The sequence below is a fragment of the Melanerpes formicivorus genome, unplaced genomic scaffold, assembly GCF_026170545.1.
Source record: "Melanerpes formicivorus ecotype bairdi unplaced genomic scaffold, bMelFor1.0.p_v2 SCAF_4, whole genome shotgun sequence".
In the NCBI taxonomy this organism is placed as follows: Eukaryota; Metazoa; Chordata; class Aves; order Piciformes; family Picidae; genus Melanerpes; species Melanerpes formicivorus.
Genome location: NW_027142356.1, coordinates 12,402,518 through 12,474,606, shown reverse-complemented (window position 1 = coordinate 12,474,606; position 72,089 = coordinate 12,402,518). Strand labels below are relative to the sequence as shown.

The 72,089-nt window shown below is 41.2% G+C and overlaps 2 protein-coding genes and 2 long non-coding RNA genes across 5 annotated transcripts; 2 read left to right on the top strand and 2 right to left on the bottom strand.

The window, feature by feature from the left end:
- Nucleotides 1-30,034: 30,034 nt before the first annotated feature.
- Nucleotides 30,035-34,821, bottom strand: LOC137440657 (uncharacterized). The gene is made up of 3 exons (XR_010987215.1): nt 34,749-34,821; nt 31,676-31,734; nt 30,035-30,111 (listed from the first exon to the last, which is right to left on the bottom strand). It is a non-coding gene; the product is annotated as an uncharacterized lncRNA (long non-coding RNA).
- Nucleotides 34,822-36,696: 1,875 nt separating this feature from the next.
- On the top strand, nt 36,697-41,870 carry CDKN2AIP (CDKN2A interacting protein). Its single transcript, XM_068137001.1, has 3 exons — nt 36,697-37,030; nt 37,124-37,254; nt 38,070-41,870. The coding sequence occupies exons 1-3, from the start codon at nt 36,807-36,809 to the stop codon at nt 39,830-39,832; spliced, it is 2,118 nt and encodes a 705-aa protein (XP_067993102.1). The 5' UTR covers nt 36,697-36,806; the 3' UTR covers nt 39,833-41,870.
- Nucleotides 41,871-48,381: 6,511 nt separating this feature from the next.
- On the bottom strand, nt 48,382-54,148 carry LOC137440654 (uncharacterized). Of its 2 annotated transcripts, XR_010987209.1 has the most exons (4): nt 53,727-54,148; nt 51,510-53,081; nt 48,650-49,182; nt 48,382-48,561 (listed from the first exon to the last, which is right to left on the bottom strand). It is a non-coding gene; the product is annotated as an uncharacterized lncRNA (long non-coding RNA). The 2 variants fall into 2 exon arrangements; XR_010987210.1 differs by having other exon boundaries at nt 48,386-49,182; nt 52,464-53,081.
- Nucleotides 53,607-58,886, top strand: ING2 (inhibitor of growth family member 2). Its single transcript, XM_068137022.1, has 2 exons — nt 53,607-54,058; nt 57,597-58,886. The coding sequence occupies exons 1-2, from the start codon at nt 53,869-53,871 to the stop codon at nt 58,265-58,267; spliced, it is 861 nt and encodes a 286-aa protein (XP_067993123.1). The 5' UTR covers nt 53,607-53,868; the 3' UTR covers nt 58,268-58,886.
- The last annotated feature ends 13,203 nt before the right edge of the window (nt 58,887-72,089 follow it).

The window sequence follows — 72,089 nt, the reverse complement described above, 5'->3', positions numbered from 1 at the left end:
TATCAAGAGACTATTATGTATGGAAAAAAAAAAAAATGTACTTCTGTGGATGAAAGAGCATGCTAACAATTTCACTTCTGTAAGAGTAGTCAAAACCTTGCAGTGTCTTGTAGGATTAATGGCAGTTGGACAAGACCTAGAAGGGAAAGGAACTGAAAGAGTTAAGCAAAGCAAGGCAAAACTGCCTATTTCTTCATTAGGGACTTATTGAAAAGATTGAAATGAGAGTGGGTAGATTTGCCATCATACTGGAAGAACAAAGAATGCTTTAAGTCTCAGTATCTCAACCTATGCAGAACCTTTTCCATCACCATCTCAATCTAGACTTCAAAGTGAGGGTTGACTGGATACAAAATTAGCCTTATTATTCAGGAAACTATTTTTGATGTACTGTCAATACACGAGAGTATGACAACTCATGTCACTTGAGCAGTGATTGGAATGTGAGTTCCTTGAATGATGGAAGCCTAAGAAATTAATCTCTGGGCTGTGAAATGTGTAGACTTCTTTAGCATTATCTATCCCTTATCATGAGATTTTGGTTTAATAGAGTGTTACACATATATTTCTATAATGCTCTTCATTTAACACCTGCAAACAATTACTGCAATAAGCGCTCTCTCATTCCTGAAGATGTATTTCTTACTGCCAGTAAACTTAGGAGAAATTATTTGTAGTACCCAGTTGATCCTATATGGGGAATTGTTATTGCATGACAATAGGGATTACAAAAATCATATGGACTTGTTAGCCATAAATTAGAAGACTGCACTTACCTTTTATCATCAGCCTAGCCAGAGTGTGAAATGAGCCATAAGGATTTCTGAAGGAAGTGTGGGGTGCCTGTGGTGTTTTGTTCAGCTGCCATAATTGAGTTTTGTGGGAAGGGAAAAAAAGAAGCTGAAAACATTTGAGCTATGAAATGCCTGCTAAGAAAGACCTTTTCTTTCTGCAACTCTTCTCGCTAGTGTTGCAGATCCTTCTGGCTAACAAAACAAAACACAATGCCACACAAAACCAAACCACAAGAACAAAACAATAACAAAGGGGAGGGGCAGGAAGCTTTCCTTCTTTCCCAGGATTTAACCTCGGTTTAAATATCCCCTCACAACTGAAATACGAGCAACTTCATACCTGAAAGAGTTCATGACACCCTGTCATCAACAAATTAGATAATTAACATATAATGTTAAAACTTACACACACCCTTTACTGTTGTCCTCCATTATATACATGTCCATCCCTTCTCTCTACTCCCTTTCACCTTCACTACTTCACATCAAAAAGCCTAAAAGGCTCTATGTATTCACATTCCTTAAGGGGGGACAATGGGGAGGTCGTGAAGCAGAGATAGCTGCTCATGAGAAAGGGATGAGTGCAGGGAAGGAAGAAGGAAGAGCAGTTTCCTCCCTTCACTTTCCCCTGGCCCTCCCATCAATTGTGGCCACCCAGCAGCATCCTCAGATACCAAATATTGCCTGCAGAGGTGAAAAGGATGATGCACAGAACCCACTAACACATCTAGTGCATGTTGCATTGCTAAATGTGGTATAACTGAGACAAGTGAGACTGCAGGAGTTCCGATTAATTCTGAATCGAGATAATGCCTGCCCATGTTCAGTATCAACCCAGACAGAGAAATGCAAAAGGCTTCCAATGCCATGTCTCTGCAATAGTTATTTCTAACTAATAGATGATGACTGCAGAAGATATTTAGTACTTTTCCAATATGCAAAGTATCACACAGTTTCTAAACACACTTGCAGAGAGTTGAAGGCTACCTCCCTGCAATGGATTCAAAGACTTAAACAGAGAATGCTTTAATGTAAACAAAAGACAGCAAACAGGCTTAGGTTCTAACTGCAAGAAACAATTGTGAAGATGATTACAACTGTTATTTCCAAATATAGAGATCTCCTATGTTCACTTGAGCAGACATCTGCTTTGGTCATTCACAAGAGCATACCTTCTCTTTTACATAGTACTCAGCAAGTGATTCTAGGAAAGTGACTATTCTGCAACACACTCAAGCCTTTGTATTGTTATTTTTTACAAAATCCCACACAGACTAAAGGCAGCTACTGCATGAGTTAAAGGAATGTATGAACACAATGCAGATGTGTGTACTTGTAAAGCAACATTCACTATTGCAAGAATGACAGCACCAGGCCAAAAGTTTATTTAGCAGGAAAAGAAGACAACATAAGGACAGATTGATACTATCTCCATCCTACAGCGTAGAGATCTCTGAGCCTGAACTTTACATCATCATGTTTAATAGCCTTCCCCTGTGCCTTTGCCCCTAAAGCACATACTTGATGCATCCAAAGCACCTTACAACAATACATTCCAATTTTGCATCATTTTATCCACTGTAATTATAAATGCACTGCTACATCATTCTATCCATCAGTCCCTGCTTCTTCTGTGATGTTCACTATTCATCCTAATTCACTCTCTCAAAACTTTAATACTGGTTTATTATCCTTATGCATAGGTCTTGTCCCTCTAAGAGATCCTAGCTTATTATATATACAATTATCTCTGAACAGATAAAAGAGTGGTGACCTCTCTTGAGATGATCCTACCTTCCAGCTGTCAGAGTTCAATACAGCGTGCAAATTGTCATTCCATAAGAGAATTAATGTGGGAAAATAAACCTCTCTTCTTTCACTCCAGTACCATCATGACTGGTGAACAGAAACATAGCTATGACATCCACTTTAGGATGAAACAACCAAAAACTTTCCTAAAATTGGAAATATTGCAAACAGCACCATTTTGTTGGCACTTTAGTGTGTTGGTATCTACATTTTGCTGCCTGGGGAAAACAAGAACTGTAGTAGCCCAAGAAATAAAGAGGAAAACAATGAATGCTTTCCATAGTAACCTGCTTGAAATGTAGTATCTTCCACTGTAAAATATGATCTAAAAGTGGGTGGATTTGGTTCAGAGATTTTTGGGGTTTTGTGTTGTTTTAAATAGGAAGGATACACTCCCAAATGGATGTACAAATGAGTTTCCTGTAATATCCTGCCAGATGCACAGATGGCATGAGATTAGGAAAGTGCTCCTGGCACCAACTACATGATGATTTTCACAAAGTATAGGTTGGAAATAATTCATCTGTATTCATTTGAAAACCCTTTATGCTACATCACATTGTCATGCTTTCTCCTGACCTAATTATGACTTCTCTGCAGGACAACAATCACAGAATTTGCTGCTATTGTCCTAAAGGGAAAAATAGGGCCCTACAGAGTGTAAGTGAATTCTCTGTCTAACCTGCGCGTCTGGTTACATGAACTACAACCCACAGGAACATCATTGACAGGAGTGTGCAGAAATAATTTTCATGTATGGAATTTCCCCACAAAGGTGAAACAGAATTATGTGTAGTTTCCACAGAAATTGAAAGATGCATTAGAAGTAATTTTTGTCCATCTTTTTCTTGCAAGACACAATAAAGCAAAGCTAGAGACCAATAGACAGTTACTTAGCTTCTCTTTAAAAGTCTCTGTTGAGAGAACAAACACAGCATTCCTAAGCAACCTGTTCTAACAAAGCCCTGGAATACAGATCATATTTTCTTAAGTCCATGTTGTTGTTCTCCCCTTTTTTCCTCTATTTTTTAAGCAGTAGCACCTAGTGGCTTATAAGAAGAATAGAACAAGGCAAGCAGGCAGTACTATTTCATCAACATCTGCAGCTTTCACCTAAATGCAGGTCAGGGGCTTCCCAAGTGAGAGATGGTATCTTTGTATTCAATAGACCTACACTGCTCTTTCAATTTTTTGTCCAAGTGCTTACTGAAATCATATTCAGGCACAAAACCCCTTCTCATTTCAGGCTAAGCTTATAGAAAATTCTTGCCAGTGAAACAGTGTGAAGGTCAGTCCCTTCCCCTCTTTTAAAATCAGCACCTCAATAAGGTTTCCTGCTTGTACAGCTTATTCCCTTTTGAGGGAGTGAAATATATTAGACAACAGGACATAAGATAAGGCTTTTCTAGTTCAAATATCCTAGCAAGTCTATTCTAGCCTTCAGGAAAATAGCCAGATGACAGAAATATACATTTAATAGTCTCCATAGAAATTAAACATTTAAATACTGAAAAGAATGTGTATCTATGAAAGGAAAAGAAAGAGAGAGGTGCCAAGCTGTTCCAAATGTCAATTTCTGTGAATCGAAGCTTATGCTTTACTTCCAGAAACTGAATGCAGTTCCCAATAGCCTCATCCCATTTATCCTTCAAGCATAATGCTTGTACTAGAAACTATTTATTGAGATTCTGGAATAACTGAACAATGCTTTATGCCTTCTCTTTCTTTCATTATGTGTAAACTAAACACTAATCCCCTCAAGGAAACAAACAAACAAATAAACAAACAAACAAAAAAACCACCCACACAAAGCAACAAAAATCTTTACTGGTTCTGTGGAAGTGACAAGAACCTCAAAGGCAGCATAAAATTACTCTACCTCAGTAATCAAAATCAAAGTCAGTTTTAATGCATTGAAATAAGCGGACAAATGCCCCACAGGCATTAACAAGTACAGCTTACTTGAGTGGCAGTGAGAAGACCTGAGCTAGGGATTGCTCACAAACAATCACAGTCCAGTTTCATAACATAGTCTGGATTTAGTGGCTCCCTAGCCCAAGCAAAGCTATGTATAAGATGCAGAACAAGGAAGATAAGCAAGAGCTGGAAGTCAGGCTCTAGACTTCTTCTCAGCTCTGATAATTGACTTACTTTTAAGAAGCAATTTATCAACATTTTCTGTAAGTACTTTTTAAAAAATTCAACTATTAAATGGGACTCAGAGAAAAAAAATACCAAAACCCCAAAACACTGCACATCTAAGACAGACAGAAAGATCAAAACAGATGCTATGTAAGATATTTGTACAAGAAACAACCTAAATTTGCATATTTATAAGGCAAATAATTTCACTTTCCAAAGAAAAACAGGCTATATTGAATGAACATTTTTGTGCACAGCACATTTAGGAGTAAGTTTAGCAGTGCCCGTATTCTGAAGAGGAAAGTGGTCCTAAGGGTTGACACATCTTATGACTACAGGAGAATTGATAGCAGAGGAGAATTCTTTGATGTTTTATTTAAAAGTTTTGCTCAATAATTCAGTAAAGAGATCCATTATAAATCAGGACAGAGTAAGAGCATGCCATAAGTACAATCCAGTAACGAATAAAAGACATAACCAACACAAGGATAGCAAGTGTCTGTAATTTAGGAAGCATATAATTCACTGTTTAACCCTACCAAATTAAGTAACCTGGGTTATAAACCCCAGTCTTAGACCTAAACAGTGACCCTGCTGTAGCTTGCTTATCCTGTAAGAGTGAAGAGATGAAAATTACCCAGCAGCTCCAATGTTTTTACTAACAGACATGCAAGGGTGCCGCTTTGTGATCACCTATTGACACCAAGTTTTTTTCAGGATTCCAAGTGAGGCAAACATAAAAAGGAAAAGTAAACTGTATATATTTTCTTGCTTCTATCTTCCCTCTCATCCCTGAACAAGTACCATAAGACCAGTTAGATACAGCAATGTTTATTAATTAATCAAAACTCTGTTGCACACACAAATCCCAGAAACAGAATGCAACAGGAATCATCCCCAAAAGACGATTTTACTTTGATGGAAAGATACACTGCCTTAGTGCTCCCCAGGGTGAAGAAGAACATCATAGGATCAATAAGGTTGGAAAAGACTTCAAGGATCATCAAGTCCAAGCTGTCACCACAGACCTCATGACTACTAAACCATGGCACCAAGTGCCATGTCCAATCCCCTCTTGAACACCTCCAGGGATGGTGACTCAACCACCTCCCCTGGGCATCCCATCCAACAGCTAACAACTCTCTCTGTGAAGAACTTTCTCCTCACCTCGAGCCTAAACTTCCCCTGGTACAGCTTGAGATTGTGTCCGTGTCCTCTTGTTCTGGTGCTGGTTGCCTGGGAGAAGAGACCAACCCCCTCCTGGCTACAGTCTCCCTTCAGGTAGTTGTAGACAGCAATGTGGTCTCCCTTGAGCCTCCTCTTCTCCAGGCTAAACAATCCCAGCTCCCTCAGCCTCTCCTCATAGGGCTTGTGCTCAAGGCCTCTCACCAGCCTCCTTGCCCTTCTCTGGACACGGTCAAGAATCTCAATGTCCTTCTTAAATTGAGGGGCCCAGAACTGGACACAGTACTTAAGGTGTGGCCTAACCAGTGCTGAGTACAGGGGCACAATGACTTCCCTGCTCCTGCTGGCCACACTATTTCTGATGCAGGCCAGGATGCCATTGGCCTTCTTGGCCACCTGGGCACACTGCTGGCTCATATTCAGCTGGCTGTCAACCAGCACCCCCAGGTCCCTTTCTGCCTGGCCGCTCTCCAGCCACTCTGACCCCAGCCTGTAGCACTGCATGGGGTTGTTGTGGCCAAAGAGCAGCACTCGGCACTTGGACTTGCTGAATGCCATCTTGTTGGACTCCACCCATCTGTCCAGCCTGCCAAGGTCCCTCTGCAGAGCCCTTCAACCCTCTAACAGATCAACACCTGCTCCCAATTTGGTGTCATCTGCAAATTTGCTGATGACTGACTCAATCCCCTCATCCAGATAATCAATAACGTGGCACAAACATGTGGCACAACAGGATTGTATTTCTGGAATTTCTAGCAGACATAATTTTATGGACACCTTGATTCCCCTTCAATCTGCCTACATCTAGTCTCACATACAGAAGATTAAAAATACTAGTTTCTTGCATTTCCACATGTCTTGCCATTCCACATTTTCTAGTGGGAACTACAAAATTATTTTACATAAACTCACAAGGAACCTGCCAGCAGTAAGGAAGCCAAACCAAATTAGGAAATACATTTCCACAGAGTCTTCCATCAAAACACAGCAAATATGGAAATTTCCAACAACTCAGCATGTTGCTACATTGCCATTTGCTCATAAATTCCAATAATACATAGCTCTGAGATCCCATTAGCATCCTAGAGAGTAAATAACAAATGAGCTATAAATCTCAAGCCCTATAATCACACTCAGGGCTACCGATCCCAAATCTTTGAATTCAAATATTATTATTATTTTTTAGTTGCATTAGCTATTTTTATTTTAAAATTTCACAGAGTCATAGAATGCCAGGTTGGAAAGGACCCAACATGTCAAAACAAGCAATTCTTAATTGAATGACACCGTTAATTTCAGGTGTAAGTCTGTCATCTATCACCTCTCTCTAAACAAGACATCTAGGTAGAAAAACAATAATTGGGTTTTTTTTTAATCTTGAATTCAGGATTATTATAGCAGGAACATTATAACTAGCTATAGTAGGCTAAGCACTTTGTGCTTCCTTCCTTCCCAGGAAGGAATGTTTCTACCTCTTGGTATTCTTGCATCATCTTCTCACCTTGCTAATACCTATTGTATTCCAAATAATCCTGAATGTTCCTTGAGAATACATCATTTGTCCCAGAGGCTCCCCTGTATGTATTAATTAAAATAATAATATTAGCCACCTTTCTTCCTGACCCAGTTATCACTGAGGCAGCCATGGTCAGTATCAGCACAATCCAGAACTTATCAGGACATGATGGTGACAATATTTGCAAGGAAACAAGATCTTGCTTTAATCAGCCTTCTGCTTTTTTATATTCCTAATCTGAAGGCAAATGCCACTAGGTTGATAAGCTTTCAAGTAAAGAATAACTGCCTTCATATTATTATTCTAACAGGATTGGCCATGGAAGGGAAATCAATTACAAGAAATCCTCATCTCCAGAAGGTTACTTTAGAACAAGCTCTGAGAATTATATACGCCTTCCTTACACTACGATGTCAAGCATAACTGGAAAGCCAGGAGAAATATGAAACAGAAGTCTGAAGAACTAAATACAAGTGAAGCAGAACTAAACCATCTCCCCTTAAGCCTATATTCTATTTCTTTTTCTCAGTTTTGGAAGGTTGCAGCAGAACTCTGTTCCTATGCAGACATCCCACAAGTATTCAAATGTAAAACTTAGCAGATTGTATGACAAGTCTTCAGCCTGAGGCATGGGCTCACATATATGGCAATGGAAATTAGAACTTGCTATACTTGCCGTTATTTAAACTTTTAAAAGTCAGATCTGACAGTCATCAAGATTATGTTATGAGCTCAACACTAAAAAGGTGGGTGTTGCAAAGGCTGCTGGCAGTAATTTCAAGATTATTTAATCTGGAGAATAGGAGGGTTATGCTTATGCTGCTACTGTCTTTAGGTACCAGCTGTGACTTGTCAATTTACCTCTTTTTAAGTAAGGACTTTTATTTTAAACAAATCATAAGAAGTTATTCATATGTACAATGTGTTGGGTTTTGGGAGGGGGGTTTCTTTGTTGTTTTTTTCCTTGCTATGTATACTAATATCCTTTAATAACAGTACAATTATTAAACAAGCAAAATGTAAAAGCGTATTTCTGCAAAGCCATGATCAAATAATAGTAAAGTGACAAAGAACAGTTCCAGACAGTTTTCCCACAAGTAAGTTTCCTCTCCACTTAAATATGAAACGTTTAGGAGGTATTTCCAGACACAGTTTATTTGTATTCATAAATCAAACTAACTGGTTACATACCTTAAAGAAAGTTACAATAGACTATAGACTAACATTATAGTTACCTCATGTTACGACCTGAGCCGAGAGTGTTTTCAAAGATCAAGTTCCCAGTTAAATGCAGGTTGAGTTCCTCAGTGTCTAAAAGACTAACTGCTAAACGTCCTTATTACACAGCTTAGAACATTTCAACACCTGCAATAATGCACTACGAGCTGATTGTTGCTGCTCTAAGGTATGAAAGGGCAGATGGTTCCTGTCAGTCTATTCCGTTTATTTCATTCTTACAGCTGTTGAGGAAGCCAATTAAAATTTTAGGTAGACTTCTCAAAACTTCAGTTGGTTTCTGTATGCATAGCTATTTATGCTAAAAGTTTTCATTTAAACAAATGCCTTAGAGCAGTCAGCACAGGCAAGAAGCAATTGAGAGTCATTCACCATTTGTTTTTCCTTTCATTACAGGACTACTCCGTGATCCCAGGCACAAAAGGAGCAGCGCTGCGAGACAGGCTATGACAGCATACAAAACGTTAGTGCCTGGTCCTGAAGGACTTTTAGTCAAAAAAAGATTAAAACCTTCCCTAACAGTTTCCCTGCAGGCCTGATGAAAAAGCCACATTTAATACCGCTGCAAAAGTTCACTGAGGCTCCAGACGGTGTGCAATAAAACTAGATTCTGTGCCACAGAACAACACTTGCCTCAACTTACTTTTCTGTTCCTAAGTTGCTCCCCATTCTCACCAGGAGCACAGGCCATGATCAGATGGGCAGCCTGAAGCTAGTTAAAGAAAACATTCATTCTCCTTAGGTCTCTGACAGCTTTTAAACAAACACTTGTTTAAAACCACTTCCAATTTTGGAACATTAGAATTGGTCTTGGTAAAAAAAGATCTGTAAGGCACAGAGGGCTGCTGGCAGTGAGAAATTAGGTGAATTGATGAAATTTACTACCTATCCATCTGAGGGAAGCTACCTAATTTCTTCAGACCATAGCATATAAATGCAAAGGTGTTCTATTCCAACAAAAGATTTCACCACATCTGAAAAGATTATAGAATTGTCCCCTTCCCTACCAGCAAATAAAAGCAGCACCCTGGTAGTATAGGCAGAGTAGATTCAGGCCTAGAATGCCAACTTACGGAGCCCTGCAATTTCATTCAAATCTATGCTTCCATTTTTCGATCACCCAACACAGCAGTGCATGCCTGAATGTGCAGAAAGCCTCATTCAATTGCTCTGGCAAACACAAACAGCTCCTTGACCATGCATGGGTTGTAACTATATAAGGTTATAAGAACATGTATGCCTCCCAAAATGGAGCTGTACATACACAAAAGGCCCAGCCAAAGTGGTTGCTCTACAGTCCGTTCATTATGCTAATACACAGCAAAGCCTGCTTGCTGTTGCTCCCACCACCACTCTGCAGGGATGTTGGGCAACACAGAGGGGCTTCACTGTTCTGTGTTAAGGCTCTTACAACTTTGAAGATGCCCAGCAAAATTCTAGGTGCAGGTGTCACTAGTACATATTTAGCAAGCAAATAAATCCTGTAAAAAGATGTCTGTGCCCAGACAGCAGTATTGATAATCAGGAGGAATAAGTGTGTTTCACCTTTCTATTTGTAATATATGAACTTGCTGTAAACACCAGCTTTGCTGTAGTTTAGACAGCAAAATGCAAATCAATGGAACGCTTATGGGAACATAAAGAGACTATGCTCTTAATGATCTTCCTAATACTGCCTTCCAGTATACCAGTAGGAATTATGGAGAGATGAATTGTGAGATATTTCCAGTGCCATTTAGAGCCTTAAGACACACAAAATAGACGATAAGTATGCATACAGAGGATTTTAGTGACTTTTAAAATAACTCCTTAATCTTAGAAATGTTTCTAATACAATTGTTTCCAGCATGTAATTTAAATTGAAAGTTAGTGCTTAACAAGAAGAGGTGTAATGAACCATTTTTAGTAGGATTTCTTATTAGAATACCTCAGTTTTGCCAATTAGCAGAAGCTAACATTTTAACTCTATACACTGCCACAGTAGAAGATAAAAGCTCTGAATGGTTAGAAGAGAAATTGCACTGTTTCTTTTTTTCAGACTTGTTTTTGATAGAAACCAAACACAATTTTTAATATATGCCACTTAAAAGCACTGAAGGTGAAGAAAGAGGGAAAACTCTTCATAAGTTAGTAGGGGAAAAGCAGCTGAGAACTTTTATATGGTGAGACTATGGAAAAAGGGAGATCATTTTGGTTTTGCAAAAGAGACAATCAGTTCTCTAAATCAATTGTTTCCCCTTTAAGCAAAATAACTTATGAATAGAAACAGAACAATACAGTAAAGCTCCATCAGATAATGTTCAAGTTCAAAATGGTAGCCGTCAAGATTTCCTAAATTTAGAGCTGTCTTGTACAAGAGTTTTGAGACAAGATTCAGCTCTTACACCACACTGGTATGAAGCAAGATATGCTCCACATCTCCAGGAATAAATTCCGTGGTTACAAAAAGGCCTGATATAATCCAGAGATTTTCACATAACACATTACAGATCCAACTTAAGAGATAAAACCTTGCATCATTTGTGTCTCTTCTTGACAGACACAATGAATACCGAAGCTATAGCATCCACTGCCACGCTGTACTGTGCCTAGACGTGGCTACATCTTTTTTGAGGGAGAGAAGTTTAATTTATGGGGAAAATCATCAGAGGTACCAACCTCTTTTCAAGAAAACATTTCCCTTTGTTTGATCTAATCTCTATCTGCAAACCACAACTTTCCACACATACAAGTCCTGGTAGACTGCACAAACTGAAGCCACAGTCAGGATTTAAGGTCAAGAACCACCAAAACACACAACCAACCAACCAAACAAGCTAAAAAAGAGAAACACACAGCAAAGCCTTACTGTGGCACTTCTCCTCAAAGAGCATAACCTTCTCAGCTCTTGCATCCCTTGCTAAACACCCCCTGCAGAGCAAGCAGGTGTGCCCCTCCCACAGAACAGCTCTCTGCAGAGCTGCCATTTAATCCCACCTTTTCTTCACTCAAAGCATAGACCATAAGCCTAAATTTCTGCTCTTACCTGGGTTCCTCCAGCTCCCTCTTTTCTTTCTCAGTTCACATGGACTTTTTGGTCTTCCTGTAACCAAGCACTATCACTACAGCAAGCTTTTCTCCTCATGTAAGTCTTTCCTGCCCACCTCCTTTGTTATAGCCACACTCCTATTAGTTCTGGGTTATACCTCAACACTGGGTCAATTCCACAACAACTACCTATTCCCACAATGAAGAGGCCAGGCTTCAACTCCTGTTGTGCACAAAAGACATTCAGAAGCTTTTGAGTTGCTTCTTACTCAGAATAACACCAGAAGCAGATTGGGTTTTGCCATTAAAAAATTTGCAGCAGTTTCTGATTTTTTTAATTTGATTTTTTTTCTTTGAGATGGGCCCACATGCTTAAAAATCCTACAGGAATAAAATGAGATAGACCTGCTCACTCCAGAAGAGTAAACAGCTTTGGTTGTTCATATGAGATCAAAGAGACTCTATTCAAACTGATTTTGACCTCTGTCCCTTATATTTCAAATGAGTGTCCCAGTCACTGGGGTACTCTTACATGTGTCCTCACTTTTGACTTAGGAATGCTGTTTACACTGGAGAAGTTTTTGGTGAATGAGTATGTTCTTATAGAAGCTGCTCTGTTACTAAACTAGCACTTTCTATAAAACAAAACCACTTCCCTTCTCCACAACCCATGGAGACTTTTGTATTTAATGCAGCAAAACTGAACACAGAGTACTTTAGCCACCACACTTCATCAGAACCCCTCTCATCTTCCCTTTTCTTTGGGAGTGCCCTCACCAGCAAGTGACACATTCACTCTTCCTGATCCAGAGCATATTTAATTAATCCATGCAAAACTTCACTAAATGGAATTCAGTAAACAGAATATTAGCACACTTCATAACCTGGCGATTGGGGCATTGCCTTTTGAATTCCTGCAAGCAGTGAATGAAATGGACTTTGTGTACCTACTGTCTGCATGAATGGTCTAATCATTAAGCCCTTGGACAAACAACACAAGGATATAGGGCACTCTTGCCTTTTTACTAGCTTAAGATAATAAATAAAACTTTTCTATCTCAACTTCATTTTAAAAACAAACAAAAAATACTCACAGGATGTCAGTCCACCAAGAGCAAAACAATTTCTCTACCTTTTCTCTATCTGACCCTTCAGGACAAGGTGTAGGAATGGGCCAGTTACTTAGGATCACCTGGATACCCAAACCCACCAAACACTCATCACTTTCAGAAATACTCATCTTTAGACAAACCACTTTTCTTTCTGGACTCGTATTCAGTTTATGCCATTCAGTATGAATCATGCACCTACAGGATGTTTTACGAAGTATTACAGCTGTTCTCCCAGGCCTGTAGTGTCCCTTTCTTCATATCTTTGCTCCTAAAAAGCCCCACCTGTTCCTGAGATAGCTTTATGTTGTGCAGAGCCTGGGCTAATTGAGGCCAGAACAGCTGGGTTCATTTCCATAAATGAAGGAGATACCTCATCTGTGAACTTCAGTGGATGAGAGAGGCCCAGAGCTCTCCAGTAGCACTGTCTGAGACATCCCTGGGCATGACATGTGCTATGTGGGAACTTTATTATCAGAGAAGCAAGCATGTGTGGATTACAGTCCCTTCAATGTAAAATTGCAGCAAAGAGTAAAGTTTAACCTCACATACATAAATACCACTCAAATCCATTTATGGATCTAACACTCAGGCCTTTAAAAAAAAAATCTCAGCAGGTATTTTTCTCTCTTTGCTACTTCTCTCTTTCCCATCTAACCTGGGAATTAAAAGAGGCAACCAGTTTACAACAAGGTTACAAACCCCAGTTTAGAAATAAAAAAGACAGAAGGGTAATTTTACCCCATTCAAATGAACCTCAAGTTCCTTGTGCACTATCCTTCAAGCACGCTTGACCATGAAGCAACATGACACTGAAAGGCTCAGAGGCAAACCCGTTCTGTGATAATCGGTTTATGCACATTCACAGAGCGTGCCATTCATTGTATGCCCAACACAAACCCCTTTTCTGTGCTAAAGGCAGAAGGATTCTGGAAGTTTACTGGTCATGAATGAGAAGTCTTGCTCTACATCATATTATAAGCCAGAATATGTATCACAAAGCCATGGCAATGCATTGCAGCACAGGATAAAATAAAAAATAATCAATATACTTCTTGAAAACAATGCAGACTATAAATTTATAGGATAGTTCCTTCCTAGATCACGAAAATATAGTTCCAAATCTGTGCAGCAGGCTCCTTGACTAACGTTTGGCTCTCAATAAAGAGATTACTGTAGGATTAAGCCTTACCTTGGGAGGTAGAGAAGAAACAAATCTCTAATTATCTCAGCTTTTGTACTCTGGCCATGATTTGTTTTTCTCTGGGGAAAAATAAGCTTTGCACTGTCTAAAGTTTAATGTGTGTATTCTTTCAGCTAGCTTTAATATATTTTAAAGTATTAATAAGGTAACTTGTAACTTTTATTTTCTAGTTGTTACATATACTTTTTAATAGGAATATTTTTTGTAATTGTTCTTGTAGTGTATACACATGTTCATCCCCCAAACCCCTCTTTTAAGTATTTTACTCTATAACCTGAAATCCCCTTTTATGTATGACCTAAACCACTTGAAACACTACAGGATAAGGAATTCTGGATTTGCAATCAAACCATTTATTTTTTTGTTAGTATTTAACTAAACTAATGACAAATATTTGCAAAGCAAACTCTCTTTGTCAATGACTACACACCATCAAGAACAGAAATAACCTTCCTCATTTAGAGAGGAATGCCATCCAAGGGGCAAAATTTACCATTTTATTCTTCCTCCTAGAGGCAGAGTTGAAACTGGGGAAAAAATAACAGGGAAAAAACCCCACACAAGTCTTGATCTAGACAAATAAAATCATAGCTGTGCTAAGTGAAGAGGACAGTAATCTGAAAGACCTGCTTTCTAATAGTGTGAGAGAAAACATAACTCAGTATGTGACTCTGAGGGAGAGAATGAGAATTTAATGGCAGACAGGAACTGTAGTTTAAAACAACTTTAGAAAAGCACATGAGAGAGTGATTTTGGTGAATTTGTTAAAGAAGAAAGAGATTAATACAGAGAAAAGATGTCTAGAAATAAGGAGACTGATTATACATCACAGGGAGGTATAGGGAGAGATAAGGGAAAAGCATGAGCACAATGTGGGATAGAAACACAGATTGCTGCATGAAAGAGAAAACCAGCATAAGTATTGGTGTTGTACATGCAGAAGAAATGAAAATCACTAGGGAAGTCCATTAAGCTGTACTAAAGAAACATGAGGTAGAAAAGGAAAACCAACCAAACCCAAAACCCCAAAACATGACAAATGAAGAAAATCCTATGTTATCAGTCATTTTCTCCTTTGTACTGAACCTCATCTAAATTGCATACACTTTTGCTTGGTTTAGAGAAAGTTGGGAAAGCTCTACAAAATGGCTTTTTTCCCTGTAAAATGAAATGTCTAAATCACAATTTTGCTGAAATATTTCTACTCTGTTAGAAAAAGTAGCACAAAATGTGTTCTTCTGAGTTAAACCAAATGGATGTTAAGTTTGCCTAACCAATCAAAAACTCTCATTTGGGTTTAAATGATAACTAAACTTTTCCTGTCTGAATTGTTGCAGGGTTTCTGGGGAGTTATTGTTCAACTACCACATTCTATTCAACAGATTAACTTTCCCAAAGAGGATTTCAGTTTCCCATCTGCCAAAACTGTTACATTATACACTGCTTACAGGAAAACCAGTATGTCAAGGGAGATGTTGCCTAAACAGACACCTAGAGATTAAAACAGGAATAAGGCACAGAACTGTTTCTTTCACAGAGCCCTCCCTTACTGCTTGTAATCATTTGCTTCCAGTCCACAGCCTTATTATGGGTTTCTATTTCCTACTTTCACCTCCTCTCATACCCAGATATTTTTTTCTATGCTCCATGCTCTTACCTCTCCTACCACCTTTCTTTCCATGTTATGCCTGCCTTCTCTCTGCCTTCATCCTTATTTACTAGACACTGTTTGCTACAAAGACTATATATGTCTGCTCTGAAGAGTAACATGCTCTCTTTTTGGTATTTTGGGCACATCAGCCTGTTAAGGAATCTTTATTCTTGCATGGCTGTCACTCAGACCCTTTTCATGAACCTTGAAAACAAGCCTCTTAATCAATGCTAGTTAAGGAGTTGATGGAGGATGAGAGTGTGTGCTGGCACAAAGAATACAGATTTATATGTTTCTTAGTTTCTTTGTGTATTGGTGGAGTTTTTGTGTGTGTTTGGGTTTTGGGAGGGGTGGGTTGTTTGTTTTTAAAGTCAGTACCAACAAAGAATTTCAAAGGCAAAAAAGAACATTTTCCAATTATGTGGTGTGATGTACATGTCTAGGGGTGTTACATGTATGTGCCCATGACATGCATGTTGACAATATGAAATGTTTTCAGCTCCTGCTAATTTTTACTCTATCCCTAGGACTTCATATAGAAGAAAACAGAATTTAAAAAAAAATCTATTACAAAAAAATATAGCAAGATAGCTGCATTTAAGACATACAAAAGAAATCTAGTCTTGGATCACAGTTCAACTGTAACTAGATTCCTTCTGGCTTTTATTTTGCAACCTAAATAAGCCTACAAGCAAAATCAGCTACAATGTATGGCAAATTTGTAAGACATTTCAGCCTTTCCTTGTGGACTCAACTGACCACACCAATTAGTCACACAGAAGAAAAGCTTTTCCAAGCTTCCCTCCAAAGAACTTTTGTGTCTGAATTATTGAGAGATCTGAAGGATGAACCAGTCAAATGCTCTCCATATCCTGGGTAAATCAGCTTCGTGTTGGAATGGAGCTGTCTTCCACCCCCACATAAGAATTTCAAAGGTGTAAGTTACTCAGTGTACTTGTATTTTTCAACAGAAATAACAGATGTTCTCAAGTTTCTCCAAGCTGTGACTCCAACTGTTGTGCTGAAAAAAGTCACGACCCAGTTCCTACAAACATATTAAACTCAATTCTATTTCACTTTACATTTTATTAGCCAGTTACTCTGTCTATTTATACCATTAAACTCGATGCTTTCAACAACAAAGGGACTCATCACACACTAATCGAAACCAATGTCAGCACTCCAACTGGGTGCCAGAGTCCTTTACAAACATTGGCAAGCATGCTCAGTGAACTCATGTTTTAAAAAGTTCAATATTTGCATAATCTCTGATGTCTGGTGGTGTTCAGAATAACAAAATAATAGGCACAGTAACCAAAGCAGTTTGTCAGGGTTCTGTCCCTTTTCAGTTACACCCCAAAACTATAAGGTAAAACCTGCCTTCTCTCTTTTTCATTAAAGAAGTATTATTAAAAGCCTGCTTGAAAAAAGGATATATGAATCAGTGATGCAATCATGGTATTAAAGCTCATGAACTGCTAATTTAGTGAAGGGCAGGACTGTATCAAGTTCACAGTAGGCAAGTGTACCTTTAAAAAACACACAGCTATCATTTGCACGCCCTCTTTAGCCTACCCCCAGCCCCTACCTGTGAGCCTGACAAGAAGTAGCACACGATGTGCAGTTTCTGAATTAGGCATATACCAACTGGTTATCTAGCATACCTTAGGGGAAAGGTTACAACTGAGCTCCTTCCAAAACCTTTTCACCATGCGAGCCCTCATGTGAGTTTCTGTGGTGGGTTGACGTTTCCCCCCAGCATTAACTAAAACCACCACAGTTTCTCTTTACCCAGCTGTCAATATTCACTAAACTTGCATTATTCCAACTGGTTTTGATATTGCATATTTTTAAAACACTTTTTCCCCCCCAAACGTGGCAGAAATGGGTCGATAGATTAAAAAATTGTTATGAACAGGTGATAGACAAAGAGGATGAAACCAGGTAAAATACCACTATTGCACAAAATTAAGGCAGTTCACGCTGAATACATTAAAATTGCTGGACTGACAGACCCTAGAAAGTAATTACCCTGGTGAAATCATTAACTAGTACTGTGTTAACTCTATGCAACTCTGCAAACAAAGATTGTCTTCTAGTTTGTCGGTGACCTAGGAGAACAGCATCTCTCTTTTCAAGATTTGTGGGCTGAAATACTTAAAGAGTTTATTATCCAAGTCAGGCAAGTCTATTACAGTAAAGCCTTCACTTAAAATTTCTGTTGAATACACCAGCTGCTTGTTACAGTGATACTCATGATACCAAGAAACTTTCTTAAGCACCATACAGGTTGCACAGTGATACTTCAGGAGTTATCAGGTCTAAAATACACTAAAATGTGTATTTAATTTTGTCTCTCTCATAGCAAATTACACAATTCTTAGGTTAATGAAGTCAGAAGAATGCCCATCTTCTCACAGCATTGTCTCAATCAAAAGGAGGGAGCCTTCCTTACTTGCACACAGAGAGGTTTTGTCTGTGTATGGTTAATTCATATAGTGTGTATGTTATTTGAACCACTCAAGACAAAAGCCCTTTTTACTGTCTACCTGCTAGAATCAATACTTAACATCCAGATGATTAATAGTGTTTGTAGCTTGAGAGGCAAGTCCTGGGAATACTAAAGAGTCAAATATCTAGCTGTGTTTGTTTTGTGTATAATCCATCTTTTAAAAGTATAAATATTCTGAAACTTCATGGTCTGTCACCTTAATTAGCCAAACCACTAGACAATTAAAGAGACATCAGTACTTTTTGTTCCTGAGCATTAGAAGAAAAACAGTTTTGCCTTTCATTGCCTGCAAGGAAAAATTACTAAGAAATCTACTGAGAATTGTGCTGAGAACTGTACTGAAATTAAAGAGATTAAACTTCTTATATCTTAATATCAGTGAATGGCATCAGGGACTGACTGCCATCCCACAGGGACTGAAGGCCTCTACTCCCAATTGGAACATGTGTTCACTCTACTGGGGCCCCAGTCTTACTGAGGGCTTTGGGAATAGTTTTTGTCCTTTCACTACTTAATTCACAGATTCTCTAGCAATTAGTCTAACAGCACCCAAATTTGCTACCCAAATGATAGCTGGGTATTTTTAAAGGTGTATTCATCCACTGTGAACTGGACTGAGTCATGCCCTGCACTGAGCTAATTTTAAACTGTTCATGAGCTTTATTCCATGGTTGCATCACTGATTCATATATTTTATTCAAGCAGGAATCTGAGAACACTTATTTTATAAAACATAGAAAACATGCATGCCTTATAGTTGTGGGGCATAACTAGAAAAGGACAGATCTTTAACAGATTCTTTAGTTCCTGCACCCAATATTTAGTATGCTGGGTAATTTAAGATGTTCAAGGTTACGTAAAGACTGGACCTATTTAAACTAAAAGCACTATAAGATAATAAAGTCATGGAAAACATGGAAAGGAGGCAGGCTTATTGCAGTGAGATGAGACACAGCAAACAACCATATAGAAAAACAGGTTTCATTTGTTTGCTTCCATAGATCTCTTTTATGTAGGCTGCCATACAGAATGAAACAAATGTCCTATATCACTCTAGTGTATTATGTCAATAGAATCATCTTTATCAAATATACCTGTAATCTTGTCAGAGAACAATATCAAACTTGTTTGACAAGAGCCATTTTTCCTGAATAAAACAGGCACTTTATCGTCATGAATGAATATGTGACACTCCAGCTGCTAAATATTGAAAGCATGTACACCTTACAGTTCTCTAGCCTTCTGTTCACCTCTCAGTAATGTTTTAAGTCTCTAAGAATCTTAGAGAATCTGCCTACCCTGGTTATTAGCCTGAGTTTTGCTCCAGTCTCATCACTTCCAATTGATTTTTGGAAACGGTAACTTACAACAGAATATTCATTTTACTCACACATAAGATAATACAGAATTTCCAAAAGGAATAGAAACAGAGGAAAAGAGCCATTTTATGTTAGCATTCCAAAAAACAATTCTGCAGAACCACATGCAGCCCTATTTGTAAACCAAAATGCTAAACAAATGTGGCCAGATGTTTGCCCAGTCAGCATTGTGGGTGGATTTGATTGTGATGCTGGGATCTGTAAAAAACACCACTGTGCCACATGGCACCATCCTGAGCATGGTTCTCACTGTGTGAGACAAACAAGGTGACTACAGCTCCTCAGGGTGCAGTCTGGTAATACTACTAAGTCAGCAGCAGTCATCTGCTACAAAAGCCACAGTCCCATTCCTCCTCTTTCTTAGTCCCTTCAGCAAATTTGTTTCTGGAATCAACAGATGTAAGCAACTTTGGTATGGCAAATTAAACATCCTATGTTGGACTTATTTCCTGAAAGTTTGTTACAGACTTACAAACAGGACAAATTATTTGTTTTGCTATGTTTTTATTATCAATACTGCTCTTAAAATTGCACCTAAACCCACCTTCACTGCAGCCTGCACAGTATAGACAAATCAAAGAAGCTGTTTTGACTCTGAAATGCTTATAACTAGGCTTATAGAGAGAAGTGAAGAGGAAGAGGATGTGACACTGGTTCACAGGAAAGCATATTTATCCAGCAAAACACTTAAGTAGCTATTCTTGGACTCTGGCAAACCTTGAGGCAGAGATGAGGTCCTTGAAAAAGCAAAGGAAGATGGTCTGATTTTTACACAAACTTTGAACTTTGTGTAATTAACAGCATGGGTGAAAGCATGAAAGGGTACAAGAGTGGCATCATTTACATAATGGCAGTGAGAGACTACTGAGTGTTGCAGATGAGATGTGGCTTGAAAAATACAGAGAAGTCATTTGTATGTCACACAGTGGAAAAAAAAAAAAAGGAGCCAATGGCATTGTGCAAAAAAGAGAAGTCACAGGAGTGGGACAATGAGCCAAGAAAATGACCTTTGCAATAGGACTGGAAGACAATGGAAGTGTTGTTAAGGACATCTATACCATGCACATAGCTTCCAGCAGGTTATTCTAAGCGTGGGGGAAGGAGGCAGGAGGCCATGGGAGATGAGAAGTTTAAGTAAGATATACCTGAGAAAGACAAAAAGCAATAACAGGACAAAAATCAACAGTTAGAAAAACAGACTAGAGCTCACAAGTTAGCAATCCGAACAGCTGGTTTGGATAAAACAAGAGCTAGCACAAGTACATTCTATCATTAGGTCCTATAATGAAATGTTATAAATATGTTGTAAGAAATTCATACAAATCTGAGATTACAGTCTGGAAAGCAGTAGTAATGAAGGCTAACTCAGAAATAGCATCGGTCCTAAAGCACTTAAGCACATGCTGAACTTCAGGTAAACTGGACAGTCCTTGGTGTTTGCTTTCTTAAAACAGCTGTGAACCTTGATTAAGTTTGAATTGTGTTATAGCTACTCAGTGTCTATAGAGTCTTCCCACTGGGACTTAAACTGTGAGCAAGCAAAGATGAAGGACAGGTCTTACAAAAAGGCCTGTCTCCTTCCAGACTTCTTGAGCACTGACTTGGGGATACAAAGAAGACATGGATTTGGATTAGCAGGCTACTTATGGATTCTCCCAGCATAGTGAATTCTCCTGGATTTTAAGGGCATGGTTATAGCATAAACAGTAAAGCAGTTCCTGCCTTGTCCAAGAAAAAAACCTTTATTTTCTCATTCTGTGCAGGTGTTGCTCTGCCAGGGAAAAGGGATTTGCCATAAGCCTTTAAGTATTGTACAGTGACCAGATTCTGTATTAATAAGTTCCATGTGGACAAATCAGACAACAGCACACATTTAGGGAGACTCAGGAGACCTACAGGAGTACTTTCATGCAGGGATAGCAAAGAATACCCTGACAGCTAGCAAAATTCAGCTGCAAGCTGCTAATTATCATGTGTTCTAAACCTCTGTTCACAGACAGTTGAAGCTCTGCAGTCTCTGAAAAGCTTATCTGGAGTTTATCCTCTTGAGGCTATGGGGAGAAAGGGAGTGGCCCTTCCTTGACTAATTGTGTAGCTTCTTCTGCCTTCTTCTATGGAAGACAAAATTTCAATTTTGAAAGCTTCTGTACAGTCTTGTTGTATGTTTTGCTAGTTTTGAACTTAGGGGAACAAATGCTTTTTGATGTATAGAGCTCTAAGAAATGAATAATCATCCTTTTCCTGGGAGGGGAAATACTTGCCCTGGTATAATCAATGTCTTTTTCTGTGCCTGTATACAGACTGGTGGTTTGAACCCAAGCTGTATCTGGCCTGGGAAGAAATTATACCACTGCAAGGTTGCCTTAGAGCAGGGAGATGTGTCACATTTCAAGCATGGGCTGTGAGGACTCAAAAGACGTTACCCTGTGCTACTAGCTCACAGCACTAACAAGATTAAATAGTCCTGTAAATCTTTAATATTCTCCATCCTGTGCCTCATAGGGTTTCCCCCCGTTTCCTTTTCTAGGACTAGAATCAATTCGTGTTTTGCTCTGCTCTCCAAGTCTATGAACTTCTAAATACATAGCCATCAGGTCTTGCAATCAGGCAGTTCTTTATGACACTCCATCTGGGTTGTCTGGCATGCTTTCACATGACACTGTCTTCTCAGCATAGTAATGTCTCATCTGCTCTTTGGTGGAACACAGAAAATTTTGGTATCTTTGTTCATTAGCTGCTAAACCCATTTGTTGAGCATCATTTCTTACCTAAATAAAAGCATACTCTACATTTGGCATTCATTTCTTAGCCCTATTGAATTATAGATTGGTTATATTGTCTTATTCTCTCAACGTTGTTTTCAGTTGTAGTGTTTTTCTTTAAGAAAGTGAGCTTGTTTCCTCAGTATTGGATAGATTAAAGATGATCACTTTCAAGTTAGTGTTCTGAATTTAAAATTGGAACAAAACAAACCAAAACAACAAAACAAAAGAACAACCACCAAAAAACCCCAACCAACCAACAACCCTTCTACAAGCCCATTGGGAATTTGCATCTAGGAGATAATTGATTTTATTGTTTTACTATATTCAGCAAGTTAAAAAAACACAAGTTTGTGTTCACGTTATCAGCAGTCAAGGCTCAGGTTTACAAGTGAAACCAATAGCACAGTAGCCATAAGTTTAATATTTTGCTGGTGTTGTTGCCAGCTCCCTCTTGTCTGTGTAAATGGTCTCCATGCGCTCACGGTAGAAACAAACTTCTGGTGCTGGACTTGAATAAGAATGGATTTGATTTTTGCACCAGTGTTAGATTTTGAGTTCCTGTCTGCAGTAATTAATTATAAACTATCATTCCCAAGCCACCTTCTCTATTACTGTTTTCTAGACAGCAGCTCCTGATTTTGTATATATGATTATTATTTCTTCCCAGGTGTATTACATTACATTTATCTATATTAAATCTCATTTCTCTTTCCCCTGTCCATCTCTCAAAAGTTGTCCCTAACCATATTCTCCAGTGAGGAGAGATCCTTTCTCAGTGCTGCTTTGTTTACAGGATGCAGTGCTGGAAGGGCATCATAGGTAAAATAATTGTGTAGCTTTTCTAGACTTCTCATTTCCTCTTTTCTGCATTCCATTTCTGCTCCCTCTGATATAGTCACTGACTTCAATTCAACCAAGAACAAGCATTTATCCATTGTCTGGATAATGGCAGTAGTCCAGTTATAGAAATTTCTTAATCCTTTGTTTGGATTAAATTTCTTGTTCTCTTATGAAAGGGGCATGGGGGATGAGAAAAGATTAAGCTATATTACACTGCACCCCAAGCCTACGAAAAATGTTTCATAAAAGCAACTTGTAACTACTGTCAGATTCTGCACCTGAAGGAAGTTGTCTAACTTTGTGCCAGTGCTTGCATTTTGGCCTGTTATATTTGTGTCTCTACTGGACTGAAGTTTGATTTTTAGCTGACAGATATTTGGTTCTGGGATGGCTTTTGGCACAGCAGCCCCTGTACTGTCCATCATCGTTGGTTTGTGCTCTGATGTCTCTCAAGTCTTCCATAATTCTCTCTGCATATCAAGAAAACAAAGATGAGCCAGCTGAGAGCAACCCTTCAGGGTTTAGGTAGCTTTGATAAAACCTTACTAAGGAAGTAGATTTGCCTGATCCCAGCAGTTTAACTGAATCTGGGCAAGACCCTCATACCAAGGAAAAAGTGAATCTTTCCACCAGTGACACTTGAAATGTTCTTGAAATGCTCTATAGATGACAACAGTTGCTGCAGTATCCTACTCAGGGGTTTGGGAGTTCCTGCTCCCTTCCTGGCTTTGGCACTAATGATCATGCAGTCTCACCAGGAGTCAGCTCAGCAATTATGCTAATTAATTACTGCAGACAAGAGCTCAAAATGTAACACTGTTGAGCAAATCAAATGTCTGTGCTGTTTTGTCTGCCGATGGTCTCCAATGGCTTCATTTGTGGAAAAATCTTCAGTACAGTTAAGAAAAAAACACTTGCTCTCTCACTCCACTGTTAAAGAAATACAGCAGTGAAGGACAGAATAGTACTAAAAATTAGGAAGTAACTAGATGAAATACAGGTCAAAGAAAAGTTTGTTCTCAACAGTTTTAACAGAAGAGTGCTCTTAGGAAGCATACTGCTAGAAACCGAAGACTGGAAGAGACCATTTGGGTCACTAAGTCAGTCCCTGCAAACACAAGCTGTCCTTCAATAATCACTGAATGAATAATCCATAGAATGTTGACTCCACATACCTCATACACAACAGGTCTCTCAACACCTTACAATAACCTTAAGATCTACTGTGACCACAAAAAGTACTATCAATAATTTGCTTCAGGAAAAGAACAAGCAAACTCATGGACACTTAAGTGTCATGATCCAGCCTTTCTCCCTTCCCCTTCTCACCATAGGTACCAGCACACTGCATCAGATCAGGTTGCAAGTTTGTCTGAAAACTCCCTGTATAAAACAGTGATTCATATTTAGCCCCATAAAATCCTCAAAACCAGTTGAGAATGAGCAGCTCTTCTTTTTTGGCAAGCTTAGTTCTTGGCTGCAAAGTTCCCTGGACCAATCTACTGCTCAGCTGCACAAATACCAGGAGGACCCATGATAGCTCTCACTTAGATAAGGATAAACTGCTATGGAACTGGACTCCAGACATGAAATTTCTCATTACAGCAAAGCCAACCAAATGGCTAGCTGCCACAGAAAGGGGCAGTTCCATATAACTGGCACTGCTGTTCTATAAACCATTCACTAACTGCTCACTTTTTGTGGTGAGGCTTGTTTTCCTCCACTTCAGCTTGCCACGGTCACTAGAAAAGTAGAAATTCATGGCCAAGGAAGAGGGGAAGAAGTAGAATGACCTCCATTTTTTGCATTGGTCAACTGCTAGAGTTGTGTGGTTGCATTGCAAAGCTGTGCTGCAGTGTAGGGGGAGATTTGCCTTTGCTCAAATTAGAGAAAGTTATGTTTAGTCTTTGACTTAGAAAAGAATGTAAACATTCTGTAACTGAAAAGAAAGACTAGGCAGAATTTGGTGGGATGTGTTGAAAACTTGTTTTGCTAATTTTAACCTATTGTACGCTTTGCTTATACACATGCTAGTAGAAAATAGCCAATTAGGATATTGTAACTCGGCTTTCAAAAAGGGTATATAACTGGTAGTTTAGGCTGAGTGCCTCTTGTTGCCACCACACAAGCCTATACCTGCAATGTCCCAAGGGTCCAGCCCAGTGGGAAGCTATGTATTTCATCCCATAATGCCCTGCTCCCTATAATACCATCAGCAGGGTTCTGCACTTCCTCTTTCTTCCCTCACCGCTCCTATGGAGATGGTCCTTGTCTGGTAATGGAGGGGGAGTCATCTCGGGGCCTCTTGGGTCTGGCTAGGCCTAAAGCCGGGAGGAGAAGGGGGAAGGGCAGCCTCAGATCTGGCCAGCTGAGATTAGCCTAACAGTGGAGGAGGGGAGGAAGAAAGAGCCCTGGGTGTTTTGGGTGTACCCTCAGGTGGGGAAAGAGAAGTGTTGGGATGCTTCTGGGTATGCTTTGGGATCTCCTTTTGTCACTGTACTTGTGGTTGTCTGTAAAATATTCACTGCTTTTCCATTTAAACTTTCCACCATCTTTGCAATCCGTTTGTCTGAGTCTCATTTTTCCTGCCCCTGGTGGAAGGGAAGGGAGGAGTGCCCCTTCAACCCACCACAAGGACTTAGCTGTGTAACATAATAAACATCTTTGCTTGGAAATATCTTGGCTTGGAAGTTATGCTTGTGGTGACCCTGTGTTACCAAACGGTAACCCTGTGTTACTACCCTGCAGTTCCCTTTGAATGCTCAGATCTGCTCCTGTACCATTCATGTGCCAGCATCCATAGCCTAACAGCCTTATGATGGACAGAATCAAGGACCTAATTAAACTCAAGAAGTTTGGAGGGAAAAAAGCATCATCTTTTTTTGCAGCCAGAGGTGTTCCCTGACTGAGCTCACTTTAAAACTGAAAGAGATTAGGCAAAATGATCACTAAGGCTGCTCACAGCCTTCCAGACAGAAAGCCTATCCGTGCAAGTCTATGAATTTACCCCAGCACAGTGCCTGCTGCACTGTTTGAGTTGGGGAACTGAGGCAGGGCCTACAGTATCAAATTTATAATGTCCCTTCTGGAAGAAATAATACCCTCATATCCCAGGCACAAATTTGATCTAAATATTTATCAACTGCTAGCAGCAGATGGAATTTTAAAATAATAATAAATAAATAAACCCACAACAACAACACAGAAATCAAGCATATACTGCCTATAAATATTTACATAACTTTTGTGGATAATGTTGGCTTTTGCGTGCCTCTCTTCAAAAGCATTTTGCTAAGTGCCATGACTTTAAAAGTCAGAGATATCTAGCTGTGCATACATAAATTTTCCTGGCAGATGCAGTGGAAAAAACCTAATTGAAGATAGCAGAATTGAAAAGGACTAAAAAAAGAAATAAATCAAAAAGTCCTCAACTTTATTTTCTTGACTCTCTATCTACCTTTTGTTTAACAATAATAATAATTTTTTAAAAATCTGTGTTCCTGCTATTGTGTGCTGTCACTGTCATACCTTGGTAAAATAAAAAGTAGTTTGATGACATTATAGAGTTTACAATAATTGCTCAAATCTTCAGGGAACCGGATCCTTCCCTGTGACATTAAACAATTTACAAAACACCAGGAACAACCACTGCCATATCAAGAAGCTATTAATTTTCATCATTTTCATAATTTCACAGGTGTCAGATCTTAATCCATTATGCCCAAATATATTATGCTTCATAGTTCCTCGCTGACTTCCCATGGGCTAATTATTGATGGTTCACGACATTCTAATAAAACCTCTCTCTCATCTGTCTCTCAAACGGAAATAACACAAAGGAGTTGCCAAAATGACTACCTGAGATCCTTTATAAAACACAAAAGAGGATAAAAGTGTTCTCTTGCCCTCTATCCCCCAGACCATTCTGAACGCTGCCTCTTGAACAATGTTTCTATTTTGTTTCAAGTTTACCTTTTTCTTACTAGTAAGTGCCAGCCTTCATACAAACATCAACTTGAATCTTCAAACAATTTTGAAAACAATGCTATGTTTATGGATATATTAGTCAGTTATTTGAACAAATAGCAATTCTGCAGTCAGTGCCTTGGGAATACACTTCCCACCCAGCTACACAGACACAGAATTTATACTGTAGTCACAATCATATCTCTAACCTGAAACACTGCTCTGAAGGAGAATTAAGTGTTCTGATAAATGTTCTGGATGAGACTATGCTTTGCTTTTTGCCATACTGCTGTCTGCCTCCATGACCTTGCAGTAGATTCACAATTTCTATAAAGTTATGGTCAAATAAATACCATCCGCTTCTTTCCTGCTCCTCTCAGTATTTACAGGATTAATTAAGAAGTAAAACAAAACAGATTTAAGAAGCAGCTGTGTTGGATGTCCATCAGTCCACAGCATTATCTCACAGCCGGAATGACACTTAAATGGACATCATCTGTTTTTACCTAGAGGGAGGTAAGCACTGGCACTAAGCCACACATGACACCTGTATGTGGCAAATGCATCTGTTTCTGCAAGCTAAACCCTACAAGGATGAGTAACAAGAAGCCAAGGGCAAACAATTTCTCTCTCTGGAATCACACATATGGCATGATGCAGCAGTATGTGCTGAATCCTCCAGCCAGGTCTGAGACAGAGTCACAGGTGCTATGTATTTGCATGACCACAGTGTTATATCCAACCTAATTAGCACCATGTCCAACCTAATTAGCACCACCTACCAACAGGGTTAAGTACTTTGGATGGAGCAGCACTCATATGCCAGTCTACAGCTGCTGCTTCCTATTCCACAAATGATGAGTGTGCTCTGTTAAGTCCTGTCCTCTGTTACATGGTGTAGATGTGCCCTCTGTCATTTTTAATTGTTTTTTTTTAATAGCAAATACAATTTTATTTTATTGCTTCACTTACTGCTGGATTTTCCACAGATTTTCTATTTAACTGAATGGGAAAAAATGATTAGCATACCAGAATACTAAGAAGAAATACATTTAGGATATGCTTCTACATGTGTCTAAAAAGAACCCAAACAATGAAAACAACTGGGTGAAAAGAAATCCCTAAGCCTCTATGCTCAGCTGCTCATGTAAGTGCTGACTCTCTGCTGCTTGGTCTCTAGGGCACTAATTTACAATTCTGTAAGATGTTACTGTAAACTGCTTAGTAGCAATCCTATGTCCATTTGCACAAGCATGAATGATGATTCAAGGTGTGAAGCAACAGAAAATCAGCCTCTGGTACTTACATGTGACCTTAGGGAAGTACACTTCTTCAGGGCATAGCTCTGGACATTTTTTCTTAAAAAAAAAAAGAGTGGCAGATTAAACCCTTTTAACACCTGAAACTGACACAGTATGCCCATCTCTAACCTAACACATGGACACTTTAAGCATAGTAATGAAGTCCAAAATTCTTACAAGCATCTAAACTGGGCAGTATCAACTGGCAGTTTACCATATGTGTCATGGTAGAAGAAATCTTGAGAGATTTGAAAGATGCAGTAATTGCTTCAGGAAGGGTATTCCACATGCTGAGTGTGACCAAAAGAACATCAGTGACACAGCTACGAGGAAAGCAGATAGACTAGACATTAAGACAGAGATAGAAGAGGAAATGGCAAAGTTGTGAAGTATTGTGGTACAATTGAGAATGCAGCTGAGCTGACCCAGTACTCAGGTGCTGCTGACTGAGTGGGCTCCATGGCACTCAGCAGAAGTGAATGGTTCTATACCAGGTAAGCTTCCACAGCTGGTTCATTTAGGTGAGATAAGCACCAGTGTTGGCACAAGGGAAGTGCCAGGAACCAACCCATGATGACAGGTGAGGAAGGTGCAGCACTACCCTTTTGGCAGCAGGTATCTATTAGCTTGGCTTAGCTCTATCATCAAAATCAGGTCACGGCTCAACAGGGCTATATAACCTAATGTAAGCCATAACTGCTCTGCAACCCCTTGTCTCTCACCACACACTTCCCCAGCCTCAACCACTCAGCTGCACCAGAAGAAGTGTTGCCTGATAGACAAGATTGGAGAAACATGCTAGTTTGAAAAAGGTGTCTCTCCTCCCTCCCTCATACTGCTTTTCCGCCAAATCAGGTTCCTAATCTCCTTTACCATGCAGATAAACAAAACAACTCTGCCAGCAAATTATTGGGCATATCAAAGAGACAGAAGTGAATTGCTGGGAGCAGAGACTGGTTTAGGCCAGCTCAGCTGCCAAAAAAATTGTCAGACTGCACTCCTAAGAGGGCTACAGGGCTTACAGAGACAGGGAAATCTATGGAGATATACTAAAGAGGCAAGTACAAAAAGGAGATACAGAAATAGGCCAGGGAGATAAGTGCAAGAATAGTGTTTCAAGGGACCTTTTTGACAGGTCAGGTCAGGCGCAGGAATAAAAGCTGTCATAAGCAGGGTAACAGATAACAAAAGCCTAAAAACCTTATCTGTGATGTAGATAGAAATAAGAAGATACTTTAGAGAAGAAAAGGAAACAAAATTTATATACATGAAGATAAACAGGTCAAAAAAGAGAGTGGAGTCAAAGATCACTCCCAGGTTACAGGTCTGATAACAGAGACTAATTGTGCACCTTCCAGACAGGATCACAAAGTCTCTACCCAGCTGAAAACAGGAGTCCTTGTGTGGGGACCGCAGATGAAGTTTCAAGTTGGGAGGTTCTCTGAAACACTATATGACATTTCCTCAACAGGTGGGAGCCTTTAATTTTGTATCAATTCCCACAGAGTTTTTTCAAATGAGCTTAAAATCTAACATACTCGCACTTGCTCATCATGGTAGAACTGGCCAGTACCTGCAGCATCAAGGAGGACAGGGATTGAAAATTCTTCAGATGTTTAGTAAACCTTCATACAAGAACCCAGAATGGGTCAAAGCTGCATATTTTAGCCTTCACCTTTTTAAGAGAAGAAGGGGTATTCAGATTCAGAAGTTTTGACTCTGCCTCCACTGTAATTTCACTACTGTCAAAACCTAGTACTGCAGCTAGGAGTGTGCTGGTTTTAAAGACAAATTATTACATCAGGATGGAAAATGAGACCGCATTTGTCTATTTCAATAATGGAATAAAGAAGTAAGCCACTCTTTTTTTTGGAGTTAGACTCAATTTCTAGAGCTATTCCTATGCAATCTTGCCTCCTTCAGTGCCATCCAGTGGAATTAGTGTGAAACATCACAACTATGCACAGGGAGGATATATACAAAATTACCACAGCACACAAAACAGCTGAATATTTTCAGGAGGTGCTGTTCATACCAGGTAAATTGCAGGTTGTCAGAGATATTGGTATAACAATAATGAAAAATAGGACCATGGTTTTCAATAGCAATAATTCAAATTAGATCTGACATTGTTGCCTGGAGTCTCAGGAAAGCTCCTTATATAATTTCTAAAATAGTTATTTGTGTCTGCAAAATATGTAGCACATATAAAATTCATACTGGTACAGCATGGTATAAAGATTTAATAGCATCCATTTGTGTAATGCACCTATCCACAACCCAAGCCAATAAAATATTAGTTTCAATTTTTCCTTTTCCTCCAAGGCATGAATACTCTGACAGAAGGAGCAGGGGTATCTGTATTTATAGGTGTTTAAATAATACAACTATTTTAAAAACATATTCACACATATATCTACACTGTATTCCACATGCATGTGTATGCAGAAATGCCTGTGTTGTGTACATATATATATATACACACATGCACAAATAAATATTCACCTCATAGTAGATTCTTTATTCAGGTAAGACCTACTTGCCCTTTTAGTGCTTTCCTGAATCTTCTCGAATTACAATGAATTCATGCCAATATTTGCATTAAGATCCCTAAGACATTTTTCTTGCTTCCTCCAACTAGGGTAGAGCTGTCTGCCAAAGGCCTAATGCTTTGTAACCAAAAACTCTTTAGAAGTAGCCTGCTCCTTAACAGCACACACAAAAAAAAGTCAGGAAAAGAACATTAGAGCATTTTCTTGGTCTTACTTATGCTAGCAGATGCCTACTGCAATGGGAAAGCATATTGAAATGATAACATCTCTGCACTTACCAAGTTTTAACTTTCCTTTCTCTACATTTCTATTAAAATCCCAGTGGTTCCTCTGTCAATGCTCCCCTTCCTATTACAGCTTGTCCTTCTGCTCAGAGTCAAGAGTTGATTCTGTTTGATTTTGTCCACTCTACCAGTGTGCTCTCATTATTCTGGGTTCCTAACTTACCTTCAAATATATTCTCTCTCATTTCTCTTAGTTCTAGGCTCCTGGCATACAGTTCCCTTCTGACTTCTCATCTGTATGTACTTGTCATCTTGCCTTGAACTTGCTCTCCTTCATTTCTCCTTGAGAATTTAATTTCCTTCCTTGCCCAGCCCCAGTACCTTATCCCTATTACTCTCATGTTAAACTTTTCTACCCACTAAGTATTCTCAGTCTCTTCATATTTCCTGTTTCAATACTTACTGTTTCGCATCAGTCAGGTCCTTGTTCCCTCATCATTCCTATCAGGCATACTCAAGCACCTAGGAAGAGGAGAAAACAGCAGCTATTTGGGAGCACAGATGGTCTTGATAGCCTCACTCTGAGTCCAGAGACCCCCTCCAATCCATAGCAGAAAGCACAGATCTCTTCTGGGCCCTCCAGGGTCTACCAGGGGTAGACTTCACTGCAGTAGTTTGGATGGTTGGGGATATATGCTAAGTCAGGAATGCATTAAATTAATTTCTTCAAAGGCTTGTGAATTATACTAAGTGCAGTCGGAGGACCAGACACCCACCTCCCAGTTCAGTTTTTCATGACAAATTCCAAGGCTGCTCTAGAGCATAAAGGCATTTAAAAACATCAATGATAATCTTATGCTAATATTTCATCCTAGCCCTTTTCCCCCTGCCTTTGCCTATACATACGTATAAAGGAAAAATATTATTGATTATTCACTTTTACCTCTTGTTTTATCCACTGCAATAACAAAATAGAGTCAAGAAATCTCAGAAGAGTGGGCAGTTGTGAAATTCAGAGTTGCTTACAGCAGCATAACAATAGTTGTGTAACTGTGGTGAAATAAAAACACAGATTTACTATAACTTCCCTTCCATTGATGAGCCAATGTAGCCATTAATGCTCTTTTAGCAAGCATTTTCTTTTACTCCAAAGATTAGTTTACTGAATAGTAACGACTGGCTTCCTTGGCACATGCAGACATCTCTCCCAAAAAGTGCTGTCCCTTGCCTGGCTAGCAGACCTTCAACGATCAGCTCCAGCAGAGCACATATGTTACCTTTGGAAACATCAAAATGTCTCTTACCCATCCTTCTTCAAGATAAATTTCTAATGACCTTAAACCAGAGCTCTCAAGTATTTATTGTTTACAGAAAGGACCAACTTAAAGATAATGCTCAAAGGATTTACTGGGCCAGGGCAGTAAGATCCCACTGATACCGCCTTTCTGCAGCAGTAACTCTGAGCTTTATCTTCGCGTTGTGATGTTAAGGGCACACTTCTCATATTAAGCTGAATAAAAGGTGTCACTGTATTTTTAACCTTAACTGCACAGAATGTAATTGAACTCAATGGGACTACTGCCCTCTGTGTTTCAGTGCAACTTAACTTTGAAGAAATAATAATTCACTGGTTTACAAAAGCAGAAATAAACTTGATTATATAGGAAGTGCAGGTGCAATACTGTGATTATAGACACTGGCATGATTCACCTTGAGATTTTAGTTATATCTTGCCAAAAGAAGCTATTATCAAGCCCCAAATGACTAACAACACTACTAACAATGTGGCATTTAGAAGTTCCTTCCCCAGTGGGAACAAAACCATCTCTTTTCTTCCAATGTTGAAAATTAAATGCACAGTATTAGCACCATCAATGAGGTGTTTAACTTCAAAATTGCCTTTCCTGGTGAGAATGAAAATGCTACTTGTTTCCTTTTTTAAAATTAACAGCAGTGTTTTTCTCTCTTTCCTACTACACACACTTGTTTAATCAACTCGAGACACTGTGTGTCTCTAGTGCTCAAAGAGCACTGTTGGTACACACCTAAGTTTGTGCACGTACGTGACATCCCATGCTCTGGGACTGTGATCTAGTTTGTTTCCAGCGTGATTCAAACATGTAATAATAAAGTGGAAAGAATATGTCTACGAAAGAAAAAGGCAGAGAAGACAGAAAGCTAGATTTTGGGTTAAGTCATATTTGTACCAACAAGGCTATGCTGATGCAGAAGAAGCATTAGAGAAAATAAACCTAGAATTAACAGCGTAAGGTGCCAGAAAGGTATTAGACCATAGAGGTTGCTCTCTATGCAAAACTACAGCCAAAACCTGCTGTGAGCAGTGTGCTGGACTTTTTTTCCAGCTGTCAGCTATGTTTGTGTTCACACGTATCGTCAGTGGGCAGAGGGGAAATGGCTCAGTTTCTTTGTCCTCTAATGTCTTCTAAAATTGTGCAAGAAAATTAGAAGTTCTTCTCATCAGTCCCTGAACCACTCCAGGACCAGAAAACATATTAGGCTCTGTAGATGTGCTGAGTCTCCACCACTCTTTAGAACAAAGCTTTTGGAAGAGCCCAGGATGCATAGGTGAATCCATATAATCTTACACACATGGGATGACCAAGAACAGACACAAAACTCTGAGATTTGGAAGCCTACCTCTGATACTTGGCATAAGAAACTGTCATTCACTCAGCAACACCAGAGTATGACTTCTGGGGTTCCCTCTGACTGTATGAGATGTCCAAATCACCGTCGGAGTCTAACCCTGTCCAGCTCATATTCTTAACTGGCATATGAGCAGCTCAACATGGGCTGGTGCTTAGCTGCATCACTGGGCAGCACAGACAGTTGTGGAGGAAGACAGGGCATTCAGGGCTGTATTGTTTGCTTTACTGTCTTTGCAATAGCACAGGCAGTTCTGCCACAGCTACACAGACCTAGCTGATTTCCAGCTGCCCCTGGGCCAAATCCCAACCATTTGTTCAAACTCTTCATTCACTGAAAAATGTAAACAAACCGGCTGGCAGCATGGATGATCTCAGCTCAAATGCAAACTCAAACATAAGTTCACCAGGGATTCCTTTTACCATTTTCCTTCTAGGGTCTTGTCAAGGATTTGCGCTGGGCTGGACACTAGGAAGTGATAGACACAATTAACCCCTCTCCCTTCCTGAATGGGAAGAGAAAGGGAATAAAGGAGAGAGACATTGCATGGAAAAGAAAACTAAAACTAGTAATGAAGATTAAAATATATATATATATAAAAAATATATACAAATACACACAAAACAAATATTGAACCAACCCTCCTGATGGCAGGTACACCACCATGGCAGAAGTCCCACACAACACTTGGCAGCAGACAGTAACTCAATTCAGAAGCTGGATTCTGGAAGTGAATTCAGGAATACATGGATCAGGACAGAAGGTAGAACGGACAGAGTCCTCCTAGGATGCTGGACATTGAAGAATAGATCTTGACACTTGTGATCCCTCAGCTTTATACTGAATATGATGTACATGGAATGCAATACCTTGTTGGTCAACTTATGGTTATCCATCTTGTCCACACCTCCCTGTAGGCGCAGCCTTATGTCCTGGATACCTAACACAGTAAATAAGATTTAGTGACCTTGATCTGCACACCGATCCTTGGTGCTAACTGGAAACATTCAGAGTTATCATTATTAGAAGCAGACACTGTCTACTAACACAGGCTGTTTATTTTAGAAAGTGCAGTTACTTAGAAGAGACTGAGCTGAAAAGTAGAATAAATAAACAGAATTAGTTCTAATTCAAACTGGGACAACTGTGAAGCTAAGAATCATGGCATCACAAATTCAAATGTCTAGGAGACAGGCCCACCTCATTTCTAAGTGGAAATCCTAGTGTGATGGATCACGGCCTTCATACATTTGAGCCTACATTACCAGATAACCATATGCAGGACTGACACTACTAATGTCTGGAAACAGATGGATAACACCCCTGGTGATGACTGCAGTGATGGTTCTAAACCTGACATTGTTTCTAAACAAACCCATCACTCCAAGACACCCACAGCAGAGAGTATAAACTTTCTGTCCTTTTTGTCTTTACAAGCAAATACAAAACAGTGAGGCTGTCAGGTTGCATCCCGCTCATTATTGTTCGCTCACACTCTGTCACTGAATTATTCTTGCCAATGCACATCATATGGGCTAACAAAACAAAACAAAACAAAAGGTACTTCCACTTTAATAATGGATACAGAATAAAATTGGTTTGGACTATTTTTTCTGGTTTAGTTTCCTTACTTTTGCATGATAGAGATACGACAAGTTGAACCACTACATAGCAGTTTCCATGAAGCAACACATTAAAGTCACTTAAGGAGAAACACTCCTCCCTTTAATGCAATCTGCCTTGTAGCTCACTTCATGATGACATGTAGGTGTTAAAAATTGAAAACTTAAGCAAATAGAGACTTCTGTTTCGGGGGGGGGGGGGGGGGGAGGGGGAGAAGTCAATACAGCTCTCTTGGGACAGCCCTTTGCAATTCAAAACTCTCTCCTCTGTTGCACTAATTCTGTGACCACCATCTTGGCAGACTGAAGCTTGCGCTATTTTCACAGCATGTTTATTCCTCTTCACACAAAATTCCCCAACTGGCTTGAATCAAATACTGGGGTAAAGTTTTGCAACATAAAAACAGCCTACAGAGTTGCATAAGCAACTATCTGAACCCTTTGAAGCCAGGAGCCCTCATACTTAGACCCATGCATTTAACATCACCTCCAAAACGTTACAACCCCTTTCCTTCCTATCACATGTCAAGGAGGATAAGAATGCCAACTGATTTCATGAACTACCTCATCAAAGTTGTAACTCAAGCGTGACCTGAACTTCTGTTCACACTTTGACCAGGCATAAACCAAAGTGAGCAACTGTGGCCATACCGTCTCTTTTCTCACAAAGAGCACCTCAAAAACCCGAGAGAAGAATGGGAAAACGGGCAGTCCGTCACAGGCGCAAGGCCAGGGGACAGCAGGGGAGCAGCTCTGCACCAGTTTTACAGTGCTATGGGCCTGAATGAGGCATCCACAGGCGTACTCTTACAAATCTCAGACGTCGGGTACAGTACAAAACGAAAAGAAAAATAAAGACGAACCCAGCTCAATGCGTTGGCGGTACAAAAACACAGATTACTCTCAAAGGGGCGAGGGCAGCGAGGCACCTCACAGGCAGCTACAACCCCGCCGTGAGGCCCCGCCCTGGGGTCTAGTGCCCACCCGGCAGGGCGGGGCGGGGCGGGGGCGGGGCCGGGGCGGGCTGGGCTGGGCTCCGCGCAGCTCTGCCGCGCCTGGCTCTGCGTCATGTCGCTGACCTCACGAGCAACACCTCTCCTCTCCTCACCCCTCCCCCTCGCGCGCCGCGAAGCAGCCTGGGGCGGCGGCGGGTGCTGCCGCGCGCACTGGCTGTGACGTCATCCGGCGTGGCCGGAAGGAGCGGAGCCGTTTGTTTCCGTTGTGCGGCGCGGAGGAGCGCCCCGCCGCGGAGCCGGAGCGGGCGCGGAAGGGAGGGGCGGCAGCGGCGGGGAAGCGGGAGCGGCTATGGCGGCAGGGAAGGCGGCAGCCGAGCCCTTGGGGCGGACGGCGGAAGAGGTGGCTTGGGCCGAGGCTCTGCGTGGGGCCTGCGAGCCTGAGCACCACTGGCGGTTCCGCCGGGAGTTCCTGCTGCGCAACGTTGGGGAGCCGCCAGCGGCGGGCAGTGCCCAGCTCCAGCGCCTAGTGTCTCTCTCCATGGTGTGGGCCAATCATGTCTTCCTGGGCTGCCGGTGAGTGTGGGCCAGGGCGGCGGACCCCGCGGGAGGGGGGTTGCGGCGCAGATGCTTGACGGTCCCCCTCCTCTGCCCTTGTCGCCCCTCCAGGTACCCGCCGCTGGTCATGGAGAAAGCGTTGGAAATGGCCGAAGGCATACAAGTGACCGGCGCCCCTGTTCGCACCACGAGAGATGAACTGGTTGCCAAGGTGAAGAAAAGAGGCATATCAAGTAGCAATGGTTAGCAGATCATAGCTGTGACAATACATAGGAGTCTAGAAAATGCTTGTTTTTTGAATGTTCTCGGTTTACCTCTGCCTTAGAAAGTAGTCGAACTAATTTTTTAAAATCCCTTGTTAATCGTTTCCCCTGTCTGTGCTATTTTTTCCTTATATAAACCTGTAAAGTAGATGTAATGTGTATGTATTCTGTTGGTAACGTAGAGCTCTTGTTTTGAGTTTCTGTAAGTGGTGCACTTTAGCTGATGATTTTTGAATGCAGTGTAGACTACTGTGCACCACTGCAAATGCATTCTTTTTACTTTGCTTTTAGCCCTAGGCAGATATTGTTGCTTTGTGAGAAACATAGTTTTGCAAAGAAATTCTTAAAAGTGGTATTTTAAATATGTTTTTTATGATGTTAGTAGACAAAATACACCTTTTTTAAGGTTAGGTAGTCTGTTTAATACACTTGGGTAATTTTTGGTTTGAACTTTAAAGAAGGACATGCTTGCCCATTGGTTGCAAACCACAACCTCAAATCTTGCACCTGAGTATTTTTATTTTGTGTGTGTGTAAAACAAACAAACAAAATCCACATAAAACAAACAACCCCAAAGCCAACAATAATAACAAAAAACCTAAACCAAACAGAAAAAAAACTCTAAAACATTCTGAAATAATTGAAATTATGGTTCAAGGTGTATTCCTAATCTGTACCTTTTAAATTCAAAAGGATTGTTGCTAGAAGTTCTTAGAAAATAAGTACATTGTCTCTAGATGGGTATTTCATCATACAGGAATTAAAGAGGGTAACATACTTCACTTGTTTTGCAGAAGGGGTAGAAGAGCCTTCCAAGAAGCGAGCTGTTGAGAAAAGCAAAGATGGTAAGGATACTGGAAAGGACGTGAAAACAACCAAGGCAGAAGCCCTGAAGAAAACAGAGAGCACATTGCCAAAAAAGCAGGAAAGAGATACTAGCAAAGATGGAGAAAGCTCCTGGTCAGCTTGCACTTCAGATCAAGAAATGGGCAGAGCATCAAATGTAGAAATAGAAGGAAAACCTGCTAATGCTGAAAATATGAGTGAGCAAAATCAGTCTTCATCTGAAAAAGAGTCAGGAGAGAAGTCTTGCTCAAGTTTACCTAAGGAAAGCAAGTGCGGAAACCTGTCGTCACCTGAGAAGAAAACTGCAGTGAGTGCAACCCCACCAGCTTCCAAGAGTGCCCTGCAGGTAGAGGTGGTGGCAGCTGTGGTGCCACCAACTACCAAGAGTACCCCACAGGCAGTGGCAGCAACAGTGCCACCAACCACTAAGAGCACCCCGCAAGCAGTGTCAGTGCCACCCACTACCAAAAGCACCCCGCAGGCAGCAGCGGTGCCACCCACTACCAAGAGCACCCCGCAGGCGGTGGCAGCAGCGGTGCCACCCACTACCAAGAGCACCCCGCAGGCAGTGGCAGCAGCAGTGCCACCCACTACCAAGAGCACCCCGCAGGCAGTGGCAGCAGCAGTGCCACCCACTACCAAGAGCACCCCGCAGGCAGTGGCAGCAGCAGTGCCACCCACTACCAAGAGCGCCCTGCAGGCAGTGGCAGCAGCGGTGCCACCAACTACCAAGAGCACTCCTCTGACAGCAACAGTGCCACCAGCTGCCAAGAGCACTGTGCAAACAAGTGCTACACTGCTGTCTTCCAAAAACCAAGCTAGTGTTTCAGCATCAGTGTCCAAGAGTGGTGCTCAGGTGAGCAGCTCACTGCTTCTGGCTCCCAAGAGCAGCACTCAGGTGGGTGCTTCACTGCTGCTGGCCTCCAAGGGCACTGCTAAGGTGACCTCCTCACTCCTGGCCTCCAAGAGCAGTGCTGAGGTAGCTGCTTCGTTGCTGGCTGCTCGGAGTGGTGCTCAGCAGGGATCCTCACTATTGAATTCCAAGAGCAGTGCTCAGGTGGCTGCTTCACTGCTGGCTGCTCGGAGCGGTGCTCAGCAAGGTCCCTCATCACTGGCCTCTCGTGGTGGAGCTCAGGCAGGTGCTTCTCTGCTGGCCTCCAAGGGTGGTACGCAGGCAGGCTCACCACAGCTTGCCTCTAAGAGCAGCTCACAGGCAGGCGAAAGCCCTGCTAAGGCTTTGTGCAAACCCTTAACAAGCGAAGATGCAAAGGAAAGACAGCCTTTTTTCAACAGATTATACAAAGCTGTAGCCTGGAAATTAGTTGCTGTTGGAGGCTTCAGTCCTAATGTAAATCATGCAGAACTTCTGAACTCATCTATTCAGTCTGTAAAAGCTACGTTAGATGTTGCTTTTGTTCCCCTGAAGGAGCTTGCAGACTTGCCTCAAAATAAGAGCTCTCTGGAAAACATAGTTTGTGAACTGAGGTGCAAGTCTGTCTACTTGGGTACTGGCTGTGGTAAAAGTATGGAAAATGCCAAAGCAGTTGCTTCAAGAGAAGCTTTGAAATTATTCCTCAAGAAGAAAGTTATTGTGAAGATATGCAAAAGAAAATACAAAGGTAGTGAAATTGAAGATTTGGTACTTCTGGATGAGGAATCAAAACCGTCAAATTTACCTCCAGCTTTAAGAAATCCTCGTGAGATCTTGTAGGGGAGAAAGGCTGTTTGTACCATGTATAATATTTCAAGACAAGGACTGAAGGTTAATTTTGTACTTTAAAAATGCAGGCTTCCAGATATTTTGTATTTCTTTCTCAGTTTTGCAAGACGATGATAGTCTTTTCACTTGGTAGCAATTGTATAAAACTTGTTAGAGATGACAAGTGTGGGTTTAAAGGTATGCCTTAATACATAGCACATTAGTGTGCTGTTTCATTTGCAAAATAGTCTACCTAATTCTTCTATTTTTAATTAAGGTACAATTTGTTGTTTAAAACTTGACAATTTTGTAATTCTACGATTTGATGGCAGTGTGGTCAATTGTCTACCATGTCTTTTTTAGCCATATAGAAGTGTGTATATAGGGACCATAATACTTGAATGATTGAAAGTTGTTTAAAAATTTCAATCAAAAAAATTGAATCATCTGTTTCAGGCTCGTTGCTCATAATGTTCATTGTTGCTCATACTAGGAGCGAAAATACTTGGTTGACCATTGTTACAGGATGTTTCCATAATGCTCACAAATAGAAGTGACACCCTGATTCCATTTAACATTATACTAGAAGGTTAGATCCTGTTTAACATTATACTGGCAAATTATCAATTAGCAGTCAAGTCACAGCTACTTCAGCCACCAAAACTCTGTAAGCAAATTTGTATTGTTATATTTTTTTTCTTCAAATAAACATGCATTTCTATATTAAATATTTAACTGCTACTCAACCAATAAAACCTAGGGAATATGCTTTTATGGTATTTTGGTTTGGCTGTTAAATATTCCATCCATTTCAATAATTTTGCAACACCTTAAGGAAAGCTTTACTTTGAGTGGCTTCAAGGTGTAATCCCATTCTTTATATGCGTAGATGGAATACTGTACGAGTGATAGAGTGGACCTGTAGAATATCTATTTTGACTTTTGTCAAACCAGGATAAGGAAAATGAAGATGCTACTGTCTACTAGAGACAGCAAATGTAAAGCAAAGCATTCACACTAATCAAGCCCTTCCTTTGCTATGTTTTTATGCCACATACAGGATGGTTTGAAGCAAAGAAAGTGAGAGATTGTCTTTTATTTTCAGTGTTGCTGAAATACCTGCACAAACTGCATGTTTGATATATTGGGTAATGACATGTAATTGTAAAAACATATTGTCTTAAGTGCTATTTTGAATTAATCTTGTCTGGTTATGGTAGTTAGCATCATTTAGTGGTGATCTTACACTTGACAGAGATTCATTGATCAAATACTACAGGAGTGAATAGGAATTCCTGGGATCTCAGTAGTATGTATGTCTACTTAGACTTCCAAGTTCTTTTGTGATTATGGGACTAAACCACGATGATGTTATACTGTACCCTATGTGATTTTGAAGAGCTGTGGCTGTGCAGTCCATAGCACCTGAAGCCTGCAAGGCACTTGTGCTTCTTGGTAGCCAGTTGAGAATTTCCTCTGTCCCCTGTACTTCTGTGCCCTCGGTTGTCCTTCACTCTAGCTGGGTTTCTCAGGAGTTCCCCTTTGGCGTTTCTGGAGCACCACCCGACATTCGGAATGCAATACATTGCATCTCATACAGCATAAGAATTTGTGTATACTGCTAGTGCAGAGCAAGTTCCATGTTGTATTTAGGAGCTGTGGTATTCATGCCAGCAGGCATGAGATCTGTTTTCAGATCCTCACTGTGGGGGTGAAGACACAGAATAACTGTTTTCACAGGGCAGGAATTGCATCCTGTGCCCTCTGAAACACAGCTTTTTTTAGCTGTTCATTTGGGCATCTCTGCATCTCTCAGAATTGCAGCATGAATTGGATTGTGAAGATGTCTCCTGCCTGCAAAGTGAAGGTGATGGTGTTTACTGACCTCAAGGGGGATGTTAAGGTAACTGTGTTAAAAGGCTGAGGTGCTAGATGTCCATTTTTTTAAAGTCCTGAGTTAGATTTTTTATTTTATTTTAAATGTTTATTCCTCTTTGATGTTTGGTTGTGATTCATTAAAGAATGAGTCTATAGCTACTCCTAACAGAAACTGAAAGTGTGTGTTGTTTTTTGTTTCACATTCTGCATGGGAAGCAGTTCAACAAGCAGGTTATGACATTCAAGTAAATAAGCATTAAGTATTTGAATTGGAATTTCTTAACAGTTTATTAACCCTAGAGGAAGAAAGAAAGAATTTCAAAAACTGGCTGTGGCAAGAAGTGTTTGCACAGTCCTGCCAGTTCCACAGCCTCTGGGTCTCTGAGGTGCTGCCCCAGTCTCTAGCAATTGGGATGCTGGTAATTGTAGACTGCCGATCAGGACCGGCTAGAGTATACGCGGGTGTGCAGCGTTGTCTCGGGGAATAAAAATTAAATTAACCAACTGAAAGAAAAAAGTCCCTGTTTTCTCTGCAGGAGGTCAGGAAATTGCAGTCATCAAAAATTACTCCTGTTTCCTCTGAAGGCTGCTAGAACAGCTTACGTACGTCCTGTTGGTTCCTTAAGACAGCTGCCCGACTGACCGTTGGCACGTTACGCGGGGGGAGCTGTCAGGGACCGGAGATGTCTGCTGTAGCGCTCGGTACTGGCCACGAGGCGGCGCCAGACGGCCCCGCGCTGCCGGCGGAACGGCGCCACGCCCAGCAGCCTCTGGCGCGGCCGCCTCGGGGCGGGGCCGAGGCGCTCAATTTGCCTAATACATTCCCGGGGTGCCTCCGGCCCTTCACATCGGCCACAGATCCCGGACATAAGGAAGCTTGGCGCTCCTCTGGGGCGCCCGAGTGGCTTCTCTGTCTATGCGTTGCCTGCGGAGACTGATAAAAAGAAAGAAAGGGCTGCAACATTTCTCACCCTACCCGGCAGGGTCTCCCTCCTGGCGCCTCATAAAAGGCAGCTAACGAGAGAAAGGAGCGCGGGATGTTCTGAAGACCTGCTCTCTAGGCTACTCACAGAGAACGCTAGTTTCTCAAGGGCCTACGCGCCCGCCTAGGGGAAAGTCCCCGGACCGCCGGCAGAGAGTGCCGGGCGCTCTCGCGCCCTGTCCGACCGCAATTCACGCAACTACCGCCAAGATGCCTCCGGGCTGAGCGGGTGATAGCGGGGCGGCTTCTCGTCACGGCCACAGAAACGCAGGTAGTGCATGCGTGGTGCACTAACAGAACGGGGCTCACTCTCAGGCCATCCCCTTTTACCGGCCGCGGCAAGGTCCGCGCGAAGCTCTTGGTAGGGAAAGCAACGCACATGTGGGCACACCCGGCTTCCCCTGGCAGGTCGTACACCCGCCTGACAGAGCCCCTATCTCTGCCCAAAAAGGCTTCCCTTCCTTCCCTGCTGGAGTAAGAAACCAGAGGCTAAATGGAAGCATTATTCTCACATTTGTTTGCATCATGTGAAGCTAAGCATCAAATATAGAGGAGGCTGATGTGTAAGCGAGCAACAGTACGAAACTGACACAGCACGCAGTGCAGACATCATGCTTCCCTGTGGCAATGCCAGCGACGAGCAGCGTGAGCAATCTGGCAGTGTAGGCCTAGAGCCTGACAAAGTGGTAGGCCATGCTCAGCATAAGTGCAGAGCCAGCTAGCAGTGTAGCAAAACAGTGCTGTGCCTGCAGCATGTAACTAAAACAAGACACTGGTAGCTATAAACATGGACAGCTATCTTGGGACAACAGGACATGCACCTGCATCAACAACCTCGTTGTGTCGTTAGTAGTTGGACCAATAATCTATAATAGTGTGATGTGTGGTCACTCGTGGGAACCAATGAAGCTATGCCAACAAGGCTCTCCGAGTTTATATAAGTTGTAGAAGTTCCCTTGATACGCACTTTCCTTTCCCTTCTTCTTCTTTGCTTCACCTTACTGTGCTATACTCACTATGCTCACACTATAGTCCTACAATACTGGAACAATAAAGGAACAATACTCGATCCTATTGGTCGTATGTATTGACTCCAGTCTGTGTTGCGTTACCTCCCCAGCACAACAGCCCCTCACAGGCGTGCTGCTGCACAGGGCTGAATGCATGGTGTACTCCTGGTTTCCCCTGCTTACCTGGACCTTCTCAGAGAAGACCAGTACCTCTGACTGTGGCAATCATAGCAATAAGTGGTGTGAGCAATCTGGCAATATAAGCTAATATAAGCTTAGAGCTTGACAGTGGTAGGCCATGCTTAGCATAAGTGTAGAAGAAGCTAGCAGTTTAGCAAAACAGTGCTGTGCTTGCAGCATGTAACTAAGGCAAGGTACTGGTAGCTATAAACACAGAGAATTATCTTGGAATAACAGGATGCATACATCGATCAACAACCTCACGTGATATTAGTAGTTTAACCAATAATGTGTAACAGTATGAAGTGGGGTCAGTTGTGGGGAACCAATGAAGCTATGCCAAGGATGCTCTGTGAGTCTATATAAGCTGTAGAGGTTCCTTAATTAAACGTATTGATTCTGTACTCTGTCGTCAACACCTGACCAGCAAGCGTCACCAGTGCTACTTGCCTACCCCCGACAGATTCTCATGCTTACATTCTGACACTGTGCAAGAAGCTGCTGCCTGCAGCAATCATCCACATGAGTACTAGCCATGATAATAAACCCAACTGATTTCATAGGCAGTGCCATCCTTGCCTCTAGTATGTCAAGCAAGTAACACATCACTGTATTCAACTCCATGGAATTAAGTCCTCTGACAACCTACAGTCAAGTCTGCGTATGAAAACAGAACACTAGCAAAGACCCCCAAAATAACCCCAAGCTCAGGCATCCCAGGCCCAGAAATTATAATTAATGCTCCCCTTGCCCAAACAGCACCCAAGCAGCCCAGCATCAACACTTCCTTTTGGTTCATGCTCTTGTAGTGCACCCAGGTCTGCTAAACCAGCAGTGTCTTTTAGGTTGAGGGACAGGCATATTGCCTGTATGTAGGCACAGTAGTTTGCAGACCCCACTGTTTTCCAACACCTGCCTTTCTTCCAGCAATACCTTCACATGGACAGTTTTCGAGCTGTGTCAGACCCCTATGCTAGGCAGAGGACAGCAACATGTGGAGTAGGGAGCACCTCTGCACAGAATTAGCTACAACAGCTCTACCTGCTTCAAATGAGTTTTGAAAGGGTGCACAGGGGGCTGACAAAGCACCTGCCTTGAGCTGTCATTTTGATTGCTGTTTTAGCTGCTTGAACTTCTTGACTGTCTCTCTTTTCTTAATTCTTCATGTGATCAGCTATATGTATATGGTAAAATAGAGATTTCAAATTAAAATGCTATCAAAGAACCTATCCCAAAAGAAACCACTAAACTAGGGCACATCTTTTATGAAGTTGTCTCTGGGTTTTTTTGGGGGGTTTGTTGTCTTTTTTTTTTTTTTTTTTAACTGTAATGAAATCCCAGTGTCCTAGTTCCATCTGCTAAAAAGATATGTCTAAGACTGTATGAAGCTAATGTTTCATGAGCTGTCAGGCTTTTGTAGTACAGGGAACACCTGCAGTACAGCCTGACAAGCTTGTGTAGACAAGCTGAACCTTGCACAGGGACTGATGTGGATTTGGCTTTCTTCTTTGGTCCTGAAGATTGCATAATAGCATCTTAAAAGTTTGGGCTGGTATTCTCTGTGCATGGACAAAATTTTCTCACTTGTAGTTTATGGTAAATGTCAGTCTTCAAATTTGTTAACAAGAGAGAATATGTCAAAAAAATCAAACTCCTCTTGACTACAGATGGCAGTAAGCTGACATAACATGGTCTAGTAGCCCAGAGGCTAAGGGAAAAAACACACATTGAAAGAGATTTGATGCTCTCTCTCTTTCACTAGGCAGATCTGTCCCCCAGATCTTTAAACTGGAAACTGGAGGTGAAATCACATCAATATCTGTTCTGTAGAATATTTTGTAAGCTTTTCTTTCAGCTAAAATGTGCACTTTTGCAATCTTTTGCATAGTATATGATAGGCAATGCTCTGTCCATTTAACAATTGCTTTGTATTTGTTTGTCCTCTGGGTGGTTGCTAGTTCCTATCACCACAGCAAAGGTATTGTCATTAGCTACATACTTTTAAGGAAGTATTGTCGTTTATGTCTGTTATCCCTGCATTGCCCCCCATTTTAAATCTGCTGCCAGGAAGCTATCAATTTTTAGGCTGTGATTAAGAATTACAGAAGAATTACACATTACAGAATGTGAATAAGAATCACAGCTCCTCTTCCTTGTGTGAACTTAAACCTGTGCAGCTTCACTGAACCTCTGTGGTTACAGGCAGACAGTTATTGCATGTGGCTGAGCTAAGATTCTTCCTCACGTAGAGCTGGCCAGAGTGGAGTGATAGCAGCACTCAGAGATGACTATTCAGACATACGGCTGGCCTTTTGTACAGGACAGCACAAGGTTCCACATGCACTGAAGATGCACTCACATTCCAGTGTTCAGAAAAACAGGGTTTACGTTGATACTTTGTAATAGTTTCCGATATGTTGTAGGCTAATTTTGAAAAGGGCACATGGTAATTTCTGAGCACAAGTGCCTGTTGCTAAGGCAATGAAAGATGGAGTTCCAACCAGTTAGGTATTTACTTCCTCTAGTAACATTCCTGCAACTGAAAAAGCATTGTTCAGCTCTGACATCTGAGCCTACAGCCCTTTAAAGTTTGAATTGTCACTGATGGTCAAGTAACATTAATTGTTAGTCCTAAGTGGACTGAGAAACTACTTGGTTTAAATGCCACTGTCCGAGATCAAACACATTGTGCAAAAGGTAATTTGTCACTGGTAAAAAAGCCAATATAACCAGCCAGGATTGCCTGATTATCTCCCTCTGGTATTTTACATTTTAAGTGCATTCTAAGAAAAACTCTATTCAGTCAGATGCTGCCCATACTTTGATAATAGCTTTCCACCTGAAATTGTGTCTTAGTTTGGAGCATAATATCATATTTCTGTTTATTATTTTGGGGAAGAGGATGGTTGAGAAGCTAGGGATCTATTCATCTTGTTTAACCAACAATTGTTTTCATGATTACAACTGAACAATAAATAAAATATACATTCTGTCAGTTCTTGGTAAGAAGGGGCACACCCATCGTATGTGTAGTATAGAATAATACTAATTTTTGGTAACTCAGAGTAAGTAGTGGCACTGAAAAATTCTGTATAGCAGCAGCACCTGTAATGCAGGTGACTTGGTGCTACATTTATTTTGAAGATACAAAATGACTCTCCTGTGCTGTTTACATTGACTTCCAGTTACATTCCAGGTTAATTATTTGTGCTAAGTCTGGATAAGCAGATTCCAAAGAGAAAAAACTAAAATCCACCCTAGGAGGGAAATAAAATGAAGCTGTTTGGTGTGCCAATCCTTTTCAAGTGTTAAAGGGAACTCTGAAATGCATAAATGGCAACGATAGGCATGTAATTACCCCACTTCTGCACATGGAATGGAAATTGTTTCACTGAGATCTGTGACAAGAGACCTGGCTCCACTTATAGTCAATGGAGACATTTTTAGGGCAAGACTTATTTATACCACGATTCTCTCTCAACTGACATGTTTGGCTGGATTACACCCACCTTTATTTCCTGAGCTGGAAAGGACAATTAACATACACATAAGAGAGAGTATTATGGAATGTCTTACACCATTAACTACTGAAAATTCCTGCCAGTGCACTGCCTGCCCTTATTTCACAATCTTGATCACAAAGGTGCAATTGTGTATGTTTGCTCCTCACAAAAGGAAGAAGTAAAAATGTGTTTTCCACCTGACCTGTCCTGAGTAACAGAATCACAAAATGCAGCATGCATGTTAGCCTGTAGTTCAGGTAAGAGTACAAAAAATTTCTTTGTTCACTGTGGGCATAAGAGGCTCAGTTCCATTAAAGTCACACAGATTCTTCCATTTACTTGAATGGAAGAGGACCAAGCTTCAGGGCTCAAGTAAGACAAGACAGACAGTTGCCAAATATTTGCATTAGATTAACCTGGTACCTTTCCTCACCTGGCCTCCCTAAATACCATCTGCACATTTCCCTAAGGTCTTTGACATGGTGATTGGCTCCGCAGCCGGAAAGAAAACCACTGATCATTTATGCTTTAAACTAGTAGATGAGGAATAAAAGTCACTGTCTGAAACCTGCTTTCTGGAGAGGAAAACAGGGACTTGTTACTTCAGCCACATGGAGACAAAATCGCGCTGTAAATGACAGGGAACGATCCATGTAGCAGCCAGATGCTGCCCCTCAGCTGGTTAGCAGTGTCCTGCACCTCTAAGGAGCTGCAGTTCCCATGCCAGCCAGCATGCTCCACAGCACCTGTGAGAAGGTGATGACGTCCAGTTCCTTTTGACTTCCAGAAAGCATTCTGAACAGAGTAGATACTCTCAAAAAGGAGCAGTGTGGTTCCTCTCAAAACAAAGCAACTTTATGGCAGTATGCTCTGATGGAAGCATTGATTGCCATCTTAACAAATTTCACCTTGGGGCTAGCAGTTTCTCAAAACACTTTTGAGTACAGCCATGGGATTAGAGTTTGGAAGCGTAACAGGAAGAACTGTGAAAACAGATAAATAATTATTACAAAACAAAGCATGAAATAAACTTAGTTTGCATACTTTACTCCAGAAGAGGATAAATAGAACACATCATTTTGAAGAAAACAAAAAAAAAAGAGATGAGCTGAATGTTGCAGCTGTTTCTATCCCCATTTTAATACAAGTCAGCTGATCACTACTTTGGGCTCAGGAAGAGATTTTCTTCTAGAAAAGAAAAGCAGAAAACTTGGAAATTCTCCAGTTTTTCAACAGATGTTTCCATTTGGATGAGGAATAACATATATCTCCTTACCAGTGAGCAATGTTTGATGCTAGGAAGACATTAGATACACGTGAGGATGAGTCCAGGTGGAAACAATACATGCTGGTGTTTTCAGAAAATGTACTGGTTTAGTTTATCACTAAGGATCTGATGTTAGCCCATGTCTTATTTCCAGGTGTCCTACACTTGTGTAAATGAAAAATATTTATTTTCCATATGATTTATGTTCCACCAGATAAGTCAAGCCTAATATTTAAGGAAAATCAAAAGCAATGATGTCTGCTACTACAGGGAAGTACCTTTTTTGGATGATCTGATGTTAGAGAAATTTCCAAGAGTAGCTTACCAGAACAAACGGTACTGTCTCTGTAGCTCCAGCAAAGAGTAGCCTCTTCCTGGAATATTGTCTATATTGAAGATCAACTATGGCCTTTTTATACAACCTTTCCTTCAGCTGACTTTTTTTAAAGCCCTTCTGGCTGGTACTTGTTCTTTCTTTTCTTTGCTTGGTATCTTGGAGAACTCTTCACACTTTTCATCCTATTAAAACCAGAGAAGCATACCTGCCAAGAAATATACATCACCAAAAATAATTTGTTCCATTTCCTTGAAAGAAGCACCCTGTTATCATATTTTAAGCATTTCCACTAAATGCTATGTAGGTCCTTCACAGCCACAGCCCCTGATGGACGTGTCTTCATCAATAATGCTGCTTTTCATTATTTTTTTCCATAGGCTGAAACTCTTCCTGCGCTATCAATGGAAAGCTGAAAAAAGTCTATCCAATATGTGTTAAACCAAACAGAACAGGAATAAGCTATGGTTTGAGGATTTATAATCAGGATTATGAAACATGAAAGGCAAAACTGCAAATGGGGAAAATAAAATTTGGATTAAATATTTGGAAATATTTTATCATAGTAAAATCTATACTTTACTCACAAAAGAAGGGAAATACTCTGATTTTGACTTATACTGAGAAAAGATAAAGAAACAAAACTGTTGTAATCTATCCTTCATGAAAAGTTGGAGTAAATGTAAATAAATCTCAATATATTTCATATAGGACTTCTGTGGGTTATTTGCTCTTGGAAGACAACCACTGAGGCAGGTTTTATGCAAAATACACTAAGACACACCCATGATACCACTGTGTCAGCCTCAGGCGGTCAGTTCTCCACTTAATGGAGAGGGCTGGTGGAGTGTATGGTCATTCTGCCTCTCCCTCTCTACAAATAACAAGGGTTTTGCTCTACCATGCTTCTTATTTCCAGATTATTCTCACAGTCATCAAAAGAAGACACATAGCTGTGTCACAGAGGCTATAAGGTTGCAAACTTGAGTCCAATATATCAAAATTTTCCAGTGCTTGCTCTTAGCCATTTTAAGGAATGATCAAACCAGAGAACTCAGTCTGCTATGATTGCTTTCCTCCCCTCTGAGGCTTCAAACACGCAGCAAGCTAAAGCTTCTTTATCCTAGTGAAATCTGCTGCATTCTTTAGACTACTCCAAATTTAAACATTTTAGTGTTCAAAAGCAACAGACAACATTTAAATTCAGGAAACATTAGCTTATCTCTGCTGTAACTCAGATACTACTTCCCCCATGGTGACAAACAGCAAGCATAGAAACCACCTGTAACAAATGCTACATATTATTCTAAAATGACCTTCCTGGCTGTTCTTTAAACAACAGTGCATATGTATTTTCTCGTTGGAAAAAAAGTAATGCCAAAATGTTATTTTTAAATTTACATTTAATTGTAACTAAAAATAACATATTATTTGTAACAAACATTTTTTTGCTTTATTTTTCTGTTTTGTAGGGGAAATCCCTAGTTCTCACTTTTATTTCTTCAAGTGATGGCAGAATGACACAGCCACTCAAACTTACTATAAGCAGAAACATAACCCCTCGAAACAGCCAGCGCCTTCCTAAAGAATATCGTATCACTTATATTAATCCAGGTCCTTTTGCACTGGTATACAGGTAGTGCTTTTTGCCTGTACAGATCAGTGCTGTTACAAAGAATTCAATCAATGAAACTTCAATTACTCAGAAGTGACAGCAGTGAGCACCTTACAATAAAGTTTCAGCCAACAAAAGTGAAAGTAACAAGGTTATTTTCACTTTCTAAATCGATCTGTGCAAAAATGAGACAAGCAGCATAAAACAATCTGAGGTTTAGCTTCCTTAGTCTGAGCTGTCACAATACACTACAACGAAGCAACTGATTTTAGTGGTGTTACGAATTTTAAGATGAAGGTGCCCTCTTAAGAACATAAACACACTGAGTTACAAACTTACTGGGGTTTTTTTTGGCCAGAATGATGTCAGTGGAATAAAAAATTTTTTGAAAGTACTGCCTACAACTTCGTTTTCATTCATTTTTATGAAGTTCCACCACACTGCTGTCACAGGCAAATCCATCCATCGACAGCTACAATTACTCAAGATCTTAGATGCAGATGTAGAAATCACTGTCATGTAGGACACCAGCTTAGCTGCTGCATGAGTTGAAAGTTAAGAATTTGCTCGCATACTTTCATGAGAGATGCTGAATTTTGGCTAGATGAAGCTGATGAAGGTCAACACGCTAATTTTGTTGTAGCCATGGAACCATCTGGCACAAATCATATATTTGCAGAATTGCAGAAAAAATGTAGGCTGGAAGGGATCTTCTGGAGGACATCAAAGTAGAGTCTACTTCACAGACAGATCAGATTGTACCAGGCCACATCCACTTAGGTTCTGAAAATATCCAAGAATGGAGACTACAACCTTGCTGCACAACCTCTGCTGCTGCCTAACCACTACTCCAGATCACGCCATCCTGAAATGTTATCTACAGGATTAGTATGGGTACTCTTTTAGTGCTGGCTGCTTACCTGTAGAGAAGAAATATAAGACAGAAGGGTTTTGGAGGGGTTGGAATTTTTTCACCCTTGAATTCAATCATCTTTGATGCTGTTTTTTCGTTTGTTTGTTTCCCCTAAGTTTGCCAGCTGTCGTATTTTTCCCCACTTTTTTTTCAGGTTCCTGAAATACAACTGCAACATACTGCAAAACATACAGGTCTCTCCAGGATGATTCAAGACTCCACCACATTTTATTTTTTCCTGATACTTACTAATTATTATGCATGTAGGAAAGATCAGAAAAACACCTGACAGAGGTGGGGATTGAAAGACCAACCCTTCAGCAATTCCATCTGTTTTCTATCATTCTCTCAGTAGGAGAAAGCATATATCTAAAGTATACTTCTTTTTCCTACTGTATTTGCCATGGCCAACATTTGACACAAATTCTGCAACAGCCTGAGGAAAGATAGGATTCTCTGTTGAAAGTGGGAAGTTTGTTGGCAGGCCAGTGGGTTTTAAAAGGTTAAGCTTATTCGATGCCTTATTTAAAGTTCTCTGCAATGATTCTTCAGGATAAAAAGTCACTCTGCTTCTCTAAGTAACAGTTTATCAGAAATAATTTTGCTCTTCTTTAGAGCTAAATCAAGTTGCTCTCATTACAGGCAAGAACAATCTAAACTGCTGTTTCTTACAGTTGGAGGATATGAATTAATTAGATGCCTCACCCTATCAATTGCTACAAGTGAGAAAAACTTGGCCAGAGAGCACACTCTTGTGTGCAAGGCAGAAACACTTCCTCCTTGCACATTGCCTGTCACTATGGGCACAAACTTCACCTCATGATGAAAACTACTCTTCAGAAATAAGTTATTGCAGATACAGCTGACAGCAGTGTTTAAGAGAGAAATACACAATTCATCTGCAAACAATTCAATGTGTGTGTGTGTGTGTATATATTTTATTGCAACAAAAGATACTCACAGTCCCTTCCTGCCAGACACAATGCCTTTGGAAAGGTGCATTTCAAGAGATTCAGTGCCATCAGTGCTGACATTATATTGTTTGCCAAAATATTCCAAGGAAATGGAAGGACGGTGCAAAGGGTAAGGCTTCAGCATGAAATGCTAAACTTCTTCTTGCTTGCCCAAGCGTCTTTTGCATTATCTCCTGGAAACGTGGGAAGGTTCAGGGTTGTGACTGAGCAACCAATCACAGTGCAAAGCACCACGGCCTGCAGCGGGGACAAGTGTAACAACCCGTAACAGCCACAACACATCCTCGCGATAAACTCCTCCAAGCTTCCATGGACAGAGAGAATGCTTTTGGAAGAGCAAGCAAACGTGGGGCCCCGACCAGAGACGAGCGTTTATCAGTGCTGACAAACACACCACACGAAGGTGGGGGCACACCTAAAAGACCCTCGTGGGGTCCCGTTCGACGCCCGCAGTACTCACAGACACGTCGCGGCGCCACTCCTTGCCCTACTACAGCAGTAGCAGGAGGTGACTGAAAGCTGGAGATGAGCGGACACTACTCACACCTAGCCGTCATTTCCGCTCGCTTCACCGTTTCCTCACACAGGTGCACCGGGGCAGTGCCCTAGGGGAAGACAGCGGGCAGCATGGCGGGGTGAGGCTGGCCACAGAGATGGCTGGAACAGACACCGCGGCGGCCCCCGAGGGAACGAACGTGACCGGCCGCTGAGGGAGTCCCTGACCCATGCACACGGCGCTTCACTGCCCACCATCACGGTCGCGTGCCCTCCCCCTCCCGCCCACACATCGGCACCACCGGGGCATCTGGCGTGGGGCAGGGCGGGAGTAGGTGCTCGATCGCAGCCACCTCACTGCCCGCCGGCTCTGGGGCGCGAGTAGCCATCACACCGCAACAGGCACCTCAGTCAGGCAGCGACCCTGTGGCACCCTTCAGCAGGGGCACCACTTCGCCCGGGCATAGAACCAGAGATAACCTGCACCTTTAAGAGCAGCTCCGCCTCTGCGCCGGCTCCCGCCCTTTGCGGAGCGCCGGGCCAGTAGCAGAGAGCAAGAGGAGAAGGCGGGAGAATGTGAACCCCTCGCGGCGCCGCCAGCCGCGCCTTATAAGGGCAGGGCCTCGCGCATGCGCGCACCCGGCGGCCAGGGGCGGGGGCTCCGAGTGGGTTTTCCTTCGGCGGCGGCACCGCGGCGGGAAGGGGCGAGGGACCCCGCGGAGGAGTGGCCGGGTCCGGCCTGGTGAGGCGCTTACCCCTCACCACCCCACTCAGTGCCTCGGCTCGGTCAGCGCAGCTCGGTCCCCGGCGGCCAGAGGGGCGGAGGCAGGAGGAAGCGGAGCGGGGTCGCCGCGGGGACCCCCGCGCCCGGTGAGGGCTGCACGGCAGCGGCGGCGGATGTGCTGCTGGCGCGGGGGGATGATGCTGGCGGGGCCGCAGCTGGTAGCGGGGCCGGCGGCGCCGGGCGGCGAGCGGGCCCGGCTGCTTTCACTCTACGTGCAGGACTACCTGGAGTGTGTGGAGTCGCTGCCGCTGGACATCCAGCGCAACGCCTCGCTGCTGCGGGAGATGGACACGCAGTGCCAAGGTGGGTGCAGCCGTGGGACGCGGCCTCCGCCACAGGGCACCGGGATGGGGGGTAGGGAAGGAAGAGGGGCGGCCGTCCGCCGCACATGCGCCCGACGCGGAGGGGCCGGAGCCGGGGCGGGCCCGGTGGAGGGGGTGGGTGCCGGGGTGAGCCCCCTACTGGGCCTGCTCGGGGCTGAGTCGGTGTTTGCCGGGGTGCTGCACTCCGTGTTTGCCACGGCGGGCCCCGGCCGGTTCCTCACGGGGAAGGTCGACCCGAGGCGGTGGCCCCGCCCCAGGGGCGGTGGAAGCTGGCGGTTCTTCGCTGCCCGGTGTTAGGCCTCGGCTCGGCGCGGGTGCTGCTTTACCGTGTGGGGCCGCTCCCGCCCCACTTCCCTACTGTAGGCAGTCGTGGTGATGGAACCGGCGGTGTTGCTGCTGGAGGTGGGGTCATGGGAATCGGTTTCGCAGCTGCCGATGCCCCGCCGCCGTGCGGGGGTAGGGAGTGCTGCGTCCCGGCGGAGCCCTGTCCCCGTCCCATGGTAAATCGCTGCTCTCTAGCTCGACCCGCCGGGCGCTGACCCGAGGCGCTGAGGGTTAGCTCACGGGGGCAGCTGCATAGCGTGTTAGCAGCATTCGTGTGGGTCCTGGAGAAGACCCATAGATCGGGGAGTTACTCTGAATTTCAGCCAAAGCCGAGGCTTCTACCCAAATGCAGGTTAAGATGGATTAGATCTGTTCCATCTTCCGCTTGTGAGCTCTGCTGCTGCGGTGTCTTCTAATTACTGCTTTACCGCCTAGTTATAAGATGGGGTCTTCTGCAGAAGAGCTTTATTACTTGAACGGTGCAGCAGAGGCTGAATGCAGTGGACCCATGGCAGGAGGGGCGGAATTTGATCCTGTGGAGTAGGAACTAGAGCGGTGTCCCCGCTTCTAATGGGAGGCTTTCTTCAGGATGGGTGAGGAAAGGACCGTTAAGGCCTTGCAGACGTTAAACTGGCCATCTCGGAAGACAGTTATTATAAACAGATTCTTTCGTATCTTTCTGATTACCAGGAAGATGCATAAGAGCTAGGGTTTGCAAATTCTCTTGTGTTTTTAAAGTCTGAAGGGCATAGAGTTTTCCTGCAACATGCTGAATTTTTAGCCGGTGCGGGACTGCCTGGCTCTCTCCTTACCTGATCGCTGGTGAGTAGCCAGCACTCCACATCTGTCTTCAATAAATTCAATCTTTTATTTAGGCATTGTCTCCTAGAAATCTTTTTCCAGCCAGTAATGCAATATTGAGCCAAAGCAGAAGTTTGTTACTGGTTTTACCAACACCCCCTCCTCCCCATCAAACCCTCAAAGTTGGATAAAAATACCTTAGGCCCAAGTCTGAAGATGTAAAAGCAAGGCTATACAATTTCAGCTAATGTAAAAGGTAATGATAGTTCATGCAGGAGGGACAATGTCACTCTTGCAAAACTGAACTCCTTTTAGCTTTCATTAGCTCCACCAAACTTAATCTGATTATCTGTAATGAACTCTTGCCCTGGTTTATGTCATGTTGATTTTTTTTTTTTCCTGTTTGTGGTTTGCTTTTTTTTGTGTGTGGTGGTGTTTGTTGTTATCTTGTGTTTTGTTGTGTTTTTGAGTTGTTGGGGTTTTTTGTTGTTCTGGTTTTTTAATAGGAGTTTCAGAGCTATGTAGTTGGGTGTATGGATGCCTTCTCTAATCTTAAGAGACCAAAAATGAGTTTGGTGAACTTGCATCTCTGTCAATCCAAAAGTTCTTTCTTTTTAATGGATGGTGATCCGTTGATCTGGTGATTTAAAGTGCTCAGTATATCCTCATGGTCTGCATCCAGGGAATAATCAACATAGGGTGAATGTTGTTCTCTGTCACAGTGTGAAAAGGCAAACAGTTACTGCTTGTGGGCTCTTCTGGGCCGGGCATTCCCAATATGGGAAATCTGTAACTACACCTACACGCTCCCCCCACCAAAAGGCGGTGTGGGAGATAATGTGGCTGCAGAATATTGTATTCTGGTTATGGCTTTCTAGTTCAACAGCATTCAAAGTACATTACTCCACATTTGTCAGGAGAGAGTAAGACTCTTTTTTTCATTCCCCCCACCCCTCCGGCCAGGGCAAAAGACAAGTGATGCATCTGAAGATGAAGGGAAACAAAGCTTGTGTTTTTAGTGGTAGCTGGAATGCTGGTATTGAGGAAAGAACAGATTAAATGAGTTATTGGACAGAGTAGTAATTTTTATCTTCCCCTAAAACCTGGAACAGAAGAAAATGCTATTGACTCCTGTTGTCATACAGGTTTCAGAATTTATAGTAAAAAGTGGCCATTTGTGCACAAGGTACTGCTTCAAGATGTCAGCAGGAAACAAAAATATCTCTGTGAACGTTGTTGAGATAATATCTATGGCTTCCATTTAGCACAAGCTTGAATCATTTCACAACTGTACAATGCTAACAAATCCTTTAAAAATGAAAGCCAGTTTGTGAAAGGCAGTTCTTTAGGAAGAGATAGACTGCACTGCCTATCTTTTTGCTTTAGAAGTAAATAGTTTAGTATTGCTCGTAAATTCCCTTGCCTGTTCAAATAAAATTCTCAAGCTGTTTCTGAAGGAATCATTACTGTATCTAACAGTGTGCATCAGGTTTCACTGTCGCTTCTGCTAATCTACTTCCTTTCACTTCAGCAATTTTGTCTTATGTATAGATCTAGTATAACTTTTGGTCTGCAAGATATTAATCTAAAATCCAGACTCTAAAGCAGTCTTAGAGTATTTGTTAATATCTTATTTTGGTTTGTTAAACTTGCTGCTTTTATGAAGGAGTCACAGCAACTCAAACCAGTTATTTTGCATGACTTGCAAGAACAGCTCAGAAGTCAAACTGTGAACTACTCATTACTAGTTGCTTAAAAATATCCTGTGATGCACTAAATGGTAGGTCACCTGTTCTGAAAAGTTCAGCCTTAATTTAAAATGCAACTTGCTATAATTTGTTTTGGTAATAGGAAAAGCCTTTTGAGTGGTTTAAACTGATCTCTGGCCTGATTGTAAATTTGCTCTTGTGTAACTTCAGTTGTCATAGTCCTTTTATAACTGTCTACTTAAAAATGTAATACCAAACCTTTAGACAAATCAGAAGGTGAAGGCAGATGACCTGGATATCCTAATTCTGGCATGGATTATGTCATGATTAAGCTATTGCTTTGATTTTTTTAGACCAGAATTTTGGTGCTACTGTGGTAAGGACTCTCAACAGAAAATCCTGCTTTTCAGAAGGGGCGTCTGGACTACCCACAATCCATCAGGGTTTTTGGTGTTTTCTTTCCAGTAGCTAAAAAAAGCTTGAGATTTTTTTTGTTGCATCAGATTGTGATCTTAAATACTGATTTGCTGACCATATGCACCTTGTATAAAATACCTGCTCTAGCTCACTAGGATATATTACAATTAAAACCTATACTACTTCTCATCAGTTAGAAATACACTTCTGTGTTTTCTTTAGCATGTTCCATCTTGCGTAATTGTTCCTATTATTATTATTTTATAGAAGCGTTAAAAGAAATAGATGATGTCTATGAAAAATACAAGTCAGAAAATGATCCCGTTCAGAAGAAGCGCTTGCAGCAGCATCTTCAGCGTGCGTTAATCAACAGTCAAGAACTTGGAGATGAGAAAATCCAAATAGTTACTCAGATGCTAGAACTGGTAGAGAATAGAGCCCGGCAGATGGAAACACACTCTCAGTGTTTTCAAGATCTGACTGAGAATGAAAAGCCTCTAGAAAAGGCAAAGGTGGAGTCCTGCCAGCCAGAGAGATCTTCGCGCAGACCTCGTCGCCAGCGAACCAGCGAAAGCCGTGATCTGTGCCATATAGCAAACGGTATTGATGACTGCGATGATCAGCCACCTAAAGAAAAAAGGTCTAAATCTTCCAAGAAGAAAAAACGTTCCAAAGCCAAACAAGAGAGAGAGGTTTCACCTGTAGAATTTGCAATTGATCCTAATGAACCAACTTACTGCTTATGCAACCAAGTGTCTTACGGTGAAATGATAGGATGTGATAATGAACAGTGTCCTATTGAGTGGTTCCACTTTTCATGTGTTGGACTCACCTACAAACCAAAGGGGAAATGGTATTGCCCCAAGTGCAGAGGAGACAATGAGAAAACGATGGACAAATGTACTGACAAATCAAAAAAGGATAGAAGATCGAGGTAGTGAAAGCAATTCATGTTTTAAAGAGTTGATCCTTTTATATTAAAATGTTTAATTTACAGAGAAGGCTGTTTTAGGAAATGCATAAGACTATGCAATAATTTTTAATTATAATGTTAATGGAGTATTAAAAGCTGTTATACCTTCTGTGATCTTTAACTTTCTGCACTGAATAACCAAATAATTGAAACAGGGTGGCTTCAGACCTTCACAGAAGACATTACAAGCATATGGCGCTTGATTTCAATTTAACTCTATTAGTATTTTAAAGAACCTTGTGAATCTTGAAGTAATGGTGGTGGGAAAGATACTGAAGAACTTCTCATGCTATGGTAAAGGTGGTGAAAGACCTCATGTAACTGCTAGATTTTTAACTGGATTTGTTCTTTATCCCAGGTCTTAACTTCTCAGTTTTTGTTAACATCACACATTTGGAATTAGGGTTTCTGAATTCAGCTGTAACTGTAAAAGTCTTCCGAGCTAAAAGCAGACCTCTTCAGTGACTTTCATATGACCAGTATGTTATTTCAAGGAAGAAAATACCACTAACTTAAGCTTTTTTTATTTCCTTTTTTTTTTTTTTTCCCCCTGTCAATATTAAACTCTTGTCTTTGTGACTTTACACTTGGGAGTTGGTTTTTGAATCTGATAGAATTATGGTGTGCACACTGTTCTGGATGTTCTTAGTAGGCTTTGTTTGAGTTGTGTGGAACATCCTGGTGTGGTCTCTGTTGTTTAAGATGGTCTCTCTAATGTCAAAACTTGGTTATATTTTCCCACTGTCTATATAAGCCTTGAAGTGGAGGAAAGATCCCTTGAGAGGAGGGTATATCGACACCTCAGGGAACAGAACTTGCAAATGTGATGAAATATTTGTCATAATCTCAAGACAGCTGAGAGGACTGGTATTCTCTGGGATGTAAACTTAGGTTTTCTTTAAGTGGTATTAGTGTATGTGTGGCCACACGGGTTTAGGCACAGCACCACAGTTTCTTGGCCTTGGGCAACTATCTAAAAAGCCTGAAGACACAAGCTTTCAACAAAAGTTTTGATAGATGATTGGAAAAAAAAAACCAAACAAACCAACAAAAAACCCAACACATAAATGTGGCTGGCACAGAAACACCACACAAATTCCTTCATGTTTCTGACAGGCTATGTAACAGTGTTGTCCTGAAGTATACTTGTAGTGGCTAAACACTACTTGGGTGGTAGTTGAAAGTGAACATCCTCAGACTCACAACTTAAAGGTGGAAAAGAAGATGAAAACAGCTGTTCCTGTTTCTTTGCAATGAGAGACACTAATTGAGACGTGAGTGGTGTACCAAAAATTGCACCCAGGGATCCTGCTTCAGTGTTGCTCTTTGAGACTGCTTGTGTCCTCGTGGGCTTGGCAAGGCAGCTCTGCAGGGCTGGCTGTGGGGGTTTTCTCTAGGTGGGTTGCAAGCATTCTGAAGTCTCCATAGGTCTTTGCTCTTCATTGCTAAGGTATCCCTTGACAGCACCATCTCAAAGAGGCACCAAGCCTGACTGAAAAGCAGTTGTGCTGAGTTGAGTGCAGCCTAGAAGGCAGATGAGGAAAAGCAATCCCTGATGGCTGAATGCCATTCAAGCTCCCTCCTTCATCACCACTAGAGGGCTGTGGCGGTCGGGGCTGGAGGGCTAGGAGCACTGTACTTGGCATAAAGAAAGACTCAGTGCTGTTGGGACAGATGGTGTGAATCAATGTGCAGGACTCTAAATATTATGAGCTACGTAAAATATCGAGCCTGTTTCCACAGTTATGATCTGATTCCTTATCTGAATTTAGCATTTGCAAGTAATAGTAGTTAGCATATGGCAGGGGAGCATGAAGCCACTGTTTTGAATTTTTGCTCTAAAATTGTAGGTTTAAGTGGATTAGCTCTACTGGGGAGAACTGTACTGCAGTAAGCAAACAGCTCTTGCAGGAAACTACTGTAAAGGCTCTCACCCTCAGCAGGGTAGGACAGACAGTAAACCTTATCCCAAGGCCCTATCTTGCTTTCCATGCCTAGTAGCTAATTGAGGTTGCAAATGCAAGCTTTGTAAAGGGGGTGGATTGTGGTTATTAACAAGGAATGATAAAACCAGCCGTTGGAGACAAGTGGTGTAAGTCATCTGCTGTGCATTTTACTCCTTTGTCTATTTGCTGCAATTCTTAAATGTTGGTTTTGGAAAGAATTGGTTGGAAGCCTTGGGCTGCAGATTGTATGAACACCTACTGTCTACCTAAAATGGCATTGCTCCCTAATATTAAAAACCAAACATTACTTAAATGCTGAACTTGCGGAAGACAGTACAAATGAAATAGCTACTATTAACATTACTAGTTTATCTTGAAAAGTATTGCTTGAATTTCTACTGACTAAATCAAGAATACACTTTTCTGAGGCAGAGGAGAAAGCTGGGAACCTTATATAATTGTTCATCTGGAATAATTGCTAAAGTAGGAAGTGTATATGTTGTGGTGCTACAGAAAGGAAATTTTAGATTCTGAAAGTGTTCCAGATAAATATCTTTAATGCAAGGATGCTTGCTTTTATGTTAATGGCCCTTCTAGTAGGGAATATGAATTGTCAAGGCTTCCTGTGGAGATACTGATGGGGAAATGATACTTGCTTGCACAGTACATGAAATCACTCAAATGCAGAATTAATTTTGTAAGCCAATTAGCAGAGTGTCTCAGATATACATGGGTGTATCTAAAGTTATCTCTTTTAAGTGGCCTTGCTAATTTGTTAAACTGCACATGAGAAAAGATCTGATGTTATCTGGCGTTCAGCACTTTACCACCTCTTTTAACCAAACCCAGATTTTGTGGGTTGGCATCCATTTTCATAGAAGATCAATGGTAATTGCTGAAGATAAGATGCTAGTTTGAAATCAGAAAGGTAAGTAGAGGACTTGTATGTTGCTTCTTAATGTTGATTTCTTTCTTAAAGGGATGAACCTCACTAATGAAATAAAAATGAGAAATAGAATAGAATAAACCAGGTTGGAAGAGACCTTCAAGATCGTGTCCAACCTATCATCCAACACCACCTAATCAACTAGCCCATGCAACCAAGCACCCTGTCAAGTCTCCTCCTGAACACCTCCAGTGACGGCGACTCCACCACCTCCCCAGGCAGCCCATTCCAATGGGCAATCACTCTCTCCGTGTAAAACTTCCTCCTGACCTCCAGCCTGAATCTCCCCTGGCGCAGCCTGAGACTGTGTCCTCTTGTTCTGGTGCTGGCTGCCTGGGAGAAGAGACCAACCTCTGCCTGTTTACAACCCCCCTTCAGGTAGTTGTAGAGAGCAATAAGGTCACCCCTGAGTCTCCTTCTCTCCAGGCTAAGCAGGCTCAGCTCCCTCAGCCTCTCCTCATAACCAGTTCATCTTCAAGATATGTCTTGATTGTCACAGGAAGAGACCTACAAGATCACCTAGTTCCAAACCCCTTGTCAGTTGGAAGAGATGTCTTCTAGATCAGGTTGCCCAAAGCCCCATCCAATCTGGCTTCAAATGCTTCTATGGGGGGCAGGCAGGCATGCGTGAAGTCTAGCTTCTTGGAGGAAAAAAAAACCCAACCAACCAAACAATAAAATTCTGGGCAGCAAACACTGGCATTTCATAGAAATACAGGTAACTGAACAGGAAACTCTGTCCTCTGTGAAAGTTAATGATACATCCTAACAGCATGGGCTACATTTTTGGTTTATTGAAGCTTATGGAAATAGGGTGTGCTTCTAAGCTTGTGCTTTTTGCCTTTCAGTTTTGAGGTAATGGAAGTTCAGCAGTAGCAAAAGGTCCCCATAAACAATTAAAAAGGGATGGTATCAGAGTGTTGATCATTGTCCTGTGGAACAGTTTGATTAATCATTTAATCAAAGCAAACCAAAAAATACCCCTAATAAAAATCTTACTAGTTTGAAAACACAAGGAGCAACTCTTGCTATCTTCAGCAGTTACTTTTTTTGTTGTTGTTTTTGTTTGGTTTGGGGTTTTTTTACTGGAATTTTGGCAGGTCTGGAATAGTACACAAGGTTAATAGAGGTTTCCTTCAATTGTGCATTTATTCTGTTGTGTAAGCTGCCTGAATCCAAATAATTAATCCAGTTAATTACCAGCCATGGTAGGTACAATTTTTTAAAGTGTACCCTTCTGCATACTGTTGTACCCTAGCATCTCTTAATTGGTTTTAGCACAGTGATAACAACTCCTTACTTAAACCATTTTAACACTGTTTCCCTGCCAGTCATTAACTAAGCTACACATCCTGAGATAGTAATGTAGTACTGACAGGTCTTGAAACTAGTACAGAAAGATGGTAAGTGAAATGCCCCATTCTTCCCTGAATTTAAGGATTTTTCTATTTTGGATGCTCTTTTTAGAGCTGAAGTGGGTCTTTGTAAAGAAGAGGGTGCTTCCTGTATTTGAAGATATCTTTTCTTCATTTTTAAAGCCTCTAACTTTGTCTTCAAGGTAACTACTACAGGTTTTCTGAGTTCATGCTTAAAAATGAGTAGTTTGGCACTTCTGTGGCTTCTATTAACTTCTGACTGCAACAGATCCGATGCTTAAAGGTTTTATTCTTCAGACTCGGCTGAATTTAACTGCTCCCTGTTCAGTCTCCTCTAAGACCCAAAGAGTACATTGAGACAGAACTGCAGCAAGTGCCATACCAGCAAGTGAAGGGCTTAGATTTCTTTTTCCCTCTATCCCCATATGTATTTCTTTTCTTAAGAAGTCTCATCTGTGGTAGCTTTGCAGGTCTTTGACACTAGCACCTTAGACTACAAAAATACCATAGGGTTCATATAGAAGCCCAACTTGCTTTAAATGTTGCAATCAAATCTAAACCTTTTTTTTCCCCTGTACATAACTAAATCCAGAGCAACGATAAAAGCCCCTGCAAATCACAAAGATACTTTTATCACATTGTGATACTTTTGAAATTCTTCTATTGTATATTTCAAAAGTAATACTGTCTTAGTAGCTATTGCTTGCTGAAGCCTGCTTTAAATTCATGACATAGTATTACTCCTGAAATGCAGTCTATTCACTCAGTGACTCAGCAAAGAAATTTATCATGAACAAAGAGAAAACAACTTGTTTATGCTATAGCTTAGAAGTAGGGTATCTTCCTGTCTGGACCTGCAGCTGTGGCTAGTGTCTGCAAAGGAGACTTGAGGCAGACCGTGTATGGTTTGACCTGTGGAATGCCACAGACCAGAAAGATTGAGTTGTATGCTGGGAGGGTCTGAATTAGACCAGTCAGATGAGGTTAGGAAAATAGTGGCAGTTGCTGTTTTGTGAGTGTTTCCAATCTCAAAAAAGGTCAGAAACCTTGAACAGAGATGTGTATCCCTGCAATTCAGAGTAAAGCGTTTGTTCTTTATTAGAATAAACCTTTATTAGAATAAACCAAACCAGGTTGGAAGAGACCTTCAAGATCATCGTGTCCAACCCATCAACCAATCCAACCCACCCAAACAGCTAACCCATGGCACCAAGCACCCCATCAAGTCTCCTTCTGAACACCTTCAATGACGGCGACTCCACCACCTCCCCGGGCAGCCCATTCCATAGCACAATCACTCTTTCTGTATAGAACTTCTTCCTAATATCTAACCTGAACCTCCCCTGGCGCAGCCTGAGACTGTGTCCTCTTGTTCTGGTACTGGGTGCCTGGGAGAAGAGACCATCATCAGCCTGTCTACAACCTCCTTTCAGGTAGTTGTAGAGAGTGATAAGGTCACCCCTGAGTCTCCTCTTCTCCAGGCTAAGCAGCCCCAGCTCCCTCAGCCTCTCCTCGTAGGGCTTGTGTTCCAAATCCCTCACCAACTTTGTTGCTCTTCTCTGGACTCGTTCCAGCAAGTCAACCTCCTTCCTAAACTGAGGGGCCCAGAACTGGACACAGTACTCGAGGTGTGGCCTAACCAGTGCAGTGTACAGGGGCAGAATGACCTATCTTGAAGATAGGCAGTTCTTAACTTATTCGCCTTACCTCTTCAAAGTTCTTTTGAGATTCTTTAAGCAGTTCCCTTGACTGTCATGGCTTTCTGAATCCTGTTCATAGTGCATAGCTTTTCTTGGTCACAGTGAACAATTATGTCTCTGAATGTCTTTAAGAGATCAGAGATACTCCTTGTATCTTTAATTATCAGAGAGTCTAGTTTTCTTCAGGTTCCTCTTGGTTGCTAGCAGGTACTTCTCAAAAGTAGTCTTTCATTTGTTTGTTTTTGTTTTGTTTTGGTTTTTTCTTCAGTAGAATAGAAACTGGGTTTGCATCTGATCTCAAGGTTAGAAGCAGGGCTGTCACTCAAACCCACAAGAATTGTTCTTATGTTCAGTGCTAGTTAGACATTTTTCTGTCTGTGGTAGAACCAGATGTAACTCTGAAACTGTTAAAGACCCATAGAGTTATGATGTCTGCATTAAAAAGGTGTTTATTTTTTACTCTTATAGAACTGAAAAAGTTTGAAATCCTCTCATGCCATTTTTCTGATTACCCTGCAGTGTTTGGAACATCTACAAGGTTATGGATTTCCTTTACAACTGGCCAGGAAACAGTTCCTGTTTAGTGAAAATTCTGGCAAATTTTCCATTAACTGAAGCTTTTCATTTGCCTTTGAATCTAAGTATCTTCTTAAGATCAAGCTCATACTGCACTGAAATACTTTCTGATTCTTGGCTGGGGTAGGATAAGAGTTTTAAAAGCTTATTTTGACAAATTCTGCACTTCCCCCCTGCCTCCCCCAACATATTTCTGTATTCTTTTGGTTTATCTCGTAGGGCAACTTCAGTTTTAAGTCAATCAGCAATGTTTTAGCTTCAAGTATTAAACAAGAGTGTAGCTTTGCTGCTGCAACTGTATTCTAGCAGAACGTACTGACTAGAACATAGCTAATTTTGTTCTTTCAGAGATACACATCACACATTCCACACTTTTTTTTCCCTTCTTAAATATACAGCAAGGAAGTTAGAAGTAGCATACACACAGATACAAGCTGTAATTACTTCTCGTGTTCCAAAGGCCTGTTTTCTAGCGCAAAGATTAGCGCTTAGTGGGTGCATAGAAAATAAAACCCTCCCTGAAGTTTTGCCTTTACATATTTTCTACTAAAAAAAAATGGTACAGCTGCTGAATGAATTTCACTGCAGTAATTACATGGGCACACTAAAACTACTATAAAGTTAGTTTCTAGTTGAGAGAGTGCAGGGGAAGCAATCTGGGTACTTCTGTGGCTGAATATAGTGTGATTTAAAAAGCCTAAAAGGAAACTTTCATCTCCTGCTGAAAAACAGAATAAAATAAAGAGAATTCTAGAACCTTTGAGAAAAACTTTCAGTAGAGAAATTAGGATAAAATCCTGTCCCAATTTAAATAAAATTCTGTTGAGTAGGGTTCTACCCAGCATACAGATTTCCAGCTTTCTTTGACTGAAGCCTAAAAAAAGATTAAGGCTCCATGGCAACTGCTATCTTAACTCCTGACAGCCATAATACAAATTACATCTTGGAAAAACCTAATACTGAAAGTTTTATTTAGGTCACCAGTCAGGCTAGGAAATGGTAGGCTTATAGATAACCCCCTAAATTTCATTTTGTGCCCTGCATGGCCTCAGCGAGGCAAAGATTTTTGTGGGAGGCAAACTGGATGCTATATGATAAAGTGCAGTAGACATTAAAAAAACTGACAAGTTTTAGCTGCTTAAATTTCTTTTATACTTTCAGCAAAAGGCAGCAACTTGCTTGCAACCGTAACCCTCCAGTGAAGAATACAGTGAGGCTCACCCCGGAGATGGCAGCCCAGGCAGGTACAGTGAGGTTACCACAGTTGCTGCATTTGCTGGCAGTGGAGAAAAAATATTGATTTATTTAAAATGGAGAGGGGAGGGAGATGGGCAGATGTTGTGCAATTCATGTGCCCACCGCAGTCTGGGCATTCATAGTTGTGCCACAGAAGCTATGTGTCCCTTTTGGGTTTGTATGGAGATAGTGCTTTCTTGCTCTTTGAAGTTAAGTAGTAGATTATTGTTTTGAGTGGTGGAAATTAATATTAAATGGACATAAAAAGTCTAAAGTGAATCTGTGGTAAAAAACAACCACCACCACCCTGGCCAAATTTCAGTAATTTGCATTAAGATTATCTGGTACTGTTAATTGTGGGGTTTTGCTATTTTTGACCCTGTCATCTCTGGACTATATGCTTTTAGGCCTTGAAGAAAGCTTTTAATAGCTGTCTGAGGAACACTGTATCATAGCCACTAAAATAGCCTGGTGCTTGAGACAGGGGAGAGATTGGTAACAGGGATCATTGATCCTGCTGCTCACTGCAGGGCCAAAAAGGGGGGCTGCATGCTCCCTAAGGTGTTAGCTGCTGCTGGGCAATCACAGAATTATTCAAGGTTTCTTCTGACATTATCAGTAGCAAAGTTCAAGTCTTCAGCATTCTATTTAAAAGGACAAAGTATCCCTTATTTCTCAAATAAAAATAAACCCAAGATAGTACCAAACCCATACTAGGATTGCAGCCCACTATATGCCTCCATTATTGTGTTCTTGGAAATGTTGCCTTGTAAATGTTTAACCCTTCTATGCCTTCTATTGCTCATTAAGGATGAGAAATAGAGTTCTGGAGGCATGGCCAATATAATAATTAGTTTTACAGACCTGCAAGTAGGGCTGCTTTTGCCCTTTCCTCTGTCAGCTGGAGTTTAGTGATCACAGTACAATGTATGCCTTCCTAACCAGGAATAATGGTATGGTGGTGTTCAAATGGATCCCAAACTTCTGTCTTGTGAACAGACAGTAAAACCAAACATACAGGTAGTAAATTCTATAAGGAAAAAAAGCAGGTTTATTTTTTTTCCCTCCCAAGAGTGTAATAGCAAATAATTGCAGTGTTGAAGACAGTGAGTTGTATAAGTTAACCACTAATCTCATCATTAAATGGGTTTTGGGAGGGTTTTAAAGGGAATTTTTAAAAAGGTAAATTACTTGGATTTCTGAGCATTGGGTCATAGGAATTTCTGTGTTGGTGAAGAACTACTACTAATTTCTATGTTTTATTGAGTAAATAGTTAAGATCATACAAAACCAGACAATTGAGCATTTGCTAAATAAAAATACATACTTTGGCTATGATTTTCAATGCAGTAATCTCTAATCTTATGTTAATACACACTGGAGAGGCAAATTCATCTATGTTATGATTACATTTTATTTAGCGGCAGAAGGCAAGAATAATTTTTATTTCACCCCCTACCCTATTAAAATATCTGTAGTAAACTGAAGGTACTTTTGGATGATTTTATACAAAGAACACTGCAATAAACTTTGTGATTATCATACCAGAACTATTCTAAAGTCCACTTCAGAAGACTTCTCTCCCCATTCCCAAAGCGCTCCCAGATCAGGTAAGTTAGAGTATGTGGTCATTCTTTGCCTTGTGCAGCAGCTGGCCCTGCTTGCTGTGGGAAATGCACTTAGTTATTAACTGATGAAGCTTTATAAGCTTGCCTTCCTGTAAACATGCTGTGCATTTCTGAAACCTGCTTGAGGATAAAATACTATGCCTCCTTGAGAAGTGACATTTTAATATTTAAATTTTTCTTTAGAGGCATCCTGAATGTTATGTCACATGCTTGTGGCTGTTGCTAAGGAGACAGGATTGGTTTGGGGAAAGCAGGTCGGACGTAAGTTTCATACCTAATAATTTTTTTTTTCTTGCTGACATCTCTTGTTTTTAATGACTTGTTGTCTGTACTTGCTGGCATGAGGTACAACAGTAGAGGAGAAAGCACCCAGAAGACTTCAAAGGCTTGACTTTGTGCAGTGCACTAGTAGAGTAAGCAAACTGCAGATTCAGTAACTGTTACGCTGTTAAAATGTAGGAGAATTACAATAAACCGAGAAGAAATTCTAAACTTTTCACAGTATAACTTAGGTTGGAAAGGACCTCGAGGATCATCGAGTCCAACCTATCAACACAGACCCCATGACTAGACCATGGCACCAAGTGCCACGTCCAATCTCCTCTTGAACGCCTCTAGGGATGGTGACTCAACCACCTCCCTGGGCAACCCGTTCCAATGACGGATGACTCGTTCGGTGAAGAACTTCCTCCTCACCTCGAGTCTAAACCTCCCCTGGCGCAGCTTGAGACTGTGTCCCCTTGTTCTGGTGCTGGTTGCCTGGGAGAAGAGACCAACCCCTTCCCGGCCACAACCACCCCTCTGGTAGTTGTAGAGGGCAATGAGGTCACCCCTGAGCCTCCTCTTCTCCAGGCTAAACAATCCCAGCTCCCTCAGCATCTCCTCATAGGGCTTGTGCTCAAGGCCTCTCCCCAGCCTTGTTGCCCTTCTCTGGACACGTTCAAGTGTTTCGATGTCCTTCTTAAACTGAGGGGCCCAGAACTGGACACAGTACTCAAGGTGCGGCCTAACCAAAGCAGAGTACAGGGGCACAGGTCCCTCACAAGAGGAATGTCCTGACTGGAACCAGAAACATTCCTCCATCTTATTCTGCCTCTGGATAAAGGATTTAAAAAAAAAAAAAAACCAAGACAAAGCTCCAACCAAACAACCCTCAAAGCAACAAAACCCAGCAAACAAAAACACCCCCACAGCACTTAATCTTGGTATGTTGGAGTACAGCCTCTAGGCAGAAGTTAATTCAAAAAACTCAGCAGAAAAGTTATTAAATTAAGATCATGTTATTATGCTTGCCAAAACAACAGATCTTTGATGAGGCTCTTTCTTGAGCCTTATGGCCAAAGTAAATCTGCATACAAAGATATGTAAAGTGTCCCCAGATTGTAGTCTTAGTTGTTCTCCCTACATTTAGCACAGTTTCTAAATGGAATTGTCTGATGAGTAAAAAAAAAAAAAATTTTTCTCTCAGTTCTTTATAGCTGAAGCTAAGTGACACCTTTTATTTTCCCACTGATATAACAGTATTATTTTCTGCCTACTTCTATAAAGGTGTTGTGTAAACATGCTCTTCAGCAGGCACTTTATCTCCTATTCAACAGCCTGAACAACTGATAAGACCAAGATGCAATTGTAAATCACATCCCTGGCAAGATATGGAATCTGCACAAAGCAGGTTTTGTCTTTGTTCAAAAGCTGGCTCTATTTAAAAAAAAAGTATCAAAAAGCCATTAGCAAATAGTAACCTTGAAACTGTTTATTTTTGTCTTGCACAGAAAAAATGAGCAGAGAAGCTCCTGAACTGCAGTTAGTCTTGCAAATACTAATGAGATAGAATAGAATTAACCAGGTTGGAAGAGACCTTTGAGATCATCAACCTATCATCCAACACTATCTAATTAACTAAACCATGGCACCGACTACCCCATCCAGTCTCTTCCTAAACACCTCCAGTGATGGTGACTCCACCACCTCCCTGGGCAGCCCATTGCAATGGCAAATCACTTTCCTAACCTCCAGCCTAAACCTCCCCTGGTGCAGCTTGAGACTGTGTCCTCTTGTTCTGTTGCCTGGGAGAAGAGACCAAACCCCACCTGGCTACAACCTCCCTGCTGGTGCTAAAATGATTCCTGAAAGGTATCGCTTACATTTTCAACAAAATGTGTAAGTTTCTGCTGAAGGTGGCTGTGTTATGTCACTGTAATTATATATATTTTTATTATTATTATTCCAAAGTGGAATGATCATCACCTGCTTCAGCTGAGTAGAGATGGAGCCATTCAACACAGCCAAACACAATACTTAAAGCCTGAGACCCAAATAAAGATAGCACTCAACATTACACACAACAAAGCCTTATTTCAAACAAATTATGCATCTCTTTAGTAATGACTGCCTCTTGATTGTTTGCATTTCAGAATATCAGAACATGTAAGCACAAAATAATGCATTTGTCATACTAAACTGTTGTTCATCTGTAATTTGCCTCCTTTCTTCAGGTAACAAACCTGGCAAGATGACTAAACTGTTACATTGTACATAGTGGAAGGATGCAAGTGAGCGGAATAAAAACGGTGTAAGAGTAATTTTGTTAGAAAAGAGAGTAATTTTTACAAAATTCTAAATCCATGACTTATCAGCAGAAGCACAAACTGTTAACTTAGTCTTTGCATTTCATGAAGTTTTTATCAGCATTAGCCAGCTTCCTCAACCTTCCGTTCTGAGCAAGTGATTCAGTACAGGAACCTGATGGTTGTTGAGTGTATGATTCATGTAATAACAGAACAACATCATATGCAGGAGTTTACCCATTTTCCATCAATGACTCCAAACTCAGTTCTACTGTGATGTTGTGTAACTGTCAAGCAATATGTATCTGGTTCTTTTTTCAGTAGTGTGTTTTTTTTAACCTAAAACTTAGAAAAATAGTAATTTAAGTGTCTGTCAGACAAATACCTTTACTACGAATTTGATATTAGTCTTAAGGAATAGCACTTTAATGATTTAATCATTAAAGTACAATAATCTATGACAATAGAAGACCTTTAGACTTTGAAGAGGGTAATGTTAATGTGTCAAAAACTCCAAATGTTGTGAGACAAAGAAATAGAATTGCTGTTTTTAAGACATCCTAAATATGTGCCATTTTGAAACCATACTTAAGGGAGATCAAATAAGCAAGAAGATGGAGAAAAGGTGTAGATGACAATGAATTCTAATGAAAAATAAAACAGAGCCTAGAAACAAGAGGACTGAGGTCAACAGTCCTCAGTAATGTCAAAGTTTTCTTCCAAGTAGAAAGGGATGGTCTCAGTAAAAAAGGACAGTAATTAATGTCTTTGGATGGAGCACTGGAAGTTGAAGAAGACACAAAGGAGAAAAACAAACTGTCCAAGCACAATGACAGTGAAGCACTGGGATGTAGTACTTTGGAAAGTAAAGATTTCCAGTGATGAAGATGCTACAAGACAGGCTAGACAGTCATGTCAGCATTGGTTTAATTATAACTGATCCTGCTCTTGGGCAGAGGAAAGGGATTGGGTCAGCAGTTCTTGAGGTGTGAGAAGGCACAATGTATCTTTAGGGGCTGAGATGAATCTCCAGGGCAATTTAATCTGGAGTTTCTCCTCCTTCCTGCCTTTCCCCCTGAAAGTTCTCCCTGAAAATCACTTAAAGAATGTAGTATTTACTTCCATCCATCAGGACAGAAGGGGACCATACCCATCAGATCCACTCTACCTGGAGGCACATTTTGTCCACTCAGCTGGTCACTGCTGATGCTCACTTGTTGCATGTTCCTTGCATTCCTCTGGCAAAAGTGAGATAAACTGTTCAAAGTTATGCTACCACAGCAGCACAAAGTCTGTGGGGAAGGTTGACCTTTCCCTTCACAAAGGAAACCAGATCCACAACTGAGGAACATTTAAAAGCAATCTTGTAAAAAAAAAAATTCTGGCTACAACATCATAAATTCTTATTGCAATTTAAACTTTGATCCTTAGAAAGAAAAATGATGGAATGACCATCCAAAAAATTCATCATCTGTGTAAATTAAGAAATCAGAACTCAGACTTAATTATGATTATGACCCCAGAACACTTACCTGTCCAAGACCTTCCTGACACCAAATCATATTGGAAACTGAGTAAAAATAATATGGAAATAAATGACAATTTAAAAAACATAGGAAAGAAAAATAAATAATTCAAAGCAGGACAAGTAGCTTCCTAGCATGTTAAGAGTTATATAACATATCCACCAGGAAGCAGAACAATGTTTTGGGACTTGAGAGAAACTATATAAACATGATACATTAAGATGTTCTCTCAGCTTTTCATCTCCATTAAGCAAGCTCCATGGCATTATATTTTTCACTAGTAAAT

Coding starts and splice junctions, on each gene's coding strand:
- ING2 (XM_068137022.1), top strand. CDS start 53,869: ATGTGCTGCTGGCGCGGGGGGATGATGCTGGCGGGGCCGCAGCTGGTA. Junction 54,059..57,596: donor GATGGACACGCAGTGCCAAG/GTGGGTGCAGCC, acceptor ATTATTTTATAG/AAGCGTTAAAAGAAATAGAT.
- CDKN2AIP (XM_068137001.1), top strand. CDS start 36,807: ATGGCGGCAGGGAAGGCGGCAGCCGAGCCCTTGGGGCGGACGGCGGAA. Junction 37,031..37,123: donor CATGTCTTCCTGGGCTGCCG/GTGAGTGTGGGC, acceptor TCGCCCCTCCAG/GTACCCGCCGCTGGTCATGG. Junction 37,255..38,069: donor AGGCATATCAAGTAGCAATG/GTTAGCAGATCA, acceptor CTTGTTTTGCAG/AAGGGGTAGAAGAGCCTTCC.